The sequence below is a fragment of the Pseudophryne corroboree genome, chromosome 1, assembly GCF_028390025.1.
Source record: "Pseudophryne corroboree isolate aPseCor3 chromosome 1, aPseCor3.hap2, whole genome shotgun sequence".
In the NCBI taxonomy this organism is placed as follows: domain Eukaryota; kingdom Metazoa; phylum Chordata; class Amphibia; order Anura; family Myobatrachidae; genus Pseudophryne; species Pseudophryne corroboree.
Window position 1 is genome coordinate 1,060,993,136 of NC_086444.1, and position 72,089 is coordinate 1,061,065,224.

Here is a 72,089-nt window from a genome sequence, read left to right on the forward strand (position 1 = left end):
GAGTCCCTCGGATCCGTGTAAAAAAAGCTGAAGTTCGGGCGGGTTCGGATTCCGAGGAACCGAACCCGCTCATCACTACTATTAAGTTGATTTTACAGTTAACAGATGATCCCGAGCCATCCGTTCCTCCTAAGAAACCAGATAGGTTCAAGCGTCAGAAGCTGATTAAACAAGTTTTACCTCACTCTGACCACCTAATTGATATACGTCAGGAACCCTGGGAAAACCCGGGTACGAAGTTTGTGCCTCAAAAGTAGATGCTGGCTCGCTATCCCCTCGCACCGGAGCTGTCTAAGAATTGGGAAACACCTCTTCCAGTGGACTCACATGTGGCTAGGATGGTGGTTTCCTCAGCTCTACCGGTCACCACCGTCACGCCTCTAAAAGAGCCTACGGATAAATGTGTGGAGGGTTGTCTGAAAGCGATTTACATCCTCACGGGTGCTGCACAAAGGCCCACTATTGCAGCTACTTGGGCTGCAGAGGCCATTGAAGCATGGGCCTTGGAGTTAGATGCTGAAATCTCCTCTGACCATGCTAGACAATGCTTGTCTTATATTGTCACAGCTTCTTGTTGTATTAAAGAGGCGGCTTCTGATGCCGGTATCCTGGCAGCCAAGGACTCTACTACGTCAGTCCTGGCTCGCCGGATATTGTGGCTGAGATCCTGGTCTGTGGATCTGGACTCTAGAAAAACCCTGGAGGTACTCCCTTTTAAGGGAGATATTCTGTTTGGGGAGGATTTAAATAAGATTGTGGCTGACTTGGCTACTGCCAAAACTGCCTGTCTGCCAAGTACTGCTCCTTCTGTGTTGAAGGCTAAAGGTACTTTCTTTCGCCCCTTTCGTCCTTCAGGTAAAGCAAAAGGTCAGGCGTACAACAAGCAGGCCTGCACTTCCAAACCTGGTGAGCCTAAGCCCAAAAGAGCCTGGGCGGCCCGTCAGCCAGCTTCCAAGACAGATAAGCCTGCCGCATGACGGGGCAGGCCTCCCTCTGGGGGATCCCAGGGTGGGGGGCCGAATTCTAGGGTATACCCAGGAATGGTTGAAGACCATTTCAGATGCCTGGGTACGGGAAGTCGTCACTCGCGGTTACGCCATCGCCTTCAAAAACCGACCCCCTCATCGATTTTGCCAGACAGATGTCCCGTTGGACAAGACAAAGGCAAACACTCTACATTCGGTGGTACAGACCCTCCTGGATACAGGAGTCATAGTACAGGTGCCTCTTGCGCAGAGGGGCCGGGGGTACTATTCTCTGCTGTTTCTAGTCCCGAAACCGAATGGGTCCTCCCGGCCCATTCTCAACCTCAAGGCATTGAACAGCTTTGTGAAGGTTTCCAAGTTCCGGATGGAAACCCTTCGCTCTATAGTTCTGGCCTTGGAACCTGGGGACTTCATGGTCTCCCTGGATATACAGGATGCTTACCTGCATATTCCTATAGCAGTGTCTCATCAGCAATACCTGAGATTTGCGATTGGCAACTGCCATTACCAGTTTCGGGCGTTACCTTTTGGTTTAACAATGGCTCCGCGAGTCTTTACAAAAGTCATGGCGGTGATGACGGTGGTACTCAGCCGTCAAGTGGTCAGGATACTGCCGTATTTGGACGACTTGTTAATCCTGGCAAATTCCCCAGAACTTCTCCTGCGTCATCTAGATGTGACGGTCCGGTTTCTGCAAGCCCACGGGTGGCTCATCAACTGGAAGAAGTCATCCCTGATCCCTGCTCAGAGCATGGTGCATCTGGGAGCACTATTGGATACTCACAACCAGCTGTTGTTCCTGTCTCAGGAGAAAGTCCTGAAACTTCAGGACAGGATTAGTTGCTTCCTATCTCATCGGCAAGTGTCGATACATTCGGCGATGCAGGTGCTGGGCCTCATGGTGTCAGCATTCGACATAGTGGAGTACACTCAATTTCGCTCTCGCCCTCTCCAAAGGCTGATTCTAGCCAAATGGGACGGCCTGCCTCACCGGATCAGGTCTCAAATGATCTCATTGACTCCGGAGGTCCGTCTGTCGCTGCTCTGGTGGCTCCGGGACCAGCAACTGTGCAGGGGCCGTCCGTTCTGGATATCCGACTGGGTCCTGTTGACGACAGATGCCAGTCTAAGAGGTTGGGGCATGGTGCTGGAGCAACACTCCATTCAGGGGCGGTGGACCAAGGAGGAGTCCCTCCTCTCGATCAATATTCTGGAGTTGCGGGCGGTCTTCAATGCCTTGAACCTAGCCCAGCATTTAATTCAGAACCGTCCGGTTCAAGTACAGTCGGACAACGCCACCACAGTGGCTTACATAAATCATCAAGGCAGCACTCGAAGCCGCCTAGCAATGAAGGAAGTCTCACGGATTCTACAGTGGGCAGAACGCCATCTACCGACTATATCGGCAATATTCATTCCGGGAGTCTTGAATTGGGAATCGGACTTTCTCAGTCGTCAGGACGTGCATGCCGGCGAGTGGGGCCTCCATCCAGAAGTGTTTCAACTCCTAGCGGAAAGGTGGGGCCTTCCAGACGTAGATCTGATGGCGTCTCAATACAATCACAAGGTTCCGGTCTTCGGAGCAAGGACAAGGGATCCTCAAGCAGCATTCGTGGATGCGCTGGCGGTACCGTGGAGGTTTCGTCTGCCTGTTAGGGTCTCCTGCCCTGTGCTGCCACGTCGTCATGGCAACCGGGAGACAAGTGCTAGTGGAGTAACCTGAGCGCAGCTGATACTCCGGTTCGGGTCTTTTGCTGTGCAGTGGTTATAGGCTCTGTGCACGGCAGGGGATCCGGTGCTGGTTTTTGTGCTCACAGTCTGTGAGGTCTGAGTGGGGCGTGGACAGCACCTGCTTTATAAGGCCTCTTTTCAGGGTAAGCAGATGCTGCTGAATCTCTGTTGGTTAGTCAGTTCATGAAAGTTAGCCAGTACTGTGTAGCTTTGTATTTGTTTGTTGCTTACTGCAAATAGGCCTGGGGATTTGGTATTACACTCTGCCAATCCAGACCTAGCAGTAAGACTGGAGTCAGTCGTTTAGTTTGCTGGGGTTCTGTTATTACTCTGTGAACTTAGCAAGTTTGCGGCTGTATTCTAACACTTGCCTGTCTAATCCTGTCTCACTGTGCTAGGTGTCAGGGGTCAGTTTAGTGGCAGTAAGCTTAAACCTGTGCACTGCAAGTGAGAATCAGGATTGTGGAGGCTCTCCTTGTGTCTATCATTCCATCTCTGACCAAGGAGTTTACTGCCACACCCGTTGGTAACCCTTTAGGGTTTTGCTGTTGCCCTTAGCAACAGCATTTCGGGTTCTCTACGTATTAAAACACAACATCTTGCTTTTTACATCTGAGCAGTTCTAATACAAGGGAGATACCCAGTTCCTTAGCCTCTGGGCTTCTCTGTTCACTGTGTGTGTATTTTGTTACCCTATCACCTTCTGTGTACGTTATGTCATATTCCCCAGTTTGTCTGTGAGTCCATTTGTTTTGCATAACAGTTCAAACACCAGTACATTCCTGCAGACACTGGAGTGCATAACAGTTCTGACACTAGTACTTTCCTGCAGGCACTGGTGTGCATAACATATTCAGCAGCCTAATACTCCTGTTGAAATTTTGTGGGAATATGGAGCATACCCCTCAAAATACGTTGCAACAGGTGGTCGATCAGGTGCAGGTCCTGACTCTGCAATTTAATGATTTGTCCATTAAAATGCACACCTCCCAGGCTGCTGGCGGAGCTCCCGCAGCAGCAGCACCTGCAGGGGTTAAGGAGCCGAAAGTAAATCTCCCGGATCGTTTTTCTGGAGATCGCTCGCAGTTCTTTTGTTTCAAGGAGAGCTGCAAGCTATACTTCCGGCTTAGGCCTCAGTCTTCTGGGTCGGAGATTCAGCGGGTGGGCATAGTGATTTCCTTGCTACAAGGAGACCCACAGGTCTGGGCATATGGGTTGCAGCCTGACTGTCCGTCGCTTAAAAGTGTTGATGCTTTTTTTACGGCACTGGGCATGTTGTATGATGACCCTGACAAGACGGCCTCAGCCGAGGCTCAGATTTCGATCCTTAAGCAAGGGCGAAGGCCAGTTGAGGTTTACTGTACGGAGTTTCGGAGGTTGGCCCATGATACCCAGTGGAATGACCCAGCCCTGAGACACCAGTACCGAAGAGGTCTTTCTAACCAGATAAAGGACCAACTGGTACAATATCCCTTGCCTGATAGCTTGGATCAGCTCATGCAGTTATCCATCCGGGTGGATAGACGGCTGAGAGAGCGTAGGCTTGAAAGGGAGACTGAGATTTCCTTCCTTCCCAAGGGAACCTCAGACTCTGAGGAATTTTCTGAGGAGCCTATGCAGATTGGGGCTACCCGCCTCTCCTCGCGTGAGAAGACGCGGAGGAGACAGCAGGGGTTGTGTTTGTACTGTGGGAATAAAGGTCATGTGGTAGTATCATGCCCAGAAAAGCCGGAAAACTTCAGGGCCTGAGGGTGATGGGAAATATCCTGTCAGGCCAGAAGTCAGAATTTCCCAAGAAGACTTTTATCATTCCGGTGACCTTGAAGATCCTCAGTCAAACTGTCAAGACTGAGGCCTTTGTGGACAGTGGGGCCGACGGGGTTTTTATGGACCGCCAATTCGCCCTAAAACACTCTGTTCCCTTAGTACCCTTGGCATCGGAAATTGAGATTTGTGGGTTAAACGGGGAACCATTATCCCAAGGTAAAATTACCTCTTGCACTAGCCAGATTTCTTTGTTTATTGGAGCCACACACTCTGAAAAATTGTCCTTTTATGTGACTGTCTGTACTTTTGCCCCATTGGTGTTGGGGTTACCCTGGTTAAGGGCCCACAATCCTCAATTTGACTGGGTCTCTGGGGAGATTCTTAGTTGGGGTACTGATTGTTTCAGGAGTTGCTTGAGCCTTCCAGTCAGGCTCTCGCAGCTAAATTTGCCAGGATTGCCAGGGTGTTATGCAGATTTTGCGGACGTGTTCTCCAAAAAAGTTGCAGAGGTACTACCTCCCCATCGCCCCTATGACTGTGCCATTGATTTGTTGCCAAATGCTAAGCTTCCCAAGAGCAGGTTGTACTCCCTGTCACGTCCTGAGACTCAGGCTATGGCAGAGTACATTCAGGAGAACTTGGCTAAGGGATTTATCAGACCTTCACAGTCTCCAGTTGGGTCGGGGTTCTTCTTCGTGGGTAAAAAGGACGGTTCGTTGCGACCCTGCATCGACTTCAGGGAATTGAACCGTATCACGATTAAAAACTCATACCCACTGCCTCTCATTTCGGTCTTGTTTGACCAGCTTCGTACTGCCACCATTTTTTCTAAGATTGACCTACGCGGTGCGTACAATCTAATCCGAATAAGAGAGGGGGATGAATGGAAGACTGCCTTTAATACCCACTCAGGGCATTATGAATATTTGGTGATGCCTTTTGGGCTCTGTAATGCCCCGGCAGTCTTCCAGGATTTCATGAATGATGTGCTCAGGGAATATTTGGATAGATTCTTAGTTGTATACTTAGATGACATCCTAATCTTCTCCCATTCCCTGGAGGAACATCGGAAGCATGTACGCTTAGTCCTCCAGAAACTCAGAGACCACCGGCTTGGGGCGAAGCTGGAGAAGTGCGAATTTGAAGTTCAGCAAATCGCATTTCTAGGATATATTATCTCCCCAGAAGGTTTCCAAATGGAGGGTTCCAAGGTACAGGCAGTCCTGGATTGGGTGCAGCCCACTAGTTTGAAGGCGCTTCAGCGTTTCCTGGGCTTTGCGAATTTTTATAGACGATTTATCGCTGGATTTTCGTCTATAGTGGCGCCCTTGGTGGCACTCACTAAGAAAGGGGCGGATGTTGCTCACTGGTCTTGTGAGGCTAAAGCGGCTTTTGCCCGTCTCAAAAGGGCATTTGTTTCGGCCAAGGTGCTGCGACACCCAGATCCAGAGCGTCCTTTTGTGGTGGAGGTGGATGCCTCTGAGATGGGTATTGGGGCAGTGCTTTCTCAGATGGGAGTGTCTGATAATCGCCTTCATCCCTGTGCTTACTTTTCCCGTAAATTTTCGCCTGCCGAGATGAATTATGACGTGGGTAACCGGGAATTGTTGGCTATTAAGGATGCACTCGAGGAGTGGAGACACTGGCTTGAGGGGGCTAAGTTTGTGGTCTCAATTCTCACTGACCATAAGAATCTGGCATATTTAGAGTCAGCGAAGCGTCTCAATGCCAGGCAGGCACGATGGGCTTTGTTTTTTGCTCGCTTTAATTTTTTGATAACATATCGCCCTGGGTCAAAAAACATCAAGGCTGATGCGCTCTCGCGGAGTTTTGCTCCAATCCAGGAGACCACCGAGGAGCCGTTGCCCATTGTTTCCCCATCATGTATTAAAGTGGGCATTACCCAGGACCTCTTATCATTAGTCCTTAGAGCACAGGAGCAGGCTCCTCCAGACCTTCCGGTAGGTCTTTTGTTTGTGCCTCCTAGGTTAAGACAGCGAGTGTTCCTGGAATTCCATGCCAAGAAGTCGGCAGGTCACCCGGGTATTGCCAGAACTCGGGAGTTGCTATCTAGGGCGGTGTGGTGGCCCTCGGTGGCTAAGGATGTGGATCAGTGGGTTCGGGCATGTGACATCTGTGCCCGAAATAAGACTCCTAGAGGGGTTCCTGTTGGCCCATTACATCCACTCTCTATCCCATCTAAGCCATGGACCCACATTTCAATGGATTTTGTGGTGGACTTGCCCAAATCCTCGGGGATGACAGCCATCTGGGTTGTCGTTGACAGGTTTTCGAAGATGGCGCACTTCGTTCCACTGGTTGGGCTGCCATCGGCCAGACGCCTGTCTGAATTATTTATGCTGCATGTTGTGCGTCTCCACGGGTTGCCACTTGATGTGGTCTCTGACCGCGGATCCCAGTTTGTGGCCAAATTCTGGAGGGCATTTTGTTCCGATCTCCAGATTTCTGTCAGCTTGTCGTCAGGCTACCATCCGCAGTCTAATGGGCAGACTGAAAGGGTGAACCAGTCCTTGGAGCAGTTCCTCAGGTGTTATGTCTCCAAGTGTCAGACTGACTGGGTTGCTCATCTGTCCATGGCGGAGTTTGCCTATAACAACGCGGCTCACTCTGCTACAGGGATCTCTCCCTTCCTTTGTGTGTATGGGCATCATCCTAAGGCCAATTCTTTTGACCCCCTGGACTCCACGCCTGGTGGTTCCTCTGTGGTTTCGGTCCTTAGAGGTATTTGGCGGAAAGTGAAGAAAGCCCTTGTGTCTGTGTCATTAGTGACCAAAAGGGTTTTTGATAAGCGGAAAAGACCCTGCAGCTTCAAATTAGGAGACTTCGTCTGGTTGTCTACCAAGAATTTGAAGTTGAGACAGCCATCTCATAAGTTAGGGCCCCGGTTCATCGGCCCTTATAAGATCACCAGGGTTATCAATCCGGTGGCATTTCAGTTAGATCTGCCCCGTTCTTTGGGTATCAATAAAACATTTCATTGTTCCCTTTTAAAACGGGCGATTAGTAATCCTTCTTCCAGTGGAAGACCTTCCCCTCTTCTGATACGTGGCCAGAGGGAGTTTGTTGTTGAAAGGATTCTTGACTCCAAGGTGGTTCGGGGTCGGCTGTCATTTTTGGTGCACTGGAAGGGGTATGGCCCGGAGGAGCGGTCGTGGGTGCGCAGTTGTGATCTTCATGCCCCCAGACTGATACGCTCTTTCTTCTCGCAGTTCCCCGATAAACCCGGTGGTAGGGGTTCTTTGACCCCTCGTCAGAGGGGGGGTACTGTTAGGGTCTCCTGCCCTGTGCTGCCACGTCGTCATGGCAACCGGGAGACAAGTGCTAGTGGAGTAACCTGAGCGCAGCTGATACTCCGGTTCGGGTCTTTTGCTGTGCAGTGGTTATAGGCTCTGTGCACGGCAGGGGATCCGGTGCTGGTTTTTGTGCTCACAGTCTGTGAGGTCTGAGTGGGGCGTGGACAGCACCTGCTTTATAAGGCCTCTTTTCAGGGTAAGCAGATGCTGCTGAATCTCTGTTGGTTAGTCAGTTCATGAAAGTTAGCCAGTACTGTGTAGCTTTGTATTTGTTTGTTGCTTACTGCAAATAGGCCTGGGGATTTGGTATTACACTCTGCCAATCCAGACCTAGCAGTAAGACTGGAGTCAGTCGTTTAGTTTGCTGGGGTTCTGTTATTACTCTGTGAACTTAGCAAGTTTTCGGCTGTATTCTAACACTTGCCTGTCTAATCCTGTCTCACTGTGCTAGGTGTCAGGGGTCAGTTTAGTGGCAGTAAGCTTAAACCTGTGCACTGCAAGTGAGAATCAGGATTGTGGAGGCTCTCCTTGTGTCTATCATTCCATCTCTGACCAAGGAGTTTACTGCCACACCCGTTGGTAACCCTTTAGGGTTTTGCTGTTGCCCTTAGCAACAGCATTTCGGGTTCTCTACGTATTAAAACACAACATCTTGCTTTTTACATCTGAGCAGTTCTAATACAAGGGAGATACCCAGTTCCTTAGCCTCTGGGCTTCTCTGTTCACTGTGTGTGTATTTTGTTACCCTATCACCTTCTGTGTACGTTATGTCATATTCCCCAGTTTGTCTGTGAGTCCATTTGTTTTGCATAACAGTTCAAACACCAGTACATTCCTGCAGACACTGGAGTGCATAACAGTTCTGACACTAGTACTTTCCTGCAGGCACTGGTGTGCATAACACTGCCGTACGTGTTCCCTCCGGTGTCACTCCTGCCCAGGGTAATTCGGAAGTTCAAGCAAGAAAAAGGAATTCTGCTTCTCATAACTCCAGCGTGGCCCAGACGGCACTGGTTTTCAGACCTGCAAGGCCTATCGTCAGAGCGTCCAATTTTACTTCCACAACGCCCAGACCTCCTCGTTCAGGGCCCCTGTGTCTACCAGTACCTAGCCTGGCTGTCTTTGACGGCGTGGCTCTTGAAGCTTCCGTCTTAAGGGCTAAAGGGTTTTCTGAGGCGGTCATTCAAACTATGTTGCGGGCCAGGAAACCGGCTTCGGCTCGGATTTACTATAGGGTCTGGCATTCTTACTTTGTTTGGTGCGCATCTAACGATTATGACGCTTCCAAGTTTAGTATAGCCAAGTTGTTGGCTTTTCTTCAGCAGGGCCTGGACTTAGGCCTGCGTCTGGCCTCCCTCAAGGGGATTCAAATATCTGCCTTGTTGGTGTGGTTTCAGAGAAAAATTGCGACCTTACCTGATGTGCATACCTTTACTCAGGGCGTGTTGCATATCCAACCTCCCTATGTCCCGCCTGTGGCTCCTTGGGACTTGACGGTGGTTTTGGAGGCGTTACAAGAGTCTCCGTTTGAACCTCTTGGTTCAGTTGACCTTAAGTGGCTTTCCCTTAAGGTGGTGTTTCTGCTGGCTATTGCTTCAACTAGAAGGGTGTCGGATTTGGGTGCCTTGTCCTGTAGTTCCCCATATCTGATATTTCATCGTGACCGGGCGGTTCTTAGGACTCGTCCCGGCTATCTACCTAAGGTGGTTTCTTCGTTCCACCTTAATCAGGAGATTGTAGTTCTGGCACTTGTTTCTCCTGATCTGTCTCCCAAAGAGCGGTCTTTGGATGTGGTACGGGCTCTCCGTATCTATGTGAAGAGAACTGCTCCTATTAGGAAATCTGATTCTCTCTTTGTACTGTTTGGATTTCACAAACATGGCTGGCCTGCTCACAAGCAAACTTTGGCCAGATGGATTAGAATGGTGATTGCACATGCTTATGTGAAGGCTGGTCTCTCTGTTCCTGATCACATTAAGGCCCATTCTACTCGGTCTGTTGGACCTTCTTGGGCGGCCCAACGTGGTGCGACCCTTGAATAATTGTGCAAGGCGGCTACGTGGTCCTCTGTGAACACGTTCATAAGGTTCTATGCCTTCGATACTGCCGCTTCCCAGGATGCTTCCTTTGGACGCCGGGTTCTTGTGCCCGCTACAGTGCGTCCCCTCCCATAAGGAACTGCTTTAGGACATCCCCTATGTCTATCCTTGTGGAGCCCGGTGTACCCCGCAGCAGAAAACGAGTTTTATGGTAAGAACTTACCTTTGTTAAAACTCTTTCTGCGAGGTACACTGGGCTCCACAAGGCGCCCACCCTGACGCACTTAGCTTGTGGTGTGGTGTTTGTGGCAACTGGCAGTTGTCGTCTTTTACTTGCTACTGCATTGGGCTGGTTAACAAAACTGAGCTCCTGTGCACGGAGGCGGGGTGATATAGGAGGCGGCGCTATGCATCTTGGGAAGAAGGTCAAAGCTTTTGAGCCTGTTGGTGCTTCGGATCAAGATCCTACTCTACACCCCTATGTCTATCCTTGTGGAGCCCAGTGTACCCCGCAGAAAGAGTTTTAACAAAGGTAAGTTCTTACCATAAAACTCGTTATTTATAGCATAATAAAAGTGCAGAACAGATCAGCAAGTACCATTGGCTTGTAGTAAACTGGAACAGTTAGGCACACTTGGCCAATGGGGCTGATCCGCTGACCAATCTAACAGTTGGTAAGTATTATGCACAAATGATCTTATACACACCTACCAATCGTCCTCCCGATATGTCTGGCCAGCAGATGCATTTGAATATGACCGCCTACTAATGATGTCTATGCACACACACTTGTAATGTCATATTCAATGGATTCTGTTACCCATACACACAGGAAGATTTACCAATATATATGCATGATATATTGGCATCAGCTATGCTGCAGGGCTGACCTGATATATCTGTGAACGATGACATTCACAGATATATCAGTTGTCCAGCCAATATTTATCGTTCGTCAGCTGTACATACAATATATCGACACGTGTGTACCCAGCCTAAGAAATTATGTTTCTGCATGTTTCAGAAATTAGTATGAAGTGGTATCTCTAGTCTGTAGGTCTTGCAAGGAACAAGGGACATCTGTTTTACAGTAACTGTCAAAGCGTAGTTGGAAAAAAAGCTATCTGTAGATGTACAGAGCGTTTTAGTGTAATTCTCAATCCACAGCTATTAATAATCCCAGCAGACTACAAAAGAGTTTTGAGATGTAGATCAGTGTTTCCCAACAGCCATCCTAACATTGCATGTTTCACGGATCTCCTCAGTGTCACAACTGAATTAGATAGTTCCATCTGGGGATATTTTAAAATGTGTCAGCCAGTAATGTGTCAGCCAGCCTGTGCTCCAACTAGGAGATCTGTAAAACATGGTTATGGGCCCATGAGGACTGGGAAACACTGGTGTAGATGGTTGTTGAATACATTTAGTCCATGCAAAAATAACCATTGGTAGTAAACATTTACAGTATGTGACAGCCCAAAACACGTAATAATGTAAAGAGGTATAAGGGGTATTTTTGAAGTGGCACAAAAATATACATCGCATTCTGCAATAATTGTTTTGCCTTTCATTTCAGGCTAGAGATTATGAATAAATGTGATTGAGATAATAGAAAATGCTTTGATAGTTTGTGATGTATCTAAATGTATAGAGAAAGCCCCACACATGGACTCCTCTACTGAGAGTATCGGATTTGCTGCTGGGTCCTGACAGTCCTCATACGTTGACATGTGGGATGCAAAATCGCTGTGACTAATTTGCCTAAAGCTGATGCTTTGAGAGCTGAGCTTTTATGTGATGAAGCTGTAACTATCACTTTTCAAAGCTTGTACAGATTAAACTGCAGATTAAAGAGGGGTGAACTGTACAGAAAACTAACTGAACAATAACAGGGTTTGTTTTCAAATGATGGAACGAATTTCCCACGAGCCTTAGAAACTGTATTTAAGTCCCTAAGCCGAATGTATCTCTAAAAACTATATTGGTTCTGTTTCTTATATTTTATCCAACAGGCAAAATAATCAATTTATACACAAAGTCTAAGTATCATAAATACATAACTCTGTGGTAGGAACTTCAAAGACCTAGTAAACAGTTGCTGTGTGTTTATTATTTTACAAAATCAATATTCTAAATTATTGTACAGTCTTCGTGTTACTTTATTTCTATGGGAGTGCTGAGACTACTACTATAGAGCTAGTGCAGGGATATTGCTACTGCAGTCATGGCCACGGCTACCATTTTATAAATCCAGGTGGGTGCCTATGATGCTTATGGTTTAGGGTATCTAAAAAAGTGACGTATTATCAACTGATGGGTTAGTATGCAATCAGCTAAATCAGAAGAGGCAAGAAAAGGCTGTTTATATAATCAGCATTATCATTACATATGGACATGGTTGTATCATCCCTCTAGCTTTAGACATGTCTTCTAATAGAGATATATGCAAATACTGCATGCAGGGGTGTAGTGAGGGTGGCTCCAGTGCCCCTCCCCCCCCACCCCCCTTCCTGTGGGCCACTGTGCTGGCAGTCGGAGAAGCAAAGCACACTGACTCAGAGACTAGGTAGGGAACAGGGCAGGCCAGAGTCGACAGCAGGAGACACTGACAGCCGGCACATGCCAGAGCTCTGCCTGCCCTCTTGATATGACTCACTGTCTACTTGTAGCTGTGCAGCAGGGTTACTTTTGTCCTGCAGCAGAACTCTCTGCCCCCACTGCTGCAGCACTTCTCTATTTTCTGGAAGCTGCAGCACATGTTTCTACTGTAGATGCTGCAGCAGCTCTCTCTGCCCTAACTGTCGGAATTCTCAGGGTGCGGGATGTAGGGGGAGGTGTTGTGACTGGCAGTCTCTTGATAATCCCAACAGGGGCAAGGTAAGTATACTTACCTTCCCCCAATGCTCCCCTAACACTAACACTCTGTTCCTGTGGACAGAGCCGGATTAAGGGGGGGGGGGGGGTTAAGTACTCCGGGCCCCCCTTCCTAAAGGGGCCCCCCGCCACAGATCGGAGCTCTTACCGATCTGCGGCACTGAGCTGCACTTCCAGCTTCCCTTGGTTGCCCTGGCAACCTTACACCCGCAGCGCCGACGCCGGGGCAGCCTAACAGTACAGGACAGCTGAGCGACGGCTCAGCTGTCCAATAGCTTGTAAAGCAGCAGCCTGCGGCTCGGTAATTGGCTGAGCGCACAGGCTGCAGGGTAAAGAAATGTCCCTGTGGCAGGCAGCGTGTGGAGCAGCGTGTATGCGCCTTGGAGGAGACAGAGAAGAGTGAGTTCTCACTGTCCTGTCTCATGTATTACATCAAAAGTAAGCCTGGCTGTTTAATTATTGCTCCTGGTACTGTGTGTAATATTATATATGTGTGTATATATATATATATATATATATATATGTATATATGTGTATGTGTATATATATATATATATATATATACACATGTGTGTCTGTTTGCATATATGTAAATATATACTGTATATAAATGTGTATGTATATACAATATATGTATACATAGATGTGTGTGTATGTATGTGTATATATATATATATATATAATATATATATATATACAGGTTGAGTCTCCCTTATCCAAAATGCTTGGGACCAGAGGTACTTTGGATATCGGATTTTTCCGTATTTGGAATAATTGCATACCATAGTGAGATATCATGGCGATGGGACCTAAATCTAAGCACAGAATGCATTTATGTTACATATACACCTTATACACACAGCCTGAAGGTCATTTTAGCCAATATTTTTTATAACTTTGTGCATTAAACAAAGTGTGTCTACATTCACACAATTCATTTATGTTTCATATACACCTTATACACACAGCCTGAAGGTCATTTAATACAATATTTTTACTAACTTTGTGTATTAAACAAAGTTTGTGTACATTGAGACATCAAAAAACAAAGGTTTCACTATCTCACTCTCACTCAAAAAAGTCCGTATTTCGGAATATTCCGTATTTCGGAATATATGGATATGGGATACTCAACCTGTATATATATATAGCACAAGAACGGGTAGTACTCACGGGACTGTCAATGGCGGAAATCAATGGACACGGGAGTCACACCTGTATTGTGTCCATTGATTTCCGCCATTGACAGTCCCGTGAGTGCCGCCCGTATCTGGTGGGAGATCACCTTGGAGGGTTGGAGGGCACCTGGGCACTTAGTGTGTTCACCTTGACAAAGGGGGCGCAAGCAGCCCGAAACGTTGGGACACATCTAAGTTGAATATAACTTTACACACTACAGTCTACGAGTGCCGCCTCTTTTTTGTTATTTCTGGATCACTTACTCAGGAGGGCACCGGAGCAACGTTATTTAGAAGGTGGGAGTGCCGGTCCATAGTGACTTTATATATATATTAGAGATGTGCACTTGAAATTTTTCGGGTTTTGTGTTTTGGTTTTGGGTTCGGTTCCGCGGCCGTGTTTTGGGTTCGACCGCGTTTTGGCAAAACCTCACCGAATTTTTTTTGTCGGATTCGGGTGTGTTTTGGATTCGGGTGTTTTTTTCAAAAAACCCTAAAAAACAGCTTAAATCATAGAATTTGGGGGTCATTTTGATCCCAAAGTATTATTAACCTCAATAACCATTATTTCCACTCATTTTCAGTCTATTCTGAATACCTCACACCTCACAATATTATTTTTAGTCCTAAAATTTGCACCGAGGTCGCTGGATGACTAAGCTAAGCGACCCTAGTGGCCGACACAAACACTGGGCCCATCTAGGAGTGGCACTGCAGTGTCAGGCAGGATGGCCCTTCCAAAAAACACTCCCCAAACAGCACATGACGCAAAGAAAAAAAGAGGCGCAATGAGGTAGCTGTGTGAGTAAGATAAGCGACCCTAGTGGCCGACACAAACACCGGGCCCATCTAGGAGTGGCACTGCAGTGTCACGCAGGATGGCCCTTCCAAAAAACACTCCCCAAACAGCACATGACGCAAAGAAAAAAAGAGGCGCAATGAGGTAGCTGTGTGAGTAAGATAAGCGGCCCTAGTGGCCGACACAAACACCGGGCCCATCTAGGAGTGGCACTGCAGTGTCACGCAGGATGGCCCTTCCAAAAAACACTCCCCAAACAGCACATGATGCAAAGAAAAATTAAAGAAAAAAGGTGCAAGATGGAATTGTCCTTGGGCCCTCCCACCCACCCTTATGTTGTATAAACAGGACATGCACACTTTAACCAACCCATCATTTCAGTGACAGGGTCTGCCACACGACTGTGACTGAAATGACGGGTTGGTTTGGACCCCCACCAAAAAAGAAGCAATTAATCTCTCCTTGCACAAACTGGCTCTACAGAGGCAAGATGTCCACCTCATCATCATCCTCCGATATATCACCGTGTACATCCCCCTCCTCACAGATTATCAATTCGTCCCCACTGGAATCCACCATCTCAGCTCCCTGTGTACTTTGTGGAGGCAATTGCTGCTGGTCAATGTCTCCACGGAGGAATTGATTATAATTCATTTTAATGAACATCATCTTCTCCACATTTTCTGGAAGTAACCTCGTACGCCGATTGCTGACAAGGTGAGCGGCGGCACTAAACACTCTTTCGGAGTACACACTTGTGGGAGGGCAACTTAGGTAGAATAAAGCCAGTTTGTGCAAGGGCCTCCAAATTGCCTCTTTTTCCTGCCAGTATAAGTACGGACTGTGTGACGTGCCTACTTGGATGCGGTCACTCATATAATCATCCACCATTCTTTCAATGGGGAGAGAATCATATGCAGTGACAGTAGACGACATGTCCGTAATCGTTGACAGGTCCTTCAGTCCGGACCAGATGTCAGCATCAGCAGTCGCTCCAGACTGCCCTGCATCACCGCCAGCGGGTGGGCTCGGAATTCTGAGCCTTTTCCTCGCACCCCCAGTTGCGGGAGAATGTGAAGGAGGAGATGTTGACAGGTCGCGTTCCGCTTGACTTGACAATTTTCTCACCAGCAGGTCTTTGAACCCCAGCAGACTTGTGTCTGCCGGAAAGAGAGATCCAAGGTAGGTTTTAAATCTAGGATCGAGCACGGTGGCCAAAATGTAGTGCTCTGATTTCAACAGATTGACCACCCGTGAATCCTTGTTAAGCGAATTAAGGGCTCCATCCACAAGTCCCACATGCCTAGCGGAATCGCTCCGTGTTAGCTCCTCCTTCAATGTCTCCAGCTTCTTCTGCAAAAGCCTGATGAGGGGAATGACCTGACTCAGGCTGGCAGTGTCTGAACTGACTTCACGTGTGGCAAGTTCAAAGGGCATCAGAACCTTGCACAACGTTGAAATCATTCTCCACTGCGCTTGAGACAGGTGCATTCCACCTCCTATATCGTGCTGAATTGTATAGGCTTGAATGGCCTTTTGCTGCTCCTCCAACCTCTGAAGCATATATAGGGTTGAATTCCACCTCGTTACCACTTCTTGCTTCAGATGATGGCAGGGCAGGTTCAGGCGTTTTTGGTGTTGCTCCAGTCTTCTGTACGTGGTGCCTGTACGCCGAAAGTGTCCCGCAATTCTTCTGGCCACCGACAGCATCTCTTGCACGCCCCTGTCGTTTTTTAAAAAATTCTGCACCACCAAATTCAAGGTATGTGCAAAACATGGGACGTGCTGGAATTTGCCCAGATTTAATGCGCACACAATATTGCTGGCGTTGTCCGATGCCACAAATCCATAGGAGAGTCCAATTGGGGTAAGCCATTCCGCGATGATCTTCCTCAGTTGCCGTAAGAGGTTTTCAGCTGTGTGCGTATTCTGGAAACCGGTGATACAAAGCGTAGCCTGCCTAGGAAAGAGTTGGCGTTTGCGAGATGCTGCTACTGGTGCCGCCGCTGCTGTTCTTGCGGCGGGAGTCCATACATCTACCCAGTGGGCTGTCACAGTCATATAGTCCTGACCCTGCCCTGCTCCACTTGTCCACATGTCCGTGGTTAAGTGGACATTGGGTACAGCTGCATTTTTTAGGACACTGGTGACTCTTTTTCTGAGGTCTGTGTACATTTTCGGTATCGCCTGCCTAGAGAAATGGAACCTAGATGGTATTTGGTACCGGGGACACAGTACCTCCAACAAGTCTGTAGTTGGCTCTGCAGTAATGATGGATACCGGAACCACGTTTCTCACCACCCAGGATGCCAAGGCCTCAGTTATCCGCTTTGCAGCAGGATGACTGCTGTGATATTTCATCTTCCTCGCAAAGGACTGTTGGACAGTCAATTGCTTGGTGGAAGTAGTAAAAGTGGGCTTACGAGTACGACTTCCCCTCTGGGATGACCATCGACTCCCAGCAGCAACAACAGCAGCGCCAGCAGCAGTAGGCGTTACACGCAAGGATGCATCGGAGGAATCCCAGGCAGGAGAGGACTCGTCAGAATTGCCAGTGACATGGCCTGCAGGACTATTGGCATTCCTGGGGAAGGAGGAAATTGACACTGAGGGAGTTGGTGGGGTGGTTTGCGTGAGCTTGGTTACAAGAGGAAGGGATTTACTGGTCAGTGGACTGCTTCCGCTGTCGCCCAAAGTTTTTGAACTTGTCACTGACTTATTATGAATGCGCTGCAGGTGACGTATAAGGGAGGATGTTCCGAGGTGGTTAACGTCCTTACCCCTACTTATTACAGCTTGACAAAGGCAACACACGGCTTGACAAATGTTGTCCGCATTTCTGTTGAAATACTTCCACACCGAAGAGCTGATTTTTTTGGTATTTTCACCAGGCATGTCAACGGCCATATTCCTCCCACGGACAACAGGTGTCTCCCCGGGTGCCTGACTTAAACAAACCACCTCACCATCAGAATCCTCCTTGTCAATTTCCTCCCCAGCGCCAGCAACACCCATATCCTCCTCATCCTGGTGTACTTCAACACTGACATCTTCAATCTGACTATCAGGAACTGGACTGCGGGTGCTCCTTCCAGCACTTGCAGGGGGCGTGCAAATGGTGGAAGGCGCATGCTCTTCACGTCCAGTGTTGGGAAGGTCAGGCATCGCAACCGACACAATTGGACTCTCCTTGTGGATTTGGGATTTCGAAGAACGCACAGTTCTTTGCGGTGCTTTTGCCAGCTTGAGTCTTTTCATTTTTCTAGCAAGAGGCTGAGTGCTTCCATCCTCATGTGAAGCTGAACCACTAGCCATGAACATAGGCCAGGGCCTCAGCCGTTCCTTGCCACTCCGTGTGGTAAATGGCATATTGGCAAGTTTACGCTTCTCCTCCGACAATTTTATTTTAGATTTTGGAGTCCTTTTTTTACTGATATTTGGTGTTTTGGATTTTACATGCTCTGTACTATGACATTGGGCATCGGCCTTGGCAGACGACGTTGCTGGCATTTCATCGTCTCGGCCATGACTAGTGGCAGCAGCTTCAGCACGAGGTGGAAGTGGATCTTGATCTTTCCCTAATTTTGGAACCTCAACATTTTTGTTCTCCATATTTTAATAGGCACAACTAAAAGGCACCTCAGGTAAACAATGGAGATGGATGGATACTAGTATACTTATGGATGGACGAGCGACTGCCGACACAGAGGTAGCTACAGCCGTGGACTACCGTACTGTGTCTGCTGCTAATATAGACTGGATGATAATGAGATGAAATCAATATATATATAATATCACTAGTACTGCAGCCGGACAGGTATATAATATATATTTATTATGTAATGACTGATGACGGACCTGCTGGACACTGTCAGCTCAGCAGCACCGCAGACTGCTACAGTAAGCTACTATAGTAGTATGTATAAAGAAGAAAGAAAAAAAAAAACCACGGGTAGGTGGTATACAATTATGGATGGACCAGCGACTGCCGACACAGAGGTAGCTACAGCCGTGGACTACCGTACTGTGTCTGCTGCTAATATAGACTGGATGATAATGAGATGAAATCAATATATATATATATAATATCACACTAGTACTGCAGCCGGACAGGTAGATATATTTATTATGTAATGACTGATGACGGACCTGCTGGACACTGTCAGCTCAGCAGCACCGCAGACTGCTACAGTAAGCTACTATAGTAGTATGTATAAAGAAGAAAGAAAAAACAAAAAAACCACGTGTAGGTGGTATACAATTATGGATGGACCAGCGACTGCCGACACAGAGGTAGCTACAGCCGTGGACTACCGTACTGTGTCTGCTGCTAATATAGACTGGATGATAATGAGATGAAATCAATATATATATATATATAATATCACACTAGTACTGCAGCCGGACAGGTAGATATATTTATTATGTAATGACGGATGACGGACCTGCTGGACACTGTCAGCTCAGCAGCACCGCAGACTGCTACAGTAAGCTACTATAGTAGTATGTATAAAGAAGAAAGAAAAAAAAAAACCACGGGTAGGTGGTATACAATTATGGATGGACCAGCGACTGCCGACACAGAGGTAGCTACAGCCGTGGACTACCGTACTGTGTCTGCTGCTAATATAGACTGGATGATAATGAGATGAAATCAATATATATATATATAATATCACTAGTACTGCAGCCGGACAGGTATATAATATATATTTATTATGTAATGACTGATGACGGACCTGCTGGACACTGTCAGCTCAGCAGCACCGCAGACTGCTACAGTAAGCTACTATAGTAGTATGTATAAAGAAGAAGAAAGAAAGAAAAAAAAAACGGGTAGGTGGTATACAATATTATATATATATTATATACAATTATATATATATATTATATATATTAAACTGGTGGTGATTATTAAACTGGTGGTCAGGTCACTGGTCACACTATCAGCAACTTTCAAGTAGTACTCCTAAGCAGACAATCACAATATATATTATACTGGTGGTCAGTGTGGTCACAATGGCAGTGTGGCACTCTGGCAGCAAGTCCTGCTCTCAGACTCTAACTGCTCCCCACTGTCAGTGTCTCCCCCACAAGTCAGATATACATTATACAGTCACGCTATCTATCTATCACTTCAGCAAGTAGTAGTACTCCTCCTAAAGTACTCCTCCTAATGCTCCCCAAAATTACTACTGTGTCTCTCTCTACTCTAGTCTCACTCTCTTCTCTATAAACGGAGAGGACGCCAGCCACGTCCTCTCCCTATGAATCTCAATGCACGTGTGAAAATGGCGGCGACACGCGGCTCCTTATATAGAATCCGAGTCTCGCGATAGAATCCGAGCCTCGCGAGAATCCGACAGCGGGATGATGACGTTCGGGCGCACTCGGGTTAACCGAGCAAGGCGGGAAGATCCGAGTCGCTCGGCCCCGTGTAAAAAAAACTGAAGTTCGGGCGGGTTCGGATTCCGAGGAACCGAACCCGCTCATCTCTAATATATATATATATATATATAATAGTGCAGGACGTCCTCCTAGCTTAATATAAGCAATAAGCGGAACTCTACAGGCTTTTAAATTAGATTAAATCTGTACCCTGAAGGAAAAACCAACGTCCGTAACTATTAATACAGATTTACACTAATTTAAAAGTCTGCAGAGAGCTGACTCTTCCTTTCTACTGGGAACCTATATACAGTATACACATATATACTTACTAGGTGCTTCATCGCGCCCTACGGGCGCTCTTCACACCGTCGCAAGGGGCTACGCCCCCTTAACCCTTGCATGCCTTTCTGGGGTTTAATATTTGTATTATATGGAGTATTACCTGCATTCCTTTGTTAGTGGTTAAATATTGCACAATGAAAGGGTGTGCGATGGTGAAGGAGGCGCAGCCCCTTGCGACGGCGTGAACAGCACCTGCAGGGCACGATGTACAGAATGTAGCGGGTGCGGGGGGGACTGCGGATGGTGTCTGTAGATGCTGCGGGTGGAGGTGGGGCAGAAGTGGGGGTGGGGCCCGGATGGGGAAGGTTCGGGAGGTGCTGCGGGTGGGGGAGGGGCAGAGGAGTGGGGGATGCAGATGGGGGAGGGGTCCAAAGGCACTGCAGGTGGGGGAGGGGCAGGGGTGCCACGGGTGGGAGAGGGGCAGGTGTGGGGATGTTGTGGATGGGTGAAGGGTTCCGGAGGTGCTGTGGGATGGGAAGGGACGGGAGTGCCGGGGGTGGGGTAGGGGACCGCAGGCACCATGGGTAGGGTAGGGGCAGGTACGGGTGGTGCGGCGGATGGGAAAGGAGGTCCGGAGGTGCTGCAGGTGGTGGAGGGGCAGGTGCGGCGGTGCCATTGGTGGGGGAGGGGTGGGTGAGGGGGGGACCGCGGATGGAGGAGGGTGTCTGCAGATGCTGCGGGTGGAGGGGGGCAGGTGTGGGGGGAGACATATAAGGGGGGTGAATGGTGGAGGGGGCCTGGAGGTGCTGTGGGTGGTGAAGGGGCGGAGGAGTGGGAGCCGCGGGTGGTGTAGGGGGTCTGGAGGCACTGCATGTGGGGGAGGGGTGGAGTGTCGCATGTGGTGTGGTGCATTGGGGAGAGGTCTGGAGGCGCTGCGGGTACTGTACATGCCATAAAAGGTAGTTGGAGGGTATGCAGTAACAGGGCCAGGACAGGGGTGACAGGGTCAGAACAGGGTTGACGGGGCCAGGACAGGGGTGACAGGGTCAGAACAGGGGTGACGGTGCCAGGACAGGGGTGACGGGGCCAGGACAGGGGCGACGGGGCCAGAACAGAAATGACAGGGACAGGATAGGGGTGACAGGGCCAGGGTAGGGGCGGCAGGACCAGGACAGGGGTGACGGGGCCAGTATAGGGTTGACAGGGCAAGCACAGGGGTGACAGGGCCAGGATAGGGGTAACAGGGCCAGCATAAGAGTGACAGGGCCAGGATAAGGGTGAAAGGGCCAGGATAAGGGTGAAAGGGCCAGTATAAGGGTGGCAGGGCAAGGCCACGGGTGACAGGGACATGACAGAACACAGGGCACGGGAGAGATTGGTATTAGGGACAAAACAGTGGTGAAAGACAGATGTGTCTTACCGGAGTCACTGCTGCTGGCTGCTGCTGTTCCACTCCAACCTGTTGGGATCTGCTGCTGCTGGAGACTTGGCATGGCTGACTCTCTCAGGCTGGAGTCCTGCTTCCTCTGCCCGTCCGCATCCCCCCCCCCCCTCCTCAGTCACACACCGCAGACCTCGCGCAGCTGCCGGGCACTGTGGTAAGGTGAGACTGGAAATGACTGGTTAGCCCTCAGGAGATGCTGCGGCTGGAGGGAGGAGTGGGTCGGAGCCTGCAAGCAGCTCGGATTTCTGCAGCGCTACCCGCCAGCTAAAGTGTGTGAATGAGCTGGGCGCACCTCACTTCGGGTGGCAGCGCTGCAGCTAGCGGTGGGGTTGCCGGGGTTGGAGATAACAGAGGCAGTACGGAACCTGCACAGCGGCAGGTGCCCCACAAAACTGCAGCTAAGAAGCGTGGAGTGTGCCAGAAAGTGACGCTCCTCTGCGCCAGAGAGACCCTGCTGAGTATGCCGATGTGGGGGGTCAAGCACACAGTGAGCCGGTGCCCGTCTGTCTGTATGACATACCCCTCACACACCCCCATACCTCCCAAATGTCCCGATTTTTGCGGGACAGTCCCATTTTTTGGGGTATGTCCCGCTGTCCCACCCGCGGGTCGCAGTGTCCCGCGGTGGGGGGGGGGGGGGGGGCAGTTGGAAAGCTCCTGTACTCGCTGTTCTGTTTAGCAGAGCAGCGGTGAATAGTGGAGACAGAGGGAGAGGGGGCATCAGGGGGTACAGATTAAGGGGGGGTTCCAGCAGCAGAGCCGGATTAAGGGGGGGGGGGGGCAGGGGGTACGTACCGTTGGCCCCACAGTTTTAGGGGGCCCCCCGGCTGGAGTAGCTCTGTCCCAGCTCAGAAGCTCCCCCCCCCCCCCCCCGTCCTGCCAGCAACAACGGCAGCATTGTGCTACAGTCAGCACACGCTGCTGCGTGTTGGCAGGTCTGTGGTGTTGCAGGGAGGCAGCAGTCTCCCTGCTTGCTTCTGCCTGTGCTGGTGTGTAGCACCTCCTCTGGATTTAGCCCTAGCTGAGGGGCCAAAATCCCATTAAAAACTAAAAATAAAAATCGGAATTTGCATAAGGGGGCGTGGCCGCGCGTCCCGCGATTAGGCCACGCCCCCAACCCACAGCAGGCACAGCAATGAGATAGGGCTCCCCTGTCTCAAGTGCCCTGAGCCCCCCGGACTCATAATCAGCCCCTGGGGGCATGCCAGCAGCTCACAGAGCGCTGTGCATGCCCCCTCACTGACGAAAACGGGGACCCTCCCGTGAAGCCACGCCCCCTTTTCGCCGAGTGTGTGTCCCTCCTTCTGCCTGAAGAAAGCTCCTGCAGAAAGCTGGGAGGTATGCACCCCTGCATGTGCCATGCCCATACTATCTGCTTCTGCTCCTGTAGATTTGGCCAGATCTGTGACTCTTTGACTAACTCCGCCCAGTCTTGTGACTCCGCCCAGCGTTAGCAAATGAATCACAAAGTCACAGATCTTGGCTATTATATAGGAGATAGCTATAAATATATATATATTTTTTATATAGCTCATCTGTCTGCCTCTTTATTAAGGGCCCCGTTGTCTGAAGTGCTCCGGGCCCCCCGTAGCCTTAATCCAGCTCTGCCTGTGGCCTAAACCTACCCCCACCCCCCCTCCAGCAGCCTAAACCTAACCCTCCCCGGTGATGCTGAAACCTAACCCCCCATTCCCGCAGCCTAAACCTAACACTCCCCTACCACAGCCTAACCCTCCCTTCCCCGCAGCCTCACCCTAACCCTCCCTTCCCCGCAGCCTCACCCTAACCCTCCCTTCCCCGCAGCCTCACCCTAACCCTCCCTTTGCAGCCTAAACCTAACCACCCCACAGCTTACCTCTCTGTGTGTCTGTATTTTGTCTGCTGGATCCCGACCCTCGGGATCCTGACTGGATCATGACAGTATGCGGTTAACATACCGACCGTTAGGATCCCGGCGGTCACAATACAAACACCAGGATCCCAACGGGGGCCCCATACTGCCACCGGTGTAGTGGTGAAGTAGGCAATTCCCCCTCTATGGGTGTCCACGACACCCATTGCTGGAGAATAGAACCTGTGGCAAGCAAACGTTGAGCGCGCAGCATGAATAGCGCCGCTTAGTTGCACTCGCCCCCCAGTCGGCATTCTATCGCTCGGGACCCATCATGACCTATGAAATGTACTGTCATAATGTAAACCTTCAGTACCAAAACTAGGGAGGCACATAAAACACTAAGATCGGGTTGCATCAGTTATCTCAGTTAGCCTGTGATACATCCCATTCTCGCAGTCAAGGCCACCATTAGATTTTTTTTTTAAATTGCCAAAATTTGGACAGTCAATCTATCATATAAATTATATGATACCCTAGCCCAGCCTCCGTCACAATACCAACGCTGGGATCCCAACTGTGAGATTGTCCGGAGGGGATGGGGGTTGAGCGCAATGAAGCTACTTGTGGGCTCACTGCGCTTGCCACACAGCGGGCTCGGTGGCTCACTGCGCTCGCCACAGGTTCTATATCCAAGTGGGGACAGTCCCTGTTGGCCGGCATGTAGATTGGTGGGATTTTGAGCGGGCGGGATGTAGTGGTCAGTATTGTAACCACCAGTCACATAGCTACATCCCCACTCAGACCCCCCCCCAAACTACCTCCCTCTCGCACGTATACCCCAGCCTCCTCCCTCTCACACATATATACCCAGGCCTGCCCCAGCTTTCTCCTTCTCACACACATATACTGTACACCAGCCATCTGCCTTTTAAACAAATATACCCAGCCCTGTCCCATCCATCTCACACACATATACTTCAGCTCTGCCCCATTCACCTCCCATCCACACACATATACCTCAGCCCTGCCCCATACACCTCCCTCTCACACACATATACCCCAGCCACCTCCCGCTCACACATATAGATATCGTAGCCCTGCCTCAATGCGTTCAGCCGGAGTTTCCCAGTGTATAACAAATAATGGGAGCGCAGATACAATGAAAAGTTATTAGTATTTTTAATATACACATATAATAATAAAAACATCTATGACCACAATTAAGATATAGGTTGCTTGACACCTCCTATGGAGACTACAGCACAGTTCTTTGTATCCGGAGTTAGTTCCACATTGGAATTATCATAGTCCCATATAATGTGTGTATACCCGCAGGGGTTAATTATTAAAAGTTACACAGTGTAACAGCAATTAATACTGCAGCAAGTCTCCCCCCACAATGACTACTTTATATGCTCACCGCTGCTGGGGTTCTTTTGCAACAAACTCCAGATCATGAAGGACAGTGGTGGTAAATGGCATGCACCTATTGAGAACGGAGCACTGTAGGTGAGTATGGTTTAGTTGGAGGGGTCGCTGTCAGCAGCCTCCAGCGGGACTCATGCTTGGATGCCGGTAATCAAGGTGGAGGGGTGAGATGGTAACGCGGCTCCCCATACAGTCGTGAAGAGGGAGGGCGCGGCTGCAGACTGGTGGTATTAGCGGGCACCGGAATGGCAGTGTACGGCTCTATAGGAGTGCTCCTTGACGCTTTTCTCCACTGTCACGATATAGCGGTTTCCTCAGAATGCGTTTCCCAGTGTGCTGCTTGGTCTGCAATGAGCCTGCAGGCATAATGTTTCCTTCTATCTAATTTATGTTAAATGTGATGCTTCCTTGTGTTCTTATGTATTGTTCGTCCATGTTGTTGTTGTTGTTGTTGTTTTTTTCTTCTCCTCCATGGCAGTGGCCATTTTGCTGAGGACATATCTGTACAGAAATCCTTGTTTGCAGCTGCAGAGTCCAACCCCCTCTCTTCCGAGCTCTGTACTGCAGTTCCAGCAGTCCCCCCTGATGGTGGCCATGGCCGCAATCACCTGCATACTGGCATTTTGTTGCTACAGTATGCAGGATCACATAAATGCTGAAACAACTTGTTAGATATAGAGCTTTCAGAGCTATGAAAAGACTCCCGAGTTTATATTCCAGGAGTCCTAATGAGCATGCATGGCCATGACGTATGGAGAAGGATGCATTGGTGCAATGTTATCTGCTGTTGACCTTTTTAATACATATGGGGATCAATTGTACTGTGGTAAACATCCCAAAACAGCAGTCCCGACCTGAATGAATGGCATCTTGTGTTTGACGAAGATGCAACCAGCAGCTTCTTACATGTGAATCTGCAGGCTGCTGCTACTCTATGTCATTGATACACATACTGTACACTGTGTGTACTGCTGAGCTATGATGTCAAATACCTCACCCCTAGACCAAGGAGGAGATAATGTCACCCTTCAACCTGTAAGTGGTGCAATGACAGTGAGTTTGGGTCATTCCCAACGGCTGTTTCTTTTCTGTGTTTTATTGTATTCAGAATGCTGATGATTATAGTCTATTATCTCACTGATTAATTTACATTTTTTATTTGTACGTCTTAACAGTTTGTAAAGAGAAGAGTTTATTTCCCACACACTTATAATAATATGGGGGCAGAAGACACGGGTATAGGAAATGAAGTTGTGCCAGACAGGAACAATGAACAATTATTGTAGCGGGATAAAATGTAATTAATGAGATGTGGGTAGAAACTCAGAAACACTGCTTTGTTGACGTAAAATGTTAACTAATGTTATTTTTAACATAACAACTGTTCTGCGGACAGGCTCAGACTGGCCCACTGGGGTACTAGGTAAATGCCTGACTGGCCCCTGCTCAGCTCACTGTTTACAATGGGGGTAATTCCAAGTTGATCGCAGCAGGAATTTTGTTAGCAGTTGGGCAAAACCATGTGCACTGCAGGGGAGGCAGATTTAACATGTGCAGCGAGAGTTAGATGTGGGTGGGGTGTGTTCAATCTGCAATCTAATTTGCAGTGTAAAAATAAAGCAGCCAGTATTTACCCTGCACAGAAACAAAATAACCCACCCAAATCTAACTCTTTCTGCACATGTTATATCTGCCTCCCCTGCAGTGCACATGGTTTTGCCCAACTGCTAACAAAATTCCTGCTGTGATCAACTTGGTATTACCCCCATTGAGTGAGCAGAGCAGATGCATAGACGGGCACAAGCTGCGGCCTGGAGAGTGTACCGCTAAATATTGTAATTGAAAGTAAACCCAAGTTGTAATGGCATCGGGGGAAAGGATGCCCTGGTCTGTGGTCCCATTGGGGCATGTGGGCCCTTTCTGGTGTCTTTCCCCTCCACAAGGACCAGCCACTCTGTTAAATGTCCTGTCTGCAGTTTGGCAACTCTCTGCCAAAATTGGCTCAGCTCCATATCTGTCAGCCTAAGGAAAGATGACTAGACTGACACAAAAGGCTTACATTTGCTCCTGTACGCTCTCCCCCCACCTCCTCTCTATTCCCTTTCCCTTCCACACTGATATTAATGTAATGTAGTGGGAGGTATTAAGACTAAGGTATTATTAAGCCTATTTATATAATACTAGTTAATAAATGGACCCAGTGTCTGCCGGGTCACCTCTGCCGCTCAGCCACTCCCCTCACCCCCCCGTTCTGTCCGGTTGTCTTCTTTCTCATTTCTACAGTGTGCACATGCACATATTGTAATATATTTCGTATTACAGTTCTATGTGCACAACTGAGATGTGTCCCACAGCAACCAATCAAACTAATTTACTCTATCTATTGGGGTTCCTCAAGGCTTTGTTCTTGGCAGTCAGTTTTTTTCTTTATTTTCTTCTCTCTGTAAACTATGTCCACCTTCAGTCTCCAACTACAATGAAGACAACACTCAATTCTATCTCTCTACCCATAACCTGTCAACCTCTTTAACCTCTACTGTGTATCCAACTGCCTCTCTGTCACCTACACATGGGTGTCCCATCAATAGCAAAAGCAATTCCCCATTCTTGCTGATTTGTTATTAAAGCTAAGGCTGTATATATCACAATACTGAGCTTATGGGTTTGATTCCCACCATGAATCTAACTGTGTGGAGTTTGTATATTCTCCCCGTGCTTGCGTGGGTTTCCTCTGGGTACTCTTATGTATTCTCTAAAGCCACCTCTTCAGTACAGACTACCCAACCTCTACATTACACTACTGCCGGCAGGGGAAGTCAAAAGCTTATAAAACTCTGGTAGGTGTTCTCAGATTCAATTTCTTGACTAGAGACAATTCAACCCTTACTTGACACTACTTACTGCAAGCATTCCACCAGCTATGGTCTTGCTCTCCTCACTTTTGTCTCATCATTGCCCTATCCCTCTAGGTTGTAAGCTCTAACCAACAGGATCTGTCTACCTTCTGATAAAGTCCACTCTGTTTCTTCTTTCTATGTATGCTTTGTATTTTGTATGATCTATTCATTATTATTATTATTATTATAATTATAATGAATTTTATTATTAAATGTTGATAATAGCTATCACTTTAGTAGCACAGTCCAGACAACAACAGCTGATATCGGGATGACTGTTATAGGATGGGTAAAGGGGGGTACACACGGAGCGATAATCTAAGCAATCTGACTAGATTGCTTAGATTTTCAGCAAGATCGCTCTGTGTGTAGCCCTAACAGCAATAGCGATGCGCAGCCCCACGCATCGCTATCGCTGGTGCTTTATTGGCCTGCCGTGCAGGCCAATCTAGCGGGTCGCTCACTTCACCCGCTGGGTGAAATGAGCGTCCCCCCCGTCTCCCCCTGCCGCTCAGCACACATCTCTCCCGCATCGGCCCGTCTATATGGGCCTTAACAGTATGCTATGTGTCCAATATAGTTTTATATGAAAAGTTTATTCAATTTAATTCATACAAATATATGCCACATCTTAGGTTTCAGCAAATATGCAAATTTACTTCTGATTACTAAAATTACAATAGTGTAGCTCTTTGCAAATCCTAAAAAAATTAGAGTCCAAAATGTAGATTCCAAAAAGACTCATTATCTAAATAGCTGTTGTGCTTTTAATAAAGGAAAGCAGAAATACAGATCTGCTGGCAGGACTCCACAGTAATGAAATGTTTACAAGGCACACATTTGGCACTTTGCATTGGTTTAACATTAGTCTGTACTACAAGACATAAATTACAATGTGTTCATTATATATTCACACCTCATAAAACATATTATTATGGAAAGTCAGTAAAATATGAACTTGATCCAAATATTAAATGAGCAGCTGTGTATGATTGCTGAATAAATGCGTTATTAACAGTGCAGTGTCCCTGGTTTTGTCATATACTGTACTTAGTTTCCTTGGTTGAACTGTGCGTAATGTTAACTTTACTGTGTTCTCTAGATTTTCTATTGTATGGACCATCATGGGACCTTCTAAAGTTGGCTCTCTAGCCTACCTGGGGTGTCCTGAGGATGTTCCAAGTTACTGCACAGACTGCAGGGTGCCTGCCTGGAGCATCCAAAAGACTCTCCGAGCGGAGCTGCAGCAGAGGCATCCTGCTAGCATCCTGGCATTCTGCTAGCTAGAAGCAAGAGCCATGGGACATTAATGGTGCTGTCCCCAGAGCCCCTGCATTCTGTGTGATGACACTGCATGCACAGTCCTATTTACAGGCAGGGTCCTGTTTAAGAGATGAGGGTACCCAATAGGTTGACTCCGTGCGGGCCCCCTTTTCTTTGCAGCGCAGTGGTCTCACTGGCAGGTCACAGGTCGCTACTGTGCATGCTCATGTCTCCGAAAACATGGCACCTGCCATGTACCCAGAGACTAATCTCTACTGTGCATGTGCAAATCACTGGGAAAATTTTCATTTTCTGAGTGATTTCTGTTGCAGCAGCAGCAGCAGCAGCAGAGTCGACGTGGGACTCCGGAGAGGTAAGTAATTAAATATGGGTGCAGGGTGTGTGGTGTGGGCCCCTCTGGACCCTGCACCGCACACATTGCACCCATTATAAATTCACCTGTGGTTATGTCCACAATCATCCTCATGTTATTTTGCCTCTGAAGTCTTGACCACCAAAAGAACTGTTAGACCCCAATACTAGACATAGCCAAGCATGTAATTGTGTGGTCACTACCTGTTTGGAAAATCAATGCTCACTGCAGAAACTGTGTTTCCCACAAGGACACAACTATATGTTGCCCACAATGTCATGAACCGCCTCCACCCTCTTGGTACCCTTGCTTGAAGCATAAAATAATACAGTTTGTACAAGTGGGCCTCAGGTGTGTCTGGACCGTTTCCGGGGCAGGCCGAGGTGGATGCGTGACGTCACACGCAGCAGCTGTGACACATCTACAACCCAAGCTGAGTTAGGCCCTAAAGCTGAGTACACACTGGAGCAACTTGACAGTGGATCCTATGGCCGGTCCTCACATCACTGATTTGATTCGGCATCTCCATATATTGGCACTCTTGTCACAGCTGGGCGGACATTTGAATTTGCCCAAGGGCCAGATTAACAATGGGGGAGATTGAGCTACAGCTCCAGGCCACCACATAAAAATAGGCCCATCATCATGACAGCATGATGATCACTAGCCACCAGCTGGCCAAATGGTCAGCCATAAATCATATCTATTAAGATTGCATGTCTATTTTTTCTCGCAAATTATACACTTGTTAAAATTTTTACATATTTAGGAAGACTTTGGAGCTAATGCTGTAGGCAATGTACAAGCCCACATGGCTCTGGCCACACCCACACAGCACTGATCACAGCTCCCCTGTTTCTCACGATAGGCCCTTGAATTTTTTCAGCTCCAGGCCCTTAATCTGGCCCTGCATCCAGCTGTGATCTCAGTCCTTGCAACAAGTGTACGGGCGGCGGACCGTCCATACACACAGCCAGATGTGTCGATATTGTTGGCAGAGTGTTCTGGCTATCTGGTGCAGTGACGTCAGTCCACACACTTTGTGACTTAAACAGTAATGTAGGTTTATTTAGTGTACACAGGTGACTCAGATGTAACACTGATAGCGGTAATCAGGAGCCCATATATCACAAAAGGTAACAACATTAGGTACTGGTACTTATCAGGAGATGTCTATGGTGGTGAAGCATGGAGGACTGCACAGCTGTGCAGTCTGACTCCCACTGAAGATGATGCATGCACTGGAACACTGTGATTCTCTGTAGCTGAGATCTGCTCCCAGTCTCGGCTCTACACACTTGTATACCAGGACTCTGTCTCTCAGTCTCTCTGTGTGTGTCACACTCTCCTCATTCTCTCTGAGATGGAGGAACAGGAACTTACATCATATAACTGCGCCTCTGAGTGCCTCCTGGCACTAGAGGTCTGACAATAGGGGATGCATCCATAGGCTGGTACACAGAAGGAGACAGGTACAGAGCACACCATGGTGGTCATTCCTCGCTCAAGACTGTCTCCGGTCACAAGTTTAAAGAACATGACATTTTATCAAACAAATCAATAAAGTCACTCCTGTAACTGAAAACATAACGTGAAGCAAAAACAGTAAGAATAAATCAACATTAACCATATTCTAGTCCACATTCCATCAGGAATGCTGGTAGCAAGTGTGATGACTGTCCTTTTGTCAACATGTTGGCAATATTTTCTTCCCTTGCAACATATTGCACATTGACGGACTTGTTTTCCTCCAACTCACGAATGAAATGATGTCTTAAAGCAATGTGCTAAGACCGCCAATGATGCTTTATGCTACAAAAAATATCAATTGCTCCCTTGTTATCACACTTTCTGTTGATGATCACACTGTGGTAATGAAGACCTAATTCGCATAAAGTCTCTCTTATCCAAAGTGCTTCATTTGAAGTTTCTGTGAGCGCCATGTACTCTGCATCTGTTGTAGAAAGAGCAACTGTGGGTTGTTTCCTACTTGCCCAGTTTACGGCTGCGCCAGCCAGTGCAAACAGGTATCCAGTATAAGAACGTCTATCATCCTCATCTGATTATCAGTCGGCATCACAGAATACTTTTAAGCTGGTATCTGATGATCTTGTAAATTTCTGCTTTAGTGAACTTGTTCCTTTGAGGTACCTTAGTATTCTCTTTACAGTGTTGTCTCCCAGGATTATTTGCAAACTATCTTGGTGACATGGCCTTGACCATCTTTGTACTTTTATCAATGGGAGTACTTACTGGTTTTGCATCTGTCATTCCGTACTTGGAAATTATTGCCTCAATGTATGTTTGTTGGTCAATTGGGACAGTTCTCTCTTGCAGGTTTTGTACAATTTTCATACCTATTAGATGATTTGCAGGGTCTAGATCTTTCAACTTGAATCTTTGTTTAAGCTGGTGCTTGACGTCAGGGATGTGATCTTCTTGACCTGCCAAAAGTAAATCATCCACATAGACAGCTATGATGAACAAGTTTTCTTTGATGGTTTTGTGGTATAGGCAGTGATCAGTCTCTGACCTAACAAAGTTAATTTCTAGTAATGCTGCATCCAACTTTACACACCAGCAACGACCACTTTGCTTGAGACTGTATAGCAACTTCTTTAAGAGACAAACTTTCCCAGTCTGGATTATGTCCATATCATAATGTTAAGGGTGGTTCCATATAATTTCCTCAATCAATTCGCCATTTAGGAATGCGGAATCAAAGTCTAGTTGATATAACAGTAGATCATGTAGTATAGCAACAGTAGTCACTAACCTTAAGGTGCTATACCTTATGTCTGGTGAATAGATCTCTCCGTAATCGATTCCATACTTCTGGGTGTATCCCTTGGCAACAAGGCAGGTTTGTAATGAGCTACTGTCCCGTCTGCATTCAATTTCTTGCAGAAAACCCACTTGTTCTTAATCGTTTTACGGTCGCTTGGTCTATCAATCATAGTCCATATACTGTTATCATTTAGTGCTGACAGTTCTGTATCAATTGCTGACTTCTACTCTGTCCAATCACTGCTTGACTTTGCTTCCTATTTGTTTTGAGGTTCACAGTAAGCTATGTTTGCATACTCCTCACTGTATTTCCTGGCTGGAATACCTTTGTTGCTCCTCGTGGAACTTCTGTTCTCTGACTTGTTGTCTGCTTTGACACTCTCAGATTCAGACGTGCTCTCTGCTGCCTGTACATCCAATAACACATTTTGTTGTTGCTCCACTGCTCCAGTTTATTGTGCTGTCTCATAGAATACCACATCTCTGGAATTAAGAAGACGTTTACTTGTAACATCTCAAAGTCTGTATCTTTTGTCGCAGTATCCGAACATTATACATTCTATGGATTTTGGATCTAGTTTTTCCTTTTCTCCTTTGGTATATGTGCAAAAGCTTTGCTCCCGAAGACACAAAGATGACTGATACTTGGCTTTTTTTTAACCTTTGTTGGCCACTGTAGGTGCACAATTCTTTAGGTATACTGCAGTAGATACTGCTTCTGCCGAAAACCTTTTTTCCAGGCCAGCATCACTTAACATAGGGGGTAATTCTGAGTTGATCGCAGCAGGAACTTTGTTAGCAGTTGGGCAAAACCATGTGCACTGCAGGGGAGGCAGATATATCATGTGCAGAGAGAGATAGATTTGGGTGTGGCGAGTTCAATCTACAATCTAAATTGCAGTGTAAAAATAAAGCAGCCAGTATTTACCCTGCACAGAAACAAAATAACCCACCCAAATCTAACTCTCTTTGCACATGTTATATCTGCCCCCCCTGCAGTGCACATGGTTTTGCCCAACTGCTAAAAAATTTCCTGCTGCGATCAACTTGGAATTACCCCCATAGTCCGTGCTCTTTCAACAATTGTGCGGTTTGTCTGCTCACTCACGCTATTCTGTTCCAATTGTGTAGGCAATTGTTAGCTAATGCTTTATGCCATATTTTCTAAGGAATGCGGCTAAAACTGTGTTATCATACTCTCCACCGTTGTCTGATCTCAGGACCTTTAGTTTAAGACCTGTCTGATTCTCCACCAGATTTTTGTACTCCACAATTTTGTTGACAACTTCACTTTTCTCCTTAAGGAAGTACACGTGTGTCATTCTTGTGGCGTCATCAATGAGAGTCATGAAACACCTGTAGCCACTGATTGATTCTTCCTCCATTGGACCATACACGTCTGTGTGCACTAGAGCTAACGGTGTCTCTGTACTATTATCTGACTGTGGAAATAGTTTGTTACCATTCCATTTAGCAATATCTGGACGTTGTCATAACCTAGATGACCCAAGCATTTGTGCCATAGCCGTAACTAGGTATGGGTGAGAGGTGCTTTGCACACAGCGCAATGCGCTGTGGGGCGGAAAAATCTCTGCATGTACCCATTGGGCTACGCCACACTACCGCCTGCTGCCCGAGGAGCACAGTGTGGAGGACTGCTAGTCTGCTAGGTGCTGTGCTCGCCGCTACATCCCCCTTACTCCCCCAAAATGGGATACGCCGCCGCTGCTCCGCTCACCAGTGTTACTATTGTGGAGGACTGGAGGCATCACCCGGCAGCAGCAGCTGATCTTGAGGGGAGGAGGCTGAGGATGAGGCGCTGAGCATGCTCTTCAGCAATCCTTTCTCCCCTCAGCTAGACTCCTCAACGCTGGGTGTGACGTCCTCATGCTCGCCCAGGGCAGTCAGCAAGCCTCTTTCCCAGCCAGCGTTCGGTCCCTGACATGGGGTGCTGCAGCTGCAGAAGAGCAAGGGAAGGCATAAAGCAGGGACCCGTACACCAGCACCTGTCAGCGCTGCACTCATCCATCAAGGAGTTGTACTTACACGAGCGCACACCACCACCCGCAGGTTAGGGACTTATTACAGCCCCCCCATTCCCAAACCCCCCCTTGTTGGCCGCTCACCTGCACTCTCCATAGATCACCTGCTCTCTCCGTTCCTCTCACCCTAGCCCTCACCCCACGTTCCTCTCACCTACTCTAACCCTAAACCTCCCCCAGCGTTTGTCTCACCTGCTCTCACCCTAGCCCTCCCCCAGTGTTCCTCTCACCTGCTCTCACCTTAGCCCTCCCCCAGTGTTCCTCTCACTTGCTTTCTCCCTAGCCCTCCCCCCGCATTCCTCTCACCTGCTCTCTCCATAGCCCTCCCCCCACGTTCCTCTCACCTGCTCTAACCCTAGCTCTCCCCCCGCATTCCTCTCACCTGCTCTAACCCTAGCCCTCTCCCCCACATTCCTCTCACCTGCTTTCTCCCTAGCCCTCCCCCGCGTTCCTCTCACCTGCTCTCTCCATAGCCCTCCCACCACGTTCCTCTCACCTGCTCTAACCCTAGCCCTCCCCCAGTGTTCCTCTTACCTTTCTCCCTAGCCCTCACCCAGCGTTCCTCTCACCTGCTCTCACCCTAAACCTCCCCCCACATTCCTCTCACCTTCTCTCACCCTAGCCCTCCCCCAGTGATCCTCTCACCTGCTTTCTCCCTAGCCCTCCCCCTGCGTTCCTCTCTCCTGCTCTCTCCCTAGCCCTCCCCCAGTGATCCTCTCACCTGCTTTCTCCCTAGCCCTCCCCCTGCGTTCCTCTCTCCTGCTCTCTCCCTAGCCCTCCCCCAGTGTTCCTCTCACCTGCTTTCTCCCTAGCTTCCCCTCGCATTCTTCTCTCCTGCCCTCTCCCTAGCCCTCCCCCTGTGTTCCGCTCACCTGATTTCTCCCTAGCCCTCCCCCTGTGTTCCTCTCACCTGCTCTCATCCTAAATCTCCCCCTGCATGCCCTTCACCAGCTCTCTCCCTAGCCCTCACCCCACGTGCCCCTCACCTGCTCTAACCCTAGCCCTCCCCCTGCATGCCCCTCACCTGCTCTAACCCTAGCCCTCCCCCCGCATTCCTCTCACCTGCTCTAACCCTAGCCTTCCCCCCGCGTGGCCCTAACCTGCTCTAACCCTAGCTCCCCACCCCCACGTTCCTCTCACCTGCTCTAACCCTGCCAAATGTGTAAAAAAGGGGGACTCAGCCTGCTGTTTTGTGTAAAAACTGGACTTTGCCTGCTGTAATGTGTAAAAAGGAGGACTCTGCTGCTGTAATGTGTAAAAGGGGGTTCTGCTGCCATAAATAGGCCCACAAGCAGTGGCAGGCTGGGCTGGTCCCATTTTCAGCACCTTGGGCCGTGGGTTGATATCTACAGCATGGGGAATTGAGGACTGTCTATAGCAGTACCCAGACAGTATTAGTACAGTGCACACGTGAACTCGCCCCCTTGCTATGCCTCTTCCTCCGCTGCTGCATGCTTTCTGAGAGCCGTCAGTCACTATGCAGCTGAATCAGCCTGGACGCTAAGAAAGACATGACAGCACCGTAGCGCGCCTGGCCTCACAGTCTCCCGGTCACTGACAGTATTTCCCGGATCCCGCCTCCTTCTCCTGCACCCGCGGCCCGCCTTCTACTGTTAGCGGCTCCGCTCCACAACATCTGTCTCCCATCCCTGTCGCGGTGGAACAGGATGTCTGCATAATTGAAGAGGCCAAGTTCTGCCAGGATCCCCATGAATATGTGAGTTGTTCCCTGCTGTGCACTTTGAGGAGGGATAGACCATAAGCAGGGCTACACTGCTACCGCTTCTCCCTAGACTATCGCCCCGATCCCATCCGCAGCAGCTTGGCTTGCCCCCAACCTCTTGGGGTCGACGTTCTGGGTATTTTGCCATTGGCCTGTGGAAGCAAGGAGTTAGCTTCTATACCAGGATGTATTGCCCCCTATACCCCCTCCTTATCCTCCCATTACTGATCTTCTGTGAATGCAGCTCTTACACCTGTACTGCCCCCTGTACCCTCCACTGACCTGCTGTGAAAGCAGCTCTTACACCTGTACTGCCCCCTGTACCCTCCACTGACCTGCTGTGAAAGCAGCTCTTACACCTGTACTGCCTCCTGTACCCCCCCACTGACCTCCTGTGAATGCAGCTCTTACACCTATACTGCCCCCTGTACCCCCCACTGACCTGCTGTGAAAGCAGCTCTTACACCTGTACTGCCTCCTGTACCCCCCTACTGACCTCCTGTGAATGCAGCTCTTACACCTGTACTGCCTCCTGTACCCCCCCACTGACCTCCTGTGAATGCAGCTCTTACACCTGTACTGCCTCCTGTACCCCCCCCCCACTGACCTCCTGTGAAAGCAGCTCTTACACCTGTACTGCCTCCTGTACCCCCCCCCACTGACCTCCTGTGAATGCAGCTCTTACACCTATACTGCCCCCTGTACCCCCCACTGACCTGCTGTGAAAGCAGCTCTTACACCTGTACTGCCTCCTTTACCCCCCCACTGACCTCCTGTGAAAGCAGCTCTTACACCTGTACTGCCTCCTGTACCCCCCCACTGACCTCCTGTGAAAGCAGCTCTTACACCTGTACTGCCTCCTGTACCCCCCCACTGACCTCCTGTGAATGCAGCTCTTACACCTGTTTTTCCCCCTGTACCCCCCACTGACCTGCTGTGAAAGCAGCTCTTACACCTGTACTGCCTCCTGTACCCCCCCACTGACCTCCTGTGAATGCAGCTCTTACACCTGTACTGCCTCCTGTACCCCCCCACTGACCTCCTGTGAATGCAGCTCTTACACCTGTACTGCCTCCTGTACCCCCCCACTGACCTCCTGTGAAAGCAGCTCTTACACCTGTACTGCCTCCTGTACCCCCCCCCCACTGACCTCCTGTGAATGCAGCTCTTACACCTATACTGCCCCCTGTACCCCCCACTGACCTGCTGTGAAAGCAGCTCTTACACCTGTACTGCCTCCTGTACCCCCCCACTGACCTCCTGTGAAAGCAGCTCTTACACCTGTACTGCCTCCTGTACCCCCCCACTGACCTCCTGTGAATGCAGCTCTTACACCTGTTTTGCCCCCTGTACCCCCCACTGACCTGCTGTGAAAGCAGCTCTTACACCTGTACTGCCCCCTGTACCCCCCCACTGACCTCCTGTGAATGCAGCTCTTACACCTGTTTTGCCCCCTGTACCCCCCACTGACCTGCTGTGAAAGCAGCTCTTACACCTATACTGCCCCCTTTACCCCCCACTGACCTCCTGTTAAAGCAGCTTTTACACCTGTACTGCCCCCTGTTGCCCCCCTCTGTACCCTTCCATTACTGACCTGCTGTGAAAGCAGCCCTGCTCCCTGTACTCCCCCGCCTCTGACCTGCTGTGAAAGCAACTCTAATACCTGTAAACATAGAAACATAGAAACATAGAATTTGACGGCAGATAAGAACCACTTGGCCCATCTAGTCTGCCCCTTTTTTATTTTATCCTTTAGGCAATCTCAACCCTTTTTTAACCTTAATTCTTTGTAAGGATATTCATATGCCTGTCCCAAGCATGTTTAAATTGCCCTACAGTCTTAGCCTCTACCACCTCTGATGGGAGGCTATTCCACTTATCCACTACCCTTTCTGTGAAGTAATTTTTCCTTAAATTTCCCCTGAACCCCCCCCCCCTCCAGTCTCAATGTATGCCCTCGAGTTCTAATACTTCTTTTCCTTTGAAGAATGTTTCCCTCCTGAACTTTGTTAAGACCCTTGATATATTTGAAAGTTTCTATCATGTCCCCCCTTTCCCTTCTCTCCTCCAAACTATACATGTTAAGATCTTTTAGCCTTTCCAGGTAAGTTTTGTGATGTAGGCCATGCACCATTTTAGTTGCCCTTCTTTGTACACTCTCTAATGTATTTATATCCTTCTGGAGATAGGGTCTCCAGAATTGGACACAGTATTCCAGATGGGGCCGTACCAATGACCTATACAGTGGCATTATCACTTCTTTTTTCCTGCTACTGATTCCTCTCCCTATGCAACCAAGCATCTGACTTGCCTTTCTCATTGCTTTGTTGCATTGCTTTCTTGCCTTCAAGTCACTTGAAATAGTGACTCCTAAATCTCTTTCCTCCTCAGTAGTTTCCATTATAGTACCCTTGATACTATACTTAGCCTTTGGGTTTTTGAGACCCAAGTGCATGATTTTGCATTTTTTTTGCATTAAACTGTAGTTGCCACATTCTTGACCATTTCTCAAGCATACCTAGGTCATTAATCATTTGTTTGACCCCTCCCGGTGTGTCTACCCTGTTGCATATCTATGTATCATCTGCAAAAAGGCATATCTTCCCTTCAATACCATCTGCAATGTCACCAACAAATATATTAAAGAGAACTGGACCAAGTACAGATCCCTGGGGTACTCCACTGGTAACATTTCCCTCCATAGATTGCACTCCATTAACTACGACTGTCTGTTTCCTATCCTGCAACCAGGTTCTTATCCATTTAACTGATTTATAATCCACCCCCAGGCTTTCAAGTTTATTTAGCAGTCTGCGATGTGGGACAGTGTCAAATGCCTTACTAAAGTCTAGATATGCTACATCTACAGCTCCCCCTTGATCTATTATTTTCATCACATAGTCAAAAAAGTCAATAAGATTTGTTTGGCATGATCTCCCACCAGTAAATCCATGCTGTTTTGGATCCTGTAAGTTGTTTGATTTAAGATATTCCACAACTCTTTCTTTTAATAGTTTTTCCATTACTTTCCCTACTACTGATGTAAGGCTTACTGGTCTGTAATTACTTGCTTCTTCCTTGCTTCCACTTTTGTGCAGTGGAACTACATTTGCTCTTTTCCAGTCCTCTGGAATAGCACCTGTATTTAGTGACTGGTTAAATAAGTCTGTTAAAGGTGTAACCAGCACATCTTTTAGCTCTTTGAGTATCCTTGGGTGTATCCCATCTGGTCCCATTGATTTATCCACTTTTAGTTTTGAAAGTTCTGTTAGGACCTTCTCCTCTGTAAATGTATTTTCATCTACCTTATTTTTATAAATGTCCTTGCAACTTAACTGTGGCCCCATCCCTTCTTCTGTAGTAAATACTGAGCAAAAATAATTATTTAGGTGATCTGCTATTGCCTTGTCTCCCTCCACCAAATGCCCACTCTCTGTCTTAAGTCTTATTATTCCTCCATTTGATTTTCTCCTTTCACTTATATACTTAAAAAAAGTTTTGCCCCATTTATCTACTGACTGGGCCATTTTCTCCTCAGCTTCTGCCTTTGCACGTCTGATCACTTTCTTAGCATCCTTCCGTCTGCCCAGATACACCTCTTTGTCGTTATTATTTTGAGTCTGTTTGTATTTCCTAAAAGCCATCTTTTTTGCTTTCACACTAGTTGATACTTCTTTTGTGAACCACACTGGCTTCCTTTTCCTGGTGCTTTTCCTAACGATTTTGATACAGAGGTCTGTTGCACTTAGCATTGCACTTTTCAGTTTTTTCCACCTCTCCTGCACTCCTTCCAAGTTCCTCCAGTCTTAAACATCTCCCCATTTTTGCAAAGTCAGCATTTCTAAAATCCAACACCTTTGTTTTTGTGGGACAGGAGTTGGATCCTATCTTTATACTAAACCATACTGCTTGATGATTACTGGATCCCAGATGCTCACCCACATATATATCAGATATCCTATCACCATTTGTAAGAATTAGATCTAAAATTGAGTCTTTGCGAGTGGGCTCCCTCACCAATTGCTTGAGAGATGCTCCCTGTAAGGAATGTAGAAATTTGCCACTTGTAGCTGAACTTGCAAAAGACCCCTCCCAATTTACATCGGGTAAATTAAAGTCTCCCATGATTATGACTTCTCCCTTAAAAGCCATTTTAGAGATGTCCAACAATAGGTTCCTGTCCAAATCCTGCCCCTGGCCTGGTGGTCTATAGATCACCCCAATGCGAATAATGTCCTTCTTCCCAGTTTCTATGGTGACCCAAAGGGCCTCAGTTTTGGCTTCAATTTTTTGTATTAAAGTAGCATTACTGACTGACCCCTGTACTGACCCCTGTACCCCCCTCTGACCTGTTGCGAATGCAGCTCTTACACCTGTACTGCCCTCTGTACCCCCCCTCTGTACCCTCCCATTACTGGCCTGCTGTGAAAGCCGCACAGCTCCCTGTACCACCCCCCCCCGCCTCTGACCTGCTGTGAAAGCAACTCTACCTGTACTGCCCCCAGTACTCTCCCATTACTGACCTGCTGTAGCAGCACACAACTCTAGGGATGGGATCCTCTCACCATCAGTGTGTCAGTGTTTACAATAAGGCCTATAATGACTATATTCTCTGTTACACATATTATGTGTTCTGGTGCAGGATGTTTCTGGTGTTTGCACTGATGTTTGGGGGCTGGGAACTTGTTTATATAATGGTGTTTCTAATGCTGGGTACACACTGGTCGATATATCGCCCGTTCAATTGAACGGCCGATATATTGCTTGTCCATCGCCCAGTGTGTACCAGCAATTTGTCTGTGAACGACGTCATTCGCAGACATATTGTGTTGGCTGTGTAGCACAGATAATAGCTGATATATCTAAAGATATATCAGTGTATGGAGCTGTGTGCACAGGCGATCCACCGCCCGCCCGTATACTTGCTGCATAAGCTGGTTGTGATTGACAGCGCAACTAGACAGGCACATGTAAACGCTCACACAGTTGCGACGTCAGTGACGACTGATTGGGCAGTGTGTATGCAGAACACACTGCCACATCTGTCTATAGATATTTATTTAAGTGTGTATCCAGCCTAACACCCATGGAATAAATAGTGTGATAATCACATGAAATGTAGTGTTCTGTATTGAAAAGTGGATGTACCGTAATTTGTGAAGTTTTGGTTCTTTAGGATCTGATTTATTTAGTTTTGTTTTATCTGCCCATAGTATACAATATTGATAGGTTTAATTATCTTAAGTCATTTTATATTACACCTTTAGGTTTGAGCCGTTTCATTACTGTATTTTGAAAGTAATATAGGTTTGAAGCAAAGGGCTTCCATGACACTGCTGTGGTCTATATTGTTCTAAATGAGCTACTGTATGCATATTGAAGGGTTACCTTTGAAGTTGTTACCTTTGTTATAAATAATTATATATTTTTTAATCATCTTTTCATGCCTTTTCCTTCCGTCCCTCTGTAAGGCTGCACTCCCATTTACCCATGAGAATGCAGCTGGCTTTCCATTTTAGAATGGCACCTGAAAAGGTAGCTGGCAGCATGGATCAATTGATAGCTAGTGCTTGTGTCTTTATATTGGTCTATGGAACCACACACACACCACCATTGAAGGTAGGCACTTGCCACAGCCCATGATGCAGACCACGTTTCCATACCACTGGTCATGCGCCCCCCACCCCACCACCACCACCACCACTAGTCACAACCCCAGCAGCTGCGTATAATAGGCCCTTGGGAAATTACAGCTCCAGGCCCTTAATCTGGCACTGCCTTGCATGTGTCTTAATCTTATCCTTCTCATTAGACCTTTACCATCATATGCATGTTGCAGGGCTGTCCACATGTCCTTAGCTGACACTTTCCCACTGAATATTAAATAGACATGCTGATCCACAGCTAAACCTAAATCAGTCCGATGGCTCTGTCTACGTCATCTGGGTTTGGACTTGCTAACCTTCCACAACTTTTCCCGTTTAAGCTGCATCTCCATGGCAAACTTCCATGTAGCATAGTTCTCTGAACCTTTCAGCTTAGCAAAGTTCATGCTGTGTCCTGTATTATTAATCCTTTTTGCACTCGTATAAAATGTCACTTTAAACTGTGTCACTGTGATTATTCAACAGCACTCAGGGGGTTAATCTTCAAGTACACATGGGTCTGGGCGCGGGACAGGGCCCATAACCTGTTGGCAGAGTCTTCTGGGCTGTCTGGTGCAGTGACATCAGTCCACACACTTTGTGACTTAAACAGTAATGCAGGTTTATTTAGTGTACACAGGTGACTCAGATGAAACACTATATATCACATAAGGTAACAGCATTAGGTAGTGGTACTTATCCGGAGATGTCTGTGATGGTGAAGTATGGCTGTGCAGTCTGACTCCCACTGCAGAGAAGATAATGCATGCACTGGAACACTGTGAGTCTCTGTAGCTGAGATCTCGACTCTGCACACTTGTACACCAGGACTCTGTCTCTCAGTCTCTCTGTGTTTGTCACACTCTACTCACTCTCTCTGAGATGGAGGAACAGGAACTTACATCGTATGACTCCTATCCGAGTGACTCCTGGTACTAGAGGTCTGACACTAGGGGATGCACCCATAGACTGGTACACAGAAGGAGACAGGTACAGAGTGCACCATATCCTAATAGATAAACTGTATCTGCAGATATAATGGGCATCGGCTGTGCAGCAGGGCCAACAAGATATGTCTGTAAATTATGTTGTTCACCCACATATCGGGTGTACACTAGAGATGAGCGCCGGAAATTTTTCGGGTTTTGTGTTTTGGTTTTGGGTTCGGTTCCGCGGCCGTGTTTTGGGTTCGACCGCGTTTTGGCAAAACCTCACCGAATTTTTTTTGTCGGATTCGGGTGTGTTTTGGATTCGGGTGTTTTTTTCAAAAAAACCCTAAAAAACAGCTTAAATCATAGAATTTGGGGGTAATTTTGATCCCAAAGTATTATTAACCTCAAAAAACATAATTTACACTCATTTTCAGCCTATTCTGAACACATCACACCTCACAATATTATTTTTAGTCCTAAAATTTGCACCGAGGTCGCTGTGTGAGTAAGATAAGCGACCCTAGTGGCCGACACAAACACCGGGCCCATCTAGGAGTGGCACTGCAGTGTCACGCAGGATGTCCCTTCCAAAAAACCCTCCCCAAACAGCACATGACGCAAAGAAAAAAAGAGGCGCAATGAGGTAGCTGTGTGAGTAAGATTAGCGACCCTAGTGGCCGACACAAACACCGGGCCCATCTAGGAGTGGCACTGCAGTGTCACGCAGGATGTCCCTTCCAAAAAACCCTCCCCAAACAGCACATGACGCAAAGAAAAAAAGAGGCGCAATGAGGTAGCTGACTGTGTGAGAAAGATAAGCGACCCTAGTGGCCGACACAAACACCGGGCCCATCTAGGAGTGGCACTGCAGTGTCACGCAGGATGTCCCTTCCAAAAAACCCTCCCCAAACAGCACATGACGCAAAGAAAAAAAGAGGCGCAATGAGGTAGCTGACTGTGTGAGAAAGATAAGCGACCCTAGTGGCCGACACAAACACCGGGCCCATCTAGGAGTGGCACTGCAGTGTCACGCAGGATGTCCCTTCCAAAAAACCCTCCCCAAACAGCACATGACGCAAAGAAAAAAAGAGGCGCAATGAGGTAGCTGTGTGAGTAAGATTAGCGACCCTAGTGGCCGACACAAACACCGGGCCCATCTAGGAGTGGCACTGCAGTGTCACGCAGGATGTCCCTTCCAAAAAACCCTCCCCAAACAGCACATGACGCAAAGAAAAAAAGAGGCGCAATGAGGTAGCTGACTGTGTGAGAAAGATAAGCGACCCTAGTGGCCGACACAAACACCGGGCCCATCTAGGAGTGGCACTGCAGTGTCACGCAGGATGTCCCTTCCAAAAAACCCTCCCCAAACAGCACATGACGCAAAGAAAAAAAGAGGCGCAATGAGGTAGCTGTGTGAGAAAGATAAGCGACCCTAGTGGCCGACACAAACACCGGGCCCATCTAGGAGTGGCACTGCAGTGTCACGCAGGATGTCCCTTCCAAAAAACCCTCCCCAAACAGCACATGACGCAAAGAAAAATAAAAGAAAAAAGAGGTGCAAGATGGAATTGTCCTTGGGCCCTTCCCACCCACCCTTATGTTGTATAAACAAAACAGGACATGCACACTTTAACCAACCCATCATTTCAGTGACAGGGTCTGCCACACGACTGTGACTGAAATGACGGGTTGGTTTGGACCCCCACCAAAAAAGAAGCAATTAATCTCTCCTTGCACAAACTGGCTCTACAGAGGCAAGATGTCCACCTCATCATCATCCTCCGATATATCACCGTGTACATCCCCCTCCTCACAGATTATCAATTCGTCCCCACTGGAATCCACCATGTCAGCTCCCTGTGTACTTTGTGGAGGCAATTGCTGCTGGTCAATGTCTCCGCGGAGGAATTGATTATAATTCATTTTAATGAACATCATCTTCTCCACATTTTCTGGATGTAACCTCGTACGCCGATTGCTGACAAGGTGAGCGGCGGCACTAAACACTCTTTCGGAGTACACACTTGTGGGAGGGCAACTTAGGTAGAATAAAGCCAGTTTGTGCAAGGGCCTCCAAATTGCCTCTTTTTCCTGCCAGTATAAGTACGGACTGTGTGACGTGCCTACTTGGATGCGGTCACTCATATAATCCTCCACCATTCTATCAATGGTGATAGAATCATATGCAGTGACAGTAGACGACATGTCCGTAATGGTTGTCAGGTCCTTCAGTCCGGACCAGATGTCAGCATCAGCAGTCGCTCCAGACTGCCCTGCATCACCGCCAGCGGGTGGGCTCGGAATTCTGAGCCTTTTCCTCGCACCCCCAGTTGCGGGAGAATGTGAAGGAGGAGATGTTGACAGGTCGCGTTCCGCTTGACTTGACAATTTTCTCACCAGCAGGTCTTTGAAACCCAGCAGACTTGTGTGCGCCGGAAAGAGAGATCCAAGGTAGGTTTTAAATCTAGGATCGAGCACGGTGGCCAAAATGTAGTGCTCTGATTTCAACAGATTGACCACCCGTGAATCCTTGTTAAGCGAATTAAGGGCTCCATCCACAAGTCCCACATGCCTAGCGGAATCGCTCTGTCTTAGCTCCTCCTTCAATGTCTCCAGCTTCTTCTGCAAAAGCCTGATGAGGGGAATGACCTGACTCAGGCTGGCAGTGTCTGAACTGACTTCACGTGTGGCAAGTTCAAAAGGTTGCAGAACCTTGCACAACGTTGAAATCATTCTCCACTGCGCTTGAGACAGGTGCATTCCACCTCCTATATCGTGGTCAGTTGTATAGGCTTGAATGGCCTTTTGCTGCTCCTCCAACCTCTGAAGCATATAGAGGGTTGAATTCCACCTCGTTACCACCTCCTGCTTCAGATGATGGCAGGGCAGGTTCAGGCGTTTTTGGTGGTGCTCCAGTCTTCTGTACGTGCTGCCTGTACGCCGAAAGTGTCCCGCAATTTTTCTGGCCACCGACAGCATCTCTTGCACGCCCCTGTCGTTTTTTAAAAAATTCTGCACCACCAAATTCAAGGTATGTGCAAAACATGGGACGTGCTGGAATTTGCCCAGATGTAATGCACGCACAATATTGCTGGCGTTGTCCGATGCCACAAATCCACAGGAGAGTCCAATTGGGGTAAGCCATTCCGCGATGATCTTCCTCAGTTGCCGTAAGAGGTTTTCAGCTGTGTGCGTATTCTGGAAACCGGTGATACAAAGCGTAGCCTGCCTAGGAACGAGTTGGCGTTTGCGAGATGCTGCTACTGGTGCCGCCGCTGCTGTTCTTGCGGCGGGAGTCCATACATCTACCCAGTGGGCTGTCACAGTCATATAGTCCTGACCCTGCCCTGCTCCACTTGTCCACATGTCCGTGGTTAAGTGGACATTGGGTACAGCTGCATTTTTTAGGACACTGGTGACTCTTTTTCTGAGGTCTGTGTACATTTTCGGTATCGCAACCCTAGAGAAATGGAACCTAGATGGTATTTGGTACCGGGGACACAGTACCTCCAACAAGTCTTTAGTTGGCTCTGCAGTAATGATGGATACCGGAACCACGTTTATCACCACCCAGGATGTCAAGGCCTCAGTTATCCGCTTTGCAGTAGGATGACTGCTGTGATATTTAATCTTCCTCGCAAATGACTGTTGGACAGTCAATTGCTTGGTGGAAGTAGTAAAAGTGGTCTTACGACTTCCTCTCTGGGATGACCATCGACTCCCAGCAGCAACAACAGCAGCGCCAGCAGCAGTAGGCGTTACACGCAAGGATGCATCGGAGGAATCCCAGGCAGGAGAGGAATCGTCAGAATTGCCAGTGACATGGCCTGCAGGACTATTGGCATTCCTGGGGAAGGAGGAAATTGACACTGAGGGAGTTGGTGGGGTGGTTTGCGTGAGCTTGGTTACAAGAGGAAGGGATTTACTGGTCAGTGGAGTGCTTCCGCTGTCACCCAAAGTTTTTGAACTTGTCACTGACTTATTATGAATGCGCTGCAGGTGACGTATAAGGGAGGATGTTCCGAGGTGGTTAACTTCCTTACCCCTACTTATTACAGCTTGACAAAGGGAACACACGGCTTGACACCTGTTGTCCGCATTTCTGGTGAAATACCTCCACACCGAAGAGCTGATTTTTTTGGTATTTTCACCTGGCATGTCAACGGCCATATTCGTCCCACGGACAACAGGTGTCTCCCCGGGTGCCTGACTTAAACAAACCACCTCACCATCAGAATCCTCCTTGTCAATTTCCTCCCCAGCGCCAGCAACACCCATATCCTCCTCATCCTGGTGGACTTCAACACTGACATCTTCAATCTCACTATCAGGAACTGGACTGCGGGTGCTCCTTCCAGCACTTGCAGGGGGCGTGCAAATGGTGGAAGGCGCATGCTCTTCACATCCAGTGTTGGGAAGGTCAGGCATCGCAACCGACACAATTGGACTCTCCTTGTGGATTTGGGATTTCGAAGAACGCACAGTTCTTTGCTGTGCTTTTGCCAGCTTGAGTCGTTTCATTTTTCTAGCGAGAGGCTGAGTGCTTCCATCCTCATGTGAAGCTGAACCACTAGCCATGAACATAGGCCAGGGCCTCAGCCGTTCCTTGCCACTCCGTGTGGTAAATGGCATATTGGCAAGTTTACGCTTCTCCTCCGACAATTTTAGTTTAGGTTTTGGAGTCCTTTTTTTTCTGATATTTGGTGTTTTGGATTTGACATGCTCTGTACTATGACATTGGGCATCGGCCTTGGCAGACGACGTTGCTGGCATTTCATCGTCTCGGCCATGACTAGTGGCAGCAGCTTCAGCACGAGGTGGAAGTGGATCTTGATCTTTCCCTAATTTTGGAACCTCAACTTTTTTGTTCTCCATATTTTATAGGCAGAACTAAAAGGCACCTCAGGTAAACAATGGAGATGGATGGATTGGATACTAGTATACAATTATGGACGGACTGCCACGGTTAGGTGGTATAAAAAAACCACGGTTAGGTGGTATATATTATAATAATAATACAATTATGGATGGACGGACTGCCTGCCGACTGCCGACACAGAGGTAGCCACAGCCGTGAACTACCGCACTGTACACTGGTTGATAAAGAGATAGTAGTATACTCGTAACAACTAGTATGACACTATGACGACGGTATAAAGAAAGAAAAAAAAATACCACAGTTAGGTGGTATATATTATAATAATAATACAATTATGGATGGACGGACTGCCTGCCGACTGCCGACACAGAGGTAGCCACAGCCGTGAACTACCGCACTGTACACTGGTTGATAAAGAGATAGTAGTATACTCGTAACAACTAGTATGACACTATGACGACGGTATAAAGAATGAAAAAAAAACCACGGTTAGGTGGTATATATTATAATAATAATACAATTATGGATGGACGGACTGCCTGCCGACTGCCGACACAGAGGTAGCCACAGCCGTGAACTACCGCACTGTACACTGGTTGATAAAGAGATAGTAGTATACTCGTAACAACTAGTATGACACTATGACGACGGTATAAAGAAAGAAAAAAAAATACCACAGTTAGGTGGTATATATTATAATAATAATACAATTATGGATGGACGGACTGCCTGCCGACTGCCGACACAGAGGTAGCCACAGCCGTGAACTACCGCACTGTACACTGGTTGATAAAGAGATAGTAGTATACTCGTAACAACTAGTATGACACTATGACGACGGTATAAAGAATGAAAAAAAAAACACGGTTAGGTGGTATATATTATAATAATAATACAATTATGGATGGACGGACTGCCTGCCGACTGCCGACACAGAGGTAGCCACAGCCGTGAACTACCGCACTGTACACTGGTTGATAAAGAGATAGTAGTATACTCGTAACAACTAGTATGACACTATGACGACGGTATAAAGAAAGAAAAAAAAGCAAGGAGTTAGCTTCTATACCAGGATGTATTGCCCCCTATACCCCCTCCTTATCCTCCCATTACTGATCTTCTGTGAATGCAGCTCTTACACCTGTACTGCCCCCTGTACCCTCCACTGACCTGCTGTGAAAGCAGCTCTTACACCTGTACTGCCCCCTGTACCCTCCACTGACCTGCTGTGAAAGCAGCTCTTACACCTGTACTGCCTCCTGTACCCCCCCACTGACCTCCTGTGAATGCAGCTCTTACACCTATACTGCCCCCTGTACCCCCCACTGACCTGCTGTGAAAGCAGCTCTTACACCTGTACTGCCTCCTGTACCCCCCTACTGACCTCCTGTGAATGCAGCTCTTACACCTGTACTGCCTCCTGTACCCCCCCACTGACCTCCTGTGAATGCAGCTCTTACACCTGTACTGCCTCCTGTACCCCCCCCCCACTGACCTCCTGTGAAAGCAGCTCTTACACCTGTACTGCCTCCTGTACCCCCCCCCACTGACCTCCTGTGAATGCAGCTCTTACACCTATACTGCCCCCTGTACCCCCCACTGACCTGCTGTGAAAGCAGCTCTTACACCTGTACTGCCTCCTTTACCCCCCCACTGACCTCCTGTGAAAGCAGCTCTTACACCTGTACTGCCTCCTGTACCCCCCACTGACCTCCTGTGAAAGCAGCTCTTACACCTGTACTGCCTCCTGTACCCCCCCACTGACCTCCTGTGAATGCAGCTCTTACACCTGTTTTTCCCCCTGTACCCCCCACTGACCTGCTGTGAAAGCAGCTCTTACACCTGTACTGCCTCCTGTACCCCCCCACTGACCTCCTGTGAATGCAGCTCTTACACCTGTACTGCCTCCTGTACCCCCCCACTGACCTCCTGTGAATGCAGCTCTTACACCTGTACTGCCTCCTGTACCCCCCCACTGACCTCCTGTGAAAGCAGCTCTTACACCTGTACTGCCTCCTGTACCCCCCCCCCACTGACCTCCTGTGAATGCAGCTCTTACACCTATACTGCCCCCTGTACCCCCCACTGACCTGCTGTGAAAGCAGCTCTTACACCTGTACTGCCTCCTGTACCCCCCCACTGACCTCCTGTGAAAGCAGCTCTTACACCTGTACTGCCTCCTGTACCCCCCCACTGACCTCCTGTGAATGCAGCTCTTACACCTGTTTTGCCCCCTGTACCCCCCACTGACCTGCTGTGAAAGCAGCTCTTACACCTGTACTGCCCCCTGTACCCCCCCACTGACCTCCTGTGAATGCAGCTCTTACACCTGTTTTGCCCCCTGTACCCCCCACTGACCTGCTGTGAAAGCAGCTCTTACACCTATACTGCCCCCTTTACCCCCCACTGACCTCCTGTTAAAGCAGCTTTTACACCTGTACTGCCCCCTGTTGCCCCCCTCTGTACCCTTCCATTACTGACCTGCTGTGAAAGCAGCCCTGCTCCCTGTACTCCCCCGCCTCTGACCTGCTGTGAAAGCAACTCTAATACCTGTAAACATAGAAACATAGAAACATAGAATTTGACGGCAGATAAGAACCACTTGGCCCATCTAGTCTGCCCCTTTTTTATTTTATCCTTTAGGCAATCTCAACCCTTTTTTAACCTTAATTCTTTGTAAGGATATTCATATGCCTGTCCCAAGCATGTTTAAATTGCCCTACAGTCTTAGCCTCTACCACCTCTGATGGGAGGCTATTCCACTTATCCACTACCCTTTCTGTGAAGTAATTTTTCCTTAAATTTCCCCTGAACCCCCCCCCCCTCCAGTCTCAATGTATGCCCTCGAGTTCTAATACTTCTTTTCCTTTGAAGAATGTTTCCCTCCTGAACTTTGTTAAGACCCTTGATATATTTGAAAGTTTCTATCATGTCCCCCCTTTCCCTTCTCTCCTCCAAACTATACATGTTAAGATCTTTTAGCCTTTCCAGGTAAGTTTTGTGATGTAGGCCATGCACCATTTTAGTTGCCCTTCTTTGTACACTCTCTAATGTATTTATATCCTTCTGGAGATAGGGTCTCCAGAATTGGACACAGTATTCCAGATGGGGCCGTACCAATGACCTATACAGTGGCATTATCACTTCTTTTTTCCTGCTACTGATTCCTCTCCCTATGCAACCAAGCATCTGACTTGCCTTTCTCATTGCTTTGTTGCATTGCTTTCTTGCCTTCAAGTCACTTGAAATAGTGACTCCTAAATCTCTTTCCTCCTCAGTAGTTTCCATTATAGTACCCTTGATACTATACTTAGCCTTTGGGTTTTTGAGACCCAAGTGCATGATTTTGCATTTTTTTGCATTAAACTGTAGTTGCCACATTCTTGACCATTTCTCAAGCATACCTAGGTCATTAATCATTTGTTTGACCCCTCCCGGTGTGTCTACCCTGTTGCATATCTATGTATCATCTGCAAAAAGGCATATCTTCCCTTCAATACCATCTGCAATGTCACCAACAAATATATTAAAGAGAACTGGACCAAGTACAGATCCCTGGGGTACTCCACTGGTAACATTTCCCTCCATAGATTGCACTCCATTAACTACGACTGTCTGTTTCCTATCCTGCAACCAGGTTCTTATCCATTTAACTGATTTATAATCCACCCCCAGGCTTTCAAGTTTATTTAGCAGTCTGCGATGTGGGACAGTGTCAAATGCCTTACTAAAGTCTAGATATGCTACATCTACAGCTCCCCCTTGATCTATTATTTTCATCACATAGTCAAAAAAGTCAATAAGATTTGTTTGGCATGATCTCCCACCAGTAAATCCATGCTGTTTTGGATCCTGTAAGTTGTTTGATTTAAGATATTCCACAACTCTTTCTTTTAATAGTTTTTCCATTACTTTCCCTACTACTGATGTAAGGCTTACTGGTCTGTAATTACTTGCTTCTTCCTTGCTTCCACTTTTGTGCAGTGGAACTACATTTGCTCTTTTCCAGTCCTCTGGAATAGCACCTGTATTTAGTGACTGGTTAAATAAGTCTGTTAAAGGTGTAACCAGCACATCTTTTAGCTCTTTGAGTATCCTTGGGTGTATCCCATCTGGTCCCATTGATTTATCCACTTTTAGTTTTGAAAGTTCTGTTAGGACCTTCTCCTCTGTAAATGTATTTTCATCTACCTTATTTTTATAAATGTCCTTGCAACTTAACTGTGGCCCCATCCCTTCTTCTGTAGTAAATACTGAGCAAAAATAATTATTTAGGTGATCTGCTATTGCCTTGTCTCCCTCCACCAAATGCCCACTCTCTGTCTTAAGTCTTATTATTCCTCCATTTGATTTTCTCCTTTCACTTATATACTTAAAAAAAGTTTTGCCCCATTTATCTACTGACTGGGCCATTTTCTCCTCAGCTTCTGCCTTTGCACGTCTGATCACTTTCTTAGCATCCTTCCGTCTGCCCAGATACACCTCTTTGTCGTTATTATTTTGAGTCTGTTTGTATTTCCTAAAAGCCATCTTTTTTGCTTTCACACTAGTTGATACTTCTTTTGTGAACCACACTGGCTTCCTTTTCCTGGTGCTTTTCCTAACGATTTTGATACAGAGGTCTGTTGCACTTAGCATTGCACTTTTCAGTTTTTTCCACCTCTCCTGCACTCCTTCCAAGTTCCTCCAGTCTTAAACATCTCCCCATTTTTGCAAAGTCAGCATTTCTAAAATCCAACACCTTTGTTTTTGTGGGACAGGAGTTGGATCCTATCTTTATACTAAACCATACTGCTTGATGATTACTGGATCCCAGATGCTCACCCACATATATATCAGATATCCTATCACCATTTGTAAGAATTAGATCTAAAATTGAGTCTTTGCGAGTGGGCTCCCTCACCAATTGCTTGAGAGATGCTCCCTGTAAGGAATGTAGAAATTTGCCACTTGTAGCTGAACTTGCAAAAGACCCCTCCCAATTTACATCGGGTAAATTAAAGTCTCCCATGATTATGACTTCTCCCTTAAAAGCCATTTTAGAGATGTCCAACAATAGGTTCCTGTCCAAATCCTGCCCCTGGCCTGGTGGTCTATAGATCACCCCAATGCGAATAATGTCCTTCTTCCCAGTTTCTATGGTGACCCAAAGGGCCTCAGTTTTGGCTTCAATTTTTTGTATTAAAGTAGCATTACTGACTGACCCCTGTACTGACCCCTGTACCCCCCTCTGACCTGTTGCGAATGCAGCTCTTACACCTGTACTGCCCTCTGTACCCCCCCTCTGTACCCTCCCATTACTGGCCTGCTGTGAAAGCCGCACAGCTCCCTGTACCACCCCCCCCCGCCTCTGACCTGCTGTGAAAGCAACTCTACCTGTACTGCCCCCAGTACTCTCCCATTACTGACCTGCTGTAGCAGCACACAACTCTAGGGATGGGATCCTCTCACCATCAGTGTGTCAGTGTTTACAATAAGGCCTATAATGACTATATTCTCTGTTACACATATTATGTGTTCTGGTGCAGGATGTTTCTGGTGTTTGCACTGATGTTTGGGGGCTGGGAACTTGTTTATATAATGGTGTTTCTAATGCTGGGTACACACTGGTCGATATATCGCCCGTTCAATTGAACGGCCGATATATTGCTTGTCCATCGCCCAGTGTGTACCAGCAATTTGTCTGTGAACGACGTCATTCGCAGACATATTGTGTTGGCTGTGTAGCACAGATAATAGCTGATATATCTAAAGATATATCAGTGTATGGAGCTGTGTGCACAGGCGATCCACCGCCCGCCCGTATACTTGCTGCATAAGCTGGTTGTGATTGACAGCGCAACTAGACAGGCACATGTAAACGCTCACACAGTTGCGACGTCAGTGACGACTGATTGGGCAGTGTGTATGCAGAACACACTGCCACATCTGTCTATAGATATTTATTTAAGTGTGTATCCAGCCTAACACCCATGGAATAAATAGTGTGATAATCACATGAAATGTAGTGTTCTGTATTGAAAAGTGGATGTACCGTAATTTGTGAAGTTTTGGTTCTTTAGGATCTGATTTATTTAGTTTTGTTTTATCTGCCCATAGTATACAATATTGATAGGTTTAATTATCTTAAGTCATTTTATATTACACCTTTAGGTTTGAGCCGTTTCATTACTGTATTTTGAAAGTAATATAGGTTTGAAGCAAAGGGCTTCCATGACACTGCTGTGGTCTATATTGTTCTAAATGAGCTACTGTATGCATATTGAAGGGTTACCTTTGAAGTTGTTACCTTTGTTATAAATAATTATATATTTTTTAATCATCTTTTCATGCCTTTTCCTTCCGTCCCTCTGTAAGGCTGCACTCCCATTTACCCATGAGAATGCAGCTGGCTTTCCATTTTAGAATGGCACCTGAAAAGGTAGCTGGCAGCATGGATCAATTGATAGCTAGTGCTTGTGTCTTTATATTGGTCTATGGAACCACACACACACCACCATTGAAGGTAGGCACTTGCCACAGCCCATGATGCAGACCACGTTTCCATACCACTGGTCATGCGCCCCCCACCCCACCACCACCACCACCACTAGTCACAACCCCAGCAGCTGCGTATAATAGGCCCTTGGGAAATTACAGCTCCAGGCCCTTAATCTGGCACTGCCTTGCATGTGTCTTAATCTTATCCTTCTCATTAGACCTTTACCATCATATGCATGTTGCAGGGCTGTCCACATGTCCTTAGCTGACACTTTCCCACTGAATATTAAATAGACATGCTGATCCACAGCTAAACCTAAATCAGTCCGATGGCTCTGTCTACGTCATCTGGGTTTGGACTTGCTAACCTTCCACAACTTTTCCCGTTTAAGCTGCATCTCCATGGCAAACTTCCATGTAGCATAGTTCTCTGAACCTTTCAGCTTAGCAAAGTTCATGCTGTGTCCTGTATTATTAATCCTTTTTGCACTCGTATAAAATGTCACTTTAAACTGTGTCACTGTGATTATTCAACAGCACTCAGGGGGTTAATCTTCAAGTACACATGGGTCTGGGCGCGGGACAGGGCCCATAACCTGTTGGCAGAGTCTTCTGGGCTGTCTGGTGCAGTGACATCAGTCCACACACTTTGTGACTTAAACAGTAATGCAGGTTTATTTAGTGTACACAGGTGACTCAGATGAAACACTATATATCACATAAGGTAACAGCATTAGGTAGTGGTACTTATCCGGAGATGTCTGTGATGGTGAAGTATGGCTGTGCAGTCTGACTCCCACTGCAGAGAAGATAATGCATGCACTGGAACACTGTGAGTCTCTGTAGCTGAGATCTCGACTCTGCACACTTGTACACCAGGACTCTGTCTCTCAGTCTCTCTGTGTTTGTCACACTCTACTCACTCTCTCTGAGATGGAGGAACAGGAACTTACATCGTATGACTCCTATCCGAGTGACTCCTGGTACTAGAGGTCTGACACTAGGGGATGCACCCATAGACTGGTACACAGAAGGAGACAGGTACAGAGTGCACCATATCCTAATAGATAAACTGTATCTGCAGATATAATGGGCATCGGCTGTGCAGCAGGGCCAACAAGATATGTCTGTAAATTATGTTGTTCACCCACATATCGGGTGTACACTAGAGATGAGCGCCGGAAATTTTTCGGGTTTTGTGTTTTGGTTTTGGGTTCGGTTCCGCGGCCGTGTTTTGGGTTCGACCGCGTTTTGGCAAAACCTCACCGAATTTTTTTTGTCGGATTCGGGTGTGTTTTGGATTCGGGTGTTTTTTTCAAAAAACCCTAAAAAACAGCTTAAATCATAGAATTTGGGGGTAATTTTGATCCCAAAGTATTATTAACCTCAAAAAACATAATTTACACTCATTTTCAGCCTATTCTGAACACATCACACCTCACAATATTATTTTTAGTCCTAAAATTTGCACCGAGGTCGCTGTGTGAGTAAGATAAGCGACCCTAGTGGCCGACACAAACACCGGGCCCATCTAGGAGTGGCACTGCAGTGTCACGCAGGATGTCCCTTCCAAAAAACCCTCCCCAAACAGCACATGACGCAAAGAAAAAAAGAGGCGCAATGAGGTAGCTGACTGTGTGAGAAAGATAAGCGACCCTAGTGGCCGACACAAACACCGGGCCCATCTAGGAGTGGCACTGCAGTGTCACGCAGGATGTCCCTTCCAAAAAACCCTCCCCAAACAGCACATGACGCAAAGAAAAAAAGAGGCGCAATGAGGTAGCTGACTGTGTGAGAAAGATAAGCGACCCTAGTGGCCGACACAAACACCGGGCCCATCTAGGAGTGGCACTGCAGTGTCACGCAGGATGTCCCTTCCAAAAAACCCTCCCCAAACAGCACATGACGCAAAGAAAAAAAGAGGCGCAATGAGGTAGCTGTGTGAGTAAGATTAGCGACCCTAGTGGCCGACACAAACACCGGGCCCATCTAGGAGTGGCACTGCAGTGTCACGCAGGATGTCCCTTCCAAAAAACCCTCCCCAAACAGCACATGACGCAAAGAAAAAAAGAGGCGCAATGAGGTAGCTGACTGTGTGAGAAAGATAAGCGACCCTAGTGGCCGACACAAACACCGGGCCCATCTAGGAGTGGCACTGCAGTGTCACGCAGGATGTCCCTTCCAAAAAACCCTCCCCAAACAGCACATGACGCAAAGAAAAAAAGAGGCGCAATGAGGTAGCTGTGTGAGAAAGATAAGCGACCCTAGTGGCCGACACAAACACCGGGCCCATCTAGGAGTGGCACTGCAGTGTCACGCAGGATGTCCCTTCCAAAAAACCCTCCCCAAACAGCACATGACGCAAAGAAAAATAAAAGAAAAAAGAGGTGCAAGATGGAATTGTCCTTGGGCCCTTCCCACCCACCCTTATGTTGTATAAACAAAACAGGACATGCACACTTTAACCAACCCATCATTTCAGTGACAGGGTCTGCCACACGACTGTGACTGAAATGACGGGTTGGTTTGGACCCCCACCAAAAAAGAAGCAATTAATCTCTCCTTGCACAAACTGGCTCTACAGAGGCAAGATGTCCACCTCATCATCATCCTCCGATATATCACCGTGTACATCCCCCTCCTCACAGATTATCAATTCGTCCCCACTGGAATCCACCATGTCAGCTCCCTGTGTACTTTGTGGAGGCAATTGCTGCTGGTCAATGTCTCCGCGGAGGAATTGATTATAATTCATTTTAATGAACATCATCTTCTCCACATTTTCTGGATGTAACCTCGTACGCCGATTGCTGACAAGGTGAGCGGCGGCACTAAACACTCTTTCGGAGTACACACTTGTGGGAGGGCAACTTAGGTAGAATAAAGCCAGTTTGTGCAAGGGCCTCCAAATTGCCTCTTTTTCCTGCCAGTATAAGTACGGACTGTGTGACGTGCCTACTTGGATGCGGTCACTCATATAATCCTCCACCATTCTATCAATGGTGATAGAATCATATGCAGTGACAGTAGACGACATGTCCGTAATGGTTGTCAGGTCCTTCAGTCCGGACCAGATGTCAGCATCAGCAGTCGCTCCAGACTGCCCTGCATCACCGCCAGCGGGTGGGCTCGGAATTCTGAGCCTTTTCCTCGCACCCCCAGTTGCGGGAGAATGTGAAGGAGGAGATGTTGACAGGTCGCGTTCCGCTTGACTTGACAATTTTCTCACCAGCAGGTCTTTGAAACCCAGCAGACTTGTGTGCGCCGGAAAGAGAGATCCAAGGTAGGTTTTAAATCTAGGATCGAGCACGGTGGCCAAAATGTAGTGCTCTGATTTCAACAGATTGACCACCCGTGAATCCTTGTTAAGCGAATTAAGGGCTCCATCCACAAGTCCCACATGCCTAGCGGAATCGCTCTGTCTTAGCTCCTCCTTCAATGTCTCCAGCTTCTTCTGCAAAAGCCTGATGAGGGGAATGACCTGACTCAGGCTGGCAGTGTCTGAACTGACTTCACGTGTGGCAAGTTCAAAAGGTTGCAGAACCTTGCACAACGTTGAAATCATTCTCCACTGCGCTTGAGACAGGTGCATTCCACCTCCTATATCGTGGTCAGTTGTATAGGCTTGAATGGCCTTTTGCTGCTCCTCCAACCTCTGAAGCATATAGAGGGTTGAATTCCACCTCGTTACCACCTCCTGCTTCAGATGATGGCAGGGCAGGTTCAGGCGTTTTTGGTGGTGCTCCAGTCTTCTGTACGTGCTGCCTGTACGCCGAAAGTGTCCCGCAATTTTTCTGGCCACCGACAGCATCTCTTGCACGCCCCTGTCGTTTTTTAAAAAATTCTGCACCACCAAATTCAAGGTATGTGCAAAACATGGGACGTGCTGGAATTTGCCCAGATGTAATGCACGCACAATATTGCTGGCGTTGTCCGATGCCACAAATCCACAGGAGAGTCCAATTGGGGTAAGCCATTCCGCGATGATCTTCCTCAGTTGCCGTAAGAGGTTTTCAGCTGTGTGCGTATTCTGGAAACCGGTGATACAAAGCGTAGCCTGCCTAGGAACGAGTTGGCGTTTGCGAGATGCTGCTACTGGTGCCGCCGCTGCTGTTCTTGCGGCGGGAGTCCATACATCTACCCAGTGGGCTGTCACAGTCATATAGTCCTGACCCTGCCCTGCTCCACTTGTCCACATGTCCGTGGTTAAGTGGACATTGGGTACAGCTGCATTTTTTAGGACACTGGTGACTCTTTTTCTGAGGTCTGTGTACATTTTCGGTATCGCAACCCTAGAGAAATGGAACCTAGATGGTATTTGGTACCGGGGACACAGTACCTCCAACAAGTCTTTAGTTGGCTCTGCAGTAATGATGGATACCGGAACCACGTTTCTCACCACCCAGGATGTCAAGGCCTCAGTTATCCGCTTTGCAGTAGGATGACTGCTGTGATATTTAATCTTCCTCGCAAATGACTGTTGGACAGTCAATTGCTTGGTGGAAGTAGTAAAAGTGGTCTTACGACTTCCTCTCTGGGATGACCATCGACTCCCAGCAGCAACAACAGCAGCGCCAGCAGCAGTAGGCGTTACACGCAAGGATGCATCGGAGGAATCCCAGGCAGGAGAGGAATCGTCAGAATTGCCAGTGACATGGCCTGCAGGACTATTGGCATTCCTGGGGAAGGAGGAAATTGACACTGAGGGAGTTGGTGGGGTGGTTTGCGTGAGCTTGGTTACAAGAGGAAGGGATTTACTGGTCAGTGGAGTGCTTCCGCTGTCACCCAAAGTTTTTGAACTTGTCACTGACTTATTATGAATGCGCTGCAGGTGACGTATAAGGGAGGATGTTCCGAGGTGGTTAACGTCCTTACCCCTACTTATTACAGCTTGACAAAGGGAACACACGGCTTGACACCTGTTGTCCGCATTTCTGGTGAAATACCTCCACACCGAAGAGCTGATTTTTTTGGTATTTTCACCTGGCATGTCAACGGCCATATTCGTCCCACGGACAACAGGTGTCTCCCCGGGTGCCTGACTTAAACAAACCACCTCACCATCAGAATCCTCCTTGTCAATTTCCTCCCCAGCGCCAGCAACACCCATATCCTCCTCATCCTGGTGGACTTCAACACTGACATCTTCAATCTCACTATCAGGAACTGGACTGCGGGTGCTCCTTCCAGCACTTGCAGGGGGCGTGCAAATGGTGGAAGGCGCATGCTCTTCACATCCAGTGTTGGGAAGGTCAGGCATCGCAACCGACACAATTGGACTCTCCTTGTGGATTTGGGATTTCGAAGAACGCACAGTTCTTTGCTGTGCTTTTGCCAGCTTGAGTCGTTTCATTTTTCTAGCGAGAGGCTGAGTGCTTCCATCCTCATGTGAAGCTGAACCACTAGCCATGAACATAGGCCAGGGCCTCAGCCGTTCCTTGCCACTCCGTGTGGTAAATGGCATATTGGCAAGTTTACGCTTCTCCTCCGACAATTTTAGTTTAGGTTTTGGAGTCCTTTTTTTTCTGATATTTGGTGTTTTGGATTTGACATGCTCTGTACTATGACATTGGGCATCGGCCTTGGCAGACGACGTTGCTGGCATTTCATCGTCTCGGCCATGACTAGTGGCAGCAGCTTCAGCACGAGGTGGAAGTGGATCTTGATCTTTCCCTAATTTTGGAACCTCAACTTTTTTGTTCTCCATATTTTATAGGCAGAACTAAAAGGCACCTCAGGTAAACAATGGAGATGGATGGATTGGATACTAGTATACAATTATGGACGGACTGCCACGGTTAGGTGGTATAAAAAAACCACGGTTAGGTGGTATATATTATAATAATAATACAATTATGGATGGACGGACTGCCTGCCGACTGCCGACACAGAGGTAGCCACAGCCGTGAACTACCGCACTGTACACTGGTTGATAAAGAGATAGTAGTATACTCGTAACAACTAGTATGACACTATGACGACGGTATAAAGAAAGAAAAAAAAATACCACAGTTAGGTGGTATATATTATAATAATAATACAATTATGGATGGACGGACTGCCTGCCGACTGCCGACACAGAGGTAGCCACAGCCGTGAACTACCGCACTGTACACTGGTTGATAAAGAGATAGTAGTATACTCGTAACAACTAGTATGACACTATGACGACGGTATAAAGAATGAAAAAAAAACCACGGTTAGGTGGTATATATTATAATAATAATACAATTATGGATGGACGGACTGCCTGCCGACTGCCGACACAGAGGTAGCCACAGCCGTGAACTACCGCACTGTACACTGGTTGATAAAGAGATAGTAGTATACTCGTAACAACTAGTATGACACTATGACGACGGTATAAAGAAAGAAAAAAAAATACCACAGTTAGGTGGTATATATTATAATAATAATACAATTATGGATGGACGGACTGCCTGCCGACTGCCGACACAGAGGTAGCCACAGCCGTGAACTACCGCACTGTACACTGGTTGATAAAGAGATAGTAGTATACTCGTAACAACTAGTATGACACTATGACGACGGTATAAAGAATGAAAAAAAAAACACGGTTAGGTGGTATATATTATAATAATAATACAATTATGGATGGACGGACTGCCTGCCGACTGCCGACACAGAGGTAGCCACAGCCGTGAACTACCGCACTGTACACTGGTTGATAAAGAGATAGTAGTATACTCGTAACAACTAGTATGACACTATGACGACGGTATAAAGAAAGAAAAAAAAATACCACGGTTAGGTGGTATATATTATAATAATAATACAATTATGGATGGACGGACTGCCTGCCGACTGCCGACACAGAGGTAGCCACAGCCGTGAACTACCGCACTGTACACTGGTTGATAAAGAGATAGTAGTATACTCGTAACAACTAGTATGACACTATGACGACGGTATAAAGAATGAAAAAAAAACCACGGTTAGGTGGTATATATTATAATAATAATACAATTATGGATGGACGGACTGCCTGCCGACTGCCGACACAGAGGTAGCCACAGCCGTGAACTACCGCACTGTACACTGGTTGATAAAGAGATAGTAGTATACTCGTAACAACTAGTATGACACTATGACGACGGTATAAAGAATGAAAAAAAAACCACGGTTAGGTGGTATATATTATAATAATAATACAATTATGGATGGACGGACTGCCTGCCGACTGCCGACACAGAGGTAGCCACAGCCGTGAACTACCGCACTGTACACTGGTTGATAAAGAGATAGTAGTATACTCGTAACAACTAGTATGACACTATGACGACGGTATAAAGAATGAAAAAAAAACCACGGTTAGGTGGTATATATTATAATAATAATACAATTATGGATGGACGGACTGCCTGCCGACTGCCGACACAGAGGTAGCCACAGCCGTGAACTACCGCACTGTACACTGGTTGATAAAGAGATAGTAGTATACTCGTAACAACTAGTATGACACTATGACGACGGTATAAAGAATGAAAAAAAAACCACGGTTAGGTGGTATATATTATAATAATAATACAATTATGGATGGACGGACTGCCTGCCGACTGCCGACACAGAGGTAGCCACAGCCGTGAACTACCGCACTGTACACTGGTTGATAAAGAGATAGTAGTATACTCGTAACAACTAGTATGACACTATGACGGTATAAAGAATGAAAAAAAAAACCACGGTTAGGTGGTATATATTATAATAATAATACAATTATGGATGGACGGACTGCCTGCCGGCTGCCGACACAGAGGTAGCCACAGCCGTGAACTACCGCACTGTACACTGGTTGATAAAGAGATAGTAGTATACTCGTAACAACTAGTATGACACTATGACGACGGTATAAAGAAAGAAAAAAAAATACCACGGTTAGGTGGTATATATTGTAATACAATTATGGATGGACGGACTGCCTGCCGAGTTCCGACTGCCGACACAGAGGTAGCCACAGCCGTGAACTACCGCACTGTACTGTGTCTGCTGCTAATATAGACTGGTTGATAAAGAGATAGTATACAATACATACAACAATATACTACTATACTGGTGGTCAGGCACTGGTCACCACTAGTCACACTGGCAGTGGCACTCCTGCAGCAAAAGTGTGCACTGTTTAATTTTAAATTAATATAATATTATGTACTCCTGGGGGCTCCTGCTATAACAACCTGCAGTGCTCCCCAGTCTCCCCCACAATTATTATAAGCTTTGCCTTTTATACATTGATGTGCAGCACACTGGGCTGAGCTGAGTGCACACAGACTGAGTCACACTGTGTGACTGGCTGCTGCTGTGTATCGTTTTTTTTCAGGCAGAGAACGGATATAGCAGAGAACGGATATATTATATTAAAATAAATAAAAGTTAACTAACAACAACTGCACTGGTCACTGTGGTAAACTCTGTCTGACTCTGCACAATCTCTCTCTCTCTTCTAATCTAATTTCTAATGGAGAGGACGCCAGCCACGTCCTCTCCCTATCAATCTCAATGCACGTGTGAAAATGGCGGCGACGCGCGGCTCCTTATATAGAATCCGAGTCTCGCGAGAATCCGACAGCGTCATGATGACGTTCGGGCGCGCTCGGGTTAACCGAGCAAGGCGGGAGGATCCGAGTCTGCTCGGACCCGTGAAAAAAACATGAAGTTCGTGCGGGTTCGGTTTCAGAGAAACCGAACCCGCTCATCTCTAGTGTACACACCTGCTGACTCGATCACAATTTATCAGCTGTTTGATCGCCGCCCGATATATCGCTTAGTGTGTACCCAGATTAATACAGCAATTACAGTACATAGGAACCAAAGAAGTTCCTAGTATTACAATGAAAGACAAACTGACAGCAACAATCTGAATTCCCAAAGCAATGTTTTCTCCACAGTGCTGCAGTTTCTGCAGCTCACACAGCCGGAGGAAGCTTTTCCCACTCTGTTTATTTTAGGATCCATTAATTGAATCATTTTACCAACAATCAAGCATATGAAACTCCTCTTCCTTATTAATGAATGATCCTGCTGAATTATTTGTTCCCATTTATTAAAATGTTAGTTATCGATTTTACCTTTAAAAGACACTAACATAACAAGTTAACTGTACCTATCCTTCTCTATTGAATTTCATAACGTATTCCCCCTTACAGCATATTGTAATATTTTCAAATATTGCAAAACTACAAGTATAGTCATCAATATTCTGCCGACAGGAGACGTCTGTCTGCCAGTGATGCCGGTGTTTGATGCTATGGAATATATTGCTTTGTTATTGTATTATTGATCACAGAATAAAACACCTAAATGAATAAGCTGATGTAGTGCACTAAGCAATAATTGTATGAATGTGAAACAAGCTGGCTAACTTATAGTAACCTAAAGTCACTGTAATGAGGTTACTGGCAGAATAACAATGAGCCTGATTCAGAGTAGGTGCAATGCCGATGTTTGCGGAGTTGAGCGATTTGTTTTGTGCATGAATCTGAGTCGTACTGTGCATGGGTGAGGATAAATAATGTCAAAGTCGAAAAATATCGTTATTCTCATCGCCATGTACTAACCCCAATGCACATGCCCGCTGCTCGTGCACCCACTCCCCCGTGCGTACGCATCCCCTCAGGTTGCGTAAGGGACGCTCCCACGTCGCCTGCGCGTGGGGATGTGCATTTACGGTAGAGTTTGTGTGCGACTAGCGAGCGACTCGATCGCTACATATTTAACCAATATAATGTGTTTTGTAGATATTAATCCCCTTAATAATGTCTGCAAGTATGTTTAGTGTAAATGGTTCAGGGACCTGGGAATTCCTCTTTTCACGATACAAAGGGTCTGACAAAGGTTGAATAGTGGTGTCTGGTACCTAACTGAAGAGTATTTTATTAGAAACAATCCGGTGCTGGTTAGGTAGAGATTAATCGCTCCTGCGTATAGTTATGTCTATGAGTAGGTTATGGACATTTACTGTATTTGCGGTTCATTATCCATGCGGCGGGAATATTGAGGATACCTCCCATCTGAGCAGTTTGAAATAGTCACAGCCCACCTGTTCAAATCCACCTATGACCTTTTGTCATAGTGCAGAGAGACATTCCTGTGTCCAATGAACAATGAGATTGTAGGGCCCATTGTATTGTACAGTATGTTGTGTATATAAAGACCCCATAGCCAGACCAGCCTCACTTCTCTCCACAAGGTTTTCCCCGCGATGACTGAGAGCTGGTTTCCAGATAGCGCATGCGATTCATTCCCACGTGTGTAAGTTTTTCTCTGTGGCCATTTCGTTACTCTGTATGGATGCAATTGTTCTTTTGTAGCTAACCTATAAGTGTTTGCCATTTATCCTCTTTCTGTTTATTTGTATTTGCAATCGTCTGCTAGTGTTTGTATTTCTGCTTAGTTATTGTGTTTAGGTATTAATGTCAGGTCTGTAGTGTATGAACTGTATCTGTTTTCCCCTTTTTACGTACTAAATATCGTCAGTAAAGGTGTTGGAACCTTAGCAAGGAGTGTGTGTTTCACTAGTTAGTATAAAGGGTTTTTGAGCGTCTCAGTCGCTCAAACAGCTTTCATATCATAAAGGTTAATCAGCGTTACATTGTGATAATATTACAGTAATAAGGTTTACAGTATAAGCATACCCTTATAGTGTGTTGTTACAAGGTTGTCTGTGTGTAAATCAGTGAACATCAGCGCCGCTCGTATCCCGCTCTCGCGGTACAGCGTCTGCTACGCTATTAGCGTAGCATTACGGTACTCGGGCCGCCTATAGCGTGCTCAATACCAAGCGTAAGCCGTGAGCGAACGTGCCGCTCGTGCGTCTCGACCACGGCCTAGCGTCTGCTACGCTAAGTGCGTACCATTACGGCACCTCGTGCGCCTATTGCGTATGTTGTCTTTAATAAGTATATTGCTTAGGTTCAAGATAAATAATTAGCTTTATCAATTGGGGGCTAGTCCGGTCCACCTCATATCCGCAGTCAGGCGAAGACACGCAGACTTTATCGATCAGCAAAGGGCGAATAGGTAGTATCTCGTAGTGCTGATCAGATGAGCGTCTGCGTCTGATTCTCTTGGTTTGTAGGGATGCTGGTGGAATCCGGAACCGGAAGGTAAGAACGGTAAGCTATTGTATTTTAAATCTGGTTCAAATTTCTGTGCTGATACAAATCGCATACTTTTCATTTGTGTATTGTTCACATATCTCACTTTCCTGTTTGCCATTTATCATTGATAACGTGCTGAGAAAGATTTGTTGCTATTGGTAGTTAAAAATAAAATTAAATACTTAAATGGAGTAATTGTAAGGCACACACATAGCCTGGCCTAATTAAAGGTTGATACAGTGGAATACTGTGTGATGTGCAGTGAGCGATTATAGTTAAATATCGTTTACATTTATAGAAGTGTGTTACTTGTGTTACTGCGGACGTATCTAGGCTGTGTACACGTGTCTCTCACCGAGTGCGAGTCAAGCGTACGCGACGCAAAGGCCTTCGCAAGTAGCGTGTATTACGCAACAAGCGTACGGATACGCCCGCTAAACACAAATCACACAATAACATTGTTTTAGTAAGGCGATACGGGAGCAACGCGATAATAGCACAAATTGATTTCAGTCTTCTAAAACTAGTTTAAAAAAGATCCTTCTCTTGTTGCAACTTGTGGCCGGAGAGCCCAAGCCACGAGGCAAATGGCTGCCTTGGCACTGAAGGGGTTAACCCCTAGTGTCCAGCGCCATTTTTAAGGACAAAGGGCGCTTGGCGCCAGATTTGAAAATGTGTAAAAACTGTGTTATAAAATTGTATTTTTGGTTGTGCCGTGGTCCCGGACCTCTCCGGAGACCACGGCAGGGAGGACAGCCCCCCGGCACGCTCAGCAGAGTGTGCACGCCGGGGGAGAGGGCAGCTGCCGACCGCTGGAGTCCGGGAGCTCCGCTCCCGGCAGCGGTCGATGCAGCCCCGGGCGCACTGGAGTGTGCGCGCCGGGGAGAAGGGTGAGCGCTGCGGCTGGGAGCTCGGCTCCCGCTGCAGTGCTCTCTGTAAGAGCTGCCGCTGGGGGCCGGGAGCTCTGCTCCCGGCGCCTCAGCCCAGCCCGGGTGGCCAGCCGCAGCAGCCGGGACGGACGTCCCGGACTGCTCGCCAGCGAGGGGGGGTGCGCCGCAGCCCGGCTCCCCGCCGGACGCTGCGGCGAGGCTACCAGTCAGCGCCGCTCATGGGGGACCGGGCTAGCCGGCTCCCTAGCGGTGTGGGGGAAATTAGGCTGCCGAGCAGGATGGTGAGCACTGGGGTCCGGGAGCTACGCTCCCGGCGCCTCAGCGCTGAAACAAGCCAGGGTCACGGCGGCCGGGACAAGTGTCCCGGGCCGCCGGGCTTCGGTACAGGGGGGTGCGCCGCTGCGTAGGCCACTGAGTAGTGCCACACTGGGGGGACAGGGAGAGCCAGCTCCCTGGAACCCCAGAGGCTGGAAGGCAGGCTGGAGGATGGGGGGAAGCCAGCCCCATACCTCCAGCACTGAGAGAGAGCCCTAGCTGCCAGGCTGCAGGGCTAGTACACAGTAGCTACAGAACAGGACATTGTGTAAAACATGCAGTGCCTAGGTATGTGAAGCCTGTGCAGGCTCAGAGTGTATTTAAATGTATAAACATGTACAGTGTGATTTAAATGTAATGTATTTAAAGATAAATTGCACTTACTTGATTGTGTGTCCCAGGAGGGGGGAATCCATAGCTGTGCAGGCTGATGGATTCTCCCAGACCTTTTCCCCAAAAACGGAATGTTTTCCCATCCAGCCTCACATTTCCAAGGGGCACAGGGAGAGAGAGAAGCAGCTTAGCTATGAAACAAGCTGAGTGGTTTCTTGGAGCTCCATGGAGATCAGCCGTAGTGCCAAGAAACCTGGACCGGGGAGCCAGGCTGCCCAGCTCTGGAGCCCAAATCCAGGCTGCAGGCAGTGAGAGGGGTCCCGGGCAGGTTTCTGGAAGTCAGATTAGGAGGGAAAACTTCCCCCCAGCCAGACTGAACGGCACCGTGGGAGTATCCTGAATCTCCAAGATGGGAGAGTCAAAGGAGACCGACCACTCCCCACTGTCCATAGGGAACAATGTAAAGCTGTGCATGAGACCAGAGCATGCACAGCTCATGGGTAAACATTGATTGGTTGTGCACCACAGGGCGGGCTTACCCCCTGTGGTAAGGGGTCTTGGAGAGGGATAAAAGAAGGGCAGTTGGCCCATAGGAGTATATTGTAACATCTTCTTCTGCTGAAAACATCTGATTGTATGCTGTTGCCCCTAGCAATAGGGAAGAGCCTTTTTAAAGGTTATCATTGAGCAATAAACATCTTTGCCTCAAGAAGACTGCTTCATCTTGTGACCAACAGGGTTAGGCCAAACCTAGCCCCGTCCTCCGGCTGTCCAGGGAAGCACCTAGCGTCTCCAAGCTCCGCCTTCCGCCAGCTACCGGTAGAGGCCTAGCAAGTGGCTAGTGGGGATTCGTCAGCACCACACAGCTGTGGTAAGGCAGTGCGTCGGCACATACAGAGCAGAACCGTGGTTCCAAACGCCACGGCAGGTTAGGAGTTTGGTGGTGGCAGCAAGAACCCGCCCACAGCGCAGTGGGTGGAGTCAGTAACAGGCGGTTACTGACGGTAAGCGGGAATCCCCTATGTGGTCAGGCCTCGTGCGGCTTGACCTTCCAATCTGTGCGCAGTCAACGGGACGCGAAAGCGGCGAGTGCTTTCGTACGGTACCGCCCTGTCACAGAAATTGGTGGCATAGTGGTGGGATATTCCCAGGCGGCTTTTCATCACCCGATTGGAGAAGCCGAGTTACTCAGGAGAGGAGTAACTGCAGCGCAGGAGAATGCACAAGATGGCGGAATTCAGCGGAATGTCCAAGGAGGATCTGGAGATCGTATGCCAGGGGAAGGGTGTGGATATCCCTTCCAACGCGTCCAGAAACGTCATGAAGGCGGCGCTCAGGAGCGTGGAGGAGTCTCATCGGGCGGAGGTGGAAAGCACTGACGGCGTCAGCATCGCAGAGGATGGCCCACCAGTGGACCTTCGTACAGAACCGGTGAGAACCACAAGCCCCGCCCTCTCTCACAGCAGCAATGTTTCCCAGCAATCCCTAGCAGGGCCAGGATCCCAACGTCCCAGGGGGGGCGGCCCGGATACCCTAGCAGATCGGCTAGCGGAATTGGGGGAAAGGGCAACGGAGCAAGAGCGCTTGATCATCATCCAGATGTGGCGTGATGAGTGGGCACCACAGGCCGTGGTACCCCGGGAGCCGTTGTCAGCTGTTGTACACAGATCAGGACGTATACAGTTTGCCAAGTTTGCAGACAGTGATGGGGACATTGATGGACATTTGCAAGTTTTTGAAAGGACTTGTAAACTACACGATCTACCCAAGTCAGAGTGGGTGAGACACCTTGTGCCCACTCTGCATGGAGAGGCCTTGGAGGCCTATCGAGGAGTGGCCACGGAGGACTGTGGGAACTACGACGAAGTCGCGAAGGCCCTCCTCCAGCGATTCTTCATCACTCCAGAGTCTTACAGGAAGAAGTTCAGAGACTTGCCCAAGAATCCTAGCAGCACCCATGAGCAGTTCGCCACCCAGCTGCGGCAGTACGTGGTGAAGTGGGTGAAAGATTCGGAAGCCACTACATGGGACGCACTGATCGACCTGATCTGCAGGGAGCAGTTCTACCGCAGGTGCGCCGAAGAAGTGAAGGAGTGGGTGCTAGATCGGGAGCCACCCAGCTTAAAAATGGCTGCCCAATTAGCCGACAAATATGTGGCAATTCGGCCACGGGGGCAGAAGCGCCCCGCCAGCAGCCAGCTCCAACAGACTGTACCACCAAGGGGACCCCCCTCTTCAGCTCATCACCCCCAAAGACAAGCATCGTCCAACCCGGGTGCTCTTGGCCAGCCACCGCACTGCAGCGTCCCTGCAACTGATCAGAGATCATCGGTGCCACGACTGGAGAAGAAGTGCTACAGCTGTGGGAAAATCGGACATCTGAGGATGAACTGTCCTGCATCCCAAGCACCCCAGACTCGTGCCCCAAATCCGAGTGCTGGAGCCCGGATCGCTTGTTTGACGAGAGGAGATGAGCCTACAGAGACTGTTCCCCCTCCAGTCAGTCCGATGGACTGTGGCGAGAGACAGGTGCACTCTGCGGAGAGAGTCACCTGCATGGCCAAACAGCCCCTACACAACATGTGGAGGCACCTGCAGCCAGTCCACGTGGGACCCCTGCAGGGAGAAGGCCTAAGAGACTCTGGGGCCTCAATCACTGTGGTGAGCCCCCACCTTATAGATCCTGCTGCAGTATTGCAGGGTCGCACTGCCACGATCACCCTGGCAGAAGGAACAGAAAAAGCGGTTCCCATGGCAAGAGTCTACCTGGACTGGGGAGCTGGACCAGAGTTGCGAGAAGTTGCCGTCATGGATAGTCTCCCAACTGATGTGGTCCTAGGAAATGATCTGGGTGGTGGGATTGTCACTATGTTTGTTGGCGCCATTCCCCGGAGTCAAGTTCCAAAACCACCATTGACATCAGCTACTCCAGCACCGCCCAGCCCAGAGGAATAGACAACAGCTGCTAGACAACTGCCAGCACAGCCAACCACAGCATCAACCAGCCCAGAGGAAAAGATTACAGCGGCTAGATCAGCACATCTACCCCGCATGCCTTTTGCCTCTGGTATGCCTACGTCCCCTAGCAACGCAGAGGATGTCGGTTCCAGCTCGTTTGATCCTGTGGGGGTGCCCAATGATGCTCCTGACCCAAGTGGTTTGCCAACTCCGGCGGTGAGTATGAGAAACCACACTGACTTTTCCATGACTGACCCCTACCAGACTGACCCTAGTAGTCCCCACCTAGATCCCCCTGTAGAGTGTCCCAATTTAGGAGAGATTGAGGGCCACAGGCAGGAGTTTAGGGAGGCTCAACTCTCTGACCCGTCCCCGAAAGGCATGAGGCGCCACTCTGGCAGCGGCCTTGACAGGGTTGGGGCGGGGAGGTTGACCTGGCGGGAAGGGTTAAGGTACAGGGTAGCCAGGAAAGTGGGAGGGGATAGACCAGATAGGGAATGTGTCCAACTGGTCCCCCCAGGGAACTTTCCTGTGCAACCGGTGTCGGTTGCCAGCGAAACCCCTTTGGACAGTAACCCGGAGACAGACCGTACCCTGAAGTGCCTGACACAGAGCTTACCCTGGTCTGGAATGTCGGATGACGCCCAGACTACATGTAAGGCTGGTGCCATGCGTTGGCAGCCAGGGCACTCCAGCGGTTGTGTTGTCTCTGGGCCTCTGCCCATAGGAGAACCCTTGCAGCAAGTTGCTGTGGACATAGCAGTTCCCCTGCCTGTGCGCAGTAGATCGGGGAAGACACGCAGCCTCCCTGTAGTGGATGCCACACAGGATCCAGAGGCTGGTGGTCTGGCCGCCATCACTGTGGCACAGGTAGCGGACGAGGAGGGAAGAGTAGGCCTAGGTGACAGGGTAGGTTTCCCGAGTCATAGGTCGACAGAAGAGGATTGGAGGGCAGGTCTGACAGTTAGGGCAGACAGTTGCCAGATAGGTATGACGGAGGTGCAGTGCCTGGGGCACCATGTGGGAGGAGACAGGGGTAGGCCCAACCCAGAGGGGGTGGAGGCAACCAGAGGCTGTCCCCGACCCACATCACCCAGACCGGTACTGACCTTAGAACCTGTAAGGCCCTACGGACATGTTGTCATTGACTTTAGTCCTGTAGTGAACCCCTTGACAGAGATGGCTAGGAAGGGCATTCCCAAGTCAGTGGACTTTGCACCCGCTTGCGAGTTGGCATTCCAGTCATTGAAAGAGGCTCGGGTACCCGCTCCAGTGCTGATGGCGCACATTCTTGACCAGGACTGTGTGTTACGAACTATTGCGCCACTGCACGAACTGGGAGCAGTACCGAGCCAGAAAGAGCCATATGGGCAGGAGCACCCTGTGGCCTGTTTAAGCAGGAAACTGCTATTGTGGGAGGTGGGGTATGCCACGATTGGGACACCTTGGGTGGCACTTGTTTGTAACCGGCCCCCCACCGTGGTGACTTACCACCTACCTGTTAGGTGGCTGCAACCTACCTTGGGGGAATTGGACAGACTTTTGTGGTGGCGCCTTGAACTTGGACTTCAGGAGGACTATTTGAACATTGTGCACCCACGAAGAGAGGCCCACTACACTATGGATGAACTGTCTAGGCCAGAGCCTACACCCCCCAGTGTCACAACTGAGGGCCTGAGCTGACGGGAGGCAGCCTCAGTTGTAGGGGCTGAGATGTACCGGAACCTGGGAGGTTGTATCAGACCCCTGGACATGTAAGTAACATGAATAATAACTGCCCGAAGGCGTGACCACGACAACTTGGATAAAAGTCAATGATGTTTATTATGACAACTCCGCAACACAGCAGCAGTAAAAGAAAACGTAAAAGTCAGCAAATAATAAATACAGTTCCTGGGTACTACAGGATGGCAGGAGCCACAGGGCACTGGCAGTGTGAGATAGTTCTTATGATCTTCTAGATGGAAAGTCCTTACCAGGCCCGACTGTAGCAATGGAGATAACCCAGGATTGTGCCAGCTGATGTTCCAGGAAAAGCTGGGTTGCTGAAGGTAAAACAGCTGCTGTGGATACTGGCTGGAACCAGACTGTTGTTAGCACGGAGTGGATACTGGCTGGAACCAGTTAAATAATAGATGAACTTGGGAGCGATGAAATATGAACTGAAATGTAGAACTTGAGAGCGGAGAAATAATAATACCGGTGGAGAGTGGTAAAGTGTAGAAAGGACACCGGCCCTTTAAGGAAAGCTGTACTCTGCTGAAAGCTGAGCTGGAAGCAGGTAATGTTGTAGCTGGAAACAGATGAATCCACAATGGATTGGAGAGTCAGGCTACACCGCAGGTGGAATGCTGGTGCGGGTCTCTATGGTGGAAGTCTTGAGACAGG